This window comes from Nothobranchius furzeri, chromosome 18, assembly GCF_043380555.1.
Source record: "Nothobranchius furzeri strain GRZ-AD chromosome 18, NfurGRZ-RIMD1, whole genome shotgun sequence".
Classification (NCBI taxonomy): domain Eukaryota; kingdom Metazoa; phylum Chordata; class Actinopteri; order Cyprinodontiformes; family Nothobranchiidae; genus Nothobranchius; species Nothobranchius furzeri.
The window spans coordinates 10,479,077-10,540,024 of NC_091758.1; the positions used below are offsets into that span (position 1 = coordinate 10,479,077).

Here is a 60,948-nt window from a genome sequence, read left to right on the forward strand (position 1 = left end):
GGAGGATGCAATACGCTAGACCCAACAATGCAGAGGAGCTGAAGACGACTATCAGAGCAACCTGGGCTCTCATAACACCTGAGCAGTGCCACAGACTGATCGAGTCCATGCCACGCCGCATTACTGCAGTTATTGAGGCAAAAGGAGCCCCGACTAAGTATTGAGTGCTATACATGCACATTCTTTTCATGTTCATTCTTTTCAGTTGGCCAACATTAGAGAAACAAACATTTTTTCATTGGCCTTTAGAATATTCTAATTTTCTGAGATACCAGATTTGATGTTTTCATTGGTTGTCACCTATAAATATCAAAATTAAACGTAATAAACATCGGAAATACATTGGTCTGTGTGCATTGCATGAATATAATGTACAAGTTTCACGTTTTGAATGGAATTACTGAAATATTTTCAACCTTTTGATGATATTCTAATTTACTGGCCAGCACCTGTACATAAGCCGGCTGTTGCAGCGCTCTGCCAATGACATGGCGACCATAGACCAAGGCAGATCAAGGAAGCGCTATTTCACACAAGCAGACGTTGAGGTACTTGTGGGTGAGGTGGAGAAATGAAAGGAAGTGCTTTTGCAAAACAAATAAGAGAAAATCCACGGAGTGGCACAGCGTTGCTGAAGCCGTCAATGTTGTGTTCTTCAGAGAGATCTGTGGCGGATATAAAAAAAATGGTATAATCAGGATTCAATCCCCAGACTCCCGGGTGAAAGTCACACATGCTAACCAGTCAGCCAAACAGAGATCTCCCTTGTACAAGTAGCCAGGGCAAATGATTAATCGGGTCACAATGACAGGACCCACACACTGTCACAGACGCATGATGTTCTGTCTCAATCTGTCCCCCTGCTGATATTCTGCATTCTGTATTCTGGCTTCAGACTAGGGGTTGTACGAAATAGTCGACTAGTCGACTAGTCGACTTCACGGCTCTGTAGTGACTTTTATTGCCTGTCATCGACTAGTCGCTGTCACGTGATAATGACTGACAAGATGCAGTCCTCGGAAAAGACAGCAGGTGATGAGCCCCTGCGCGTCTGGATCGAGGCGGAGGCGACGCGCTGTGCGGTACTGACACCGGCGGTAAAACGGACATTTAACCAAACTGTGACCTTTTCCCTCTTGCAATTTAACCTTCCCCTCACCCCCATCCTAATCTTAACCAGTTTGTGCATGCAAAGCTCTGATCACTGACGTGCGCTCCAGACATTGCGTCCTGAGCACCGCCAAATCAGGTGTCACCACCTCAAAAACAAATTAAACACGCGATCGTTCATGTCGGCTCATTTCCTTTCATGTTTTCTGTCTGTTATTTGTGCCTGATGCATTTCGCTGCTGCGGAGCGAGGCGCATCACCTGTTGTCCTCCGGTGACGCAATTTTAATTGTCAAAAAATTCCAGCGAACCTACCGACCGACCCCCCCGCCGCTTCCGGCGTATGACGTCATCAACGACTAGTCGAAGTCGACTCGACTTTCATTACTTGACTGTCGACTTTAAAAAAAATAAAGTCGTGCAGGCCCTACTTCAGACTGTGTGTGTGTGTGTGTGTGTGTGCATGTGTGTGTGTGTGTGTGTATGTCTGTGTGTGTGTGTATGTGTGCGTGTGCGCGTGTGCATGCATGTGTGCGTATGTGCACGTGTGTGTGCGCGTGTGTGGGTTCTTGTTCTGTGTGAAAACGAAGCGGTACAAGGGATAATGCTGCAGAATTTCATAATTTTATCTTCTCAGCAGCAGCACTGCAGGTGCTCTCCATGTCCAACATGTGCGTAAGCCAGGTCCTTAGTCAACTTAAAGTTGCGCACATTTTTGCGCTAAGTTTTCTTTCATAAATCCCAAAGTTTACGTGGAAAGTTGCTTACGCAGTTTTCCGACCCCGTTTTGTGCGTAAGCAAGCTTTATAAATGAGGCCCCTGTTCCTGATAGGCCTGCCCAGGCTCTCAGCCTCTCCAGTAGCAGGTGATGGTCAACAGCGTCAAAGGCTGCAGTCAGGTCCAGCAGGACCAGAACAGAACAGTCCCCTGCATCACTGTGGGTCAGAAGGTCATTAGAGACCCTAAGAAGAGCTGTTTCAGTAGAATGAGCTCTACGAAAACCTGACTGGAAGCTATCAAATAGTCAATTGTTTTTAATAGCAGTCTTCAGAATAATGAAGGAGAAGCACACACACACACACACACACACACACACACACACACACACACACACACACACACACATGTATCCTAGAATTCAACTCCCGATTTGACAAATGTCTGACAGCCAAGCACACAGACTCCTGGGAGCATGAAGGAGTGTGTTGAAACAAATGTCTCTGAAAATTGAGCCCATTGTGTCTCCTCTCTTCTTTTTTTAATGCATTTTCAGCTGCATCAGAAGGGCAGGGGTCAAGAGACTGATGTGGGGGAGGATACAGTTTATCAAGGTTGTTTTCACAGTTGTTCTCCTTTTACTGGCAACTGGCTGCTACCTTGGATTTAGAAGTCTGGACAGTGATGGCAGAAGTTTTGGTGTTTATTCTAAAATCCTCACAAACAAAATTAAGATGTTCTGCTAAAGCAGCTGGGACTATGGTGCAGATCTCTGAAATAACCTGAAAACTGACAAAAGTACTAATAATTCACTGAATAAAAACTAAGTTAAAAAGTAGACTTTGCATTTGAATTGTGGCTCAAAGGGGAAAACAAAATTAAAAATCAAAGGAATGACACTAGCATGGAATCTCTTTCTGAAACTTTTGGCTCTAATTGGTCTTGATAGTCTTGAGATTTGATTGGACTCTGAACAGATTCAGGACTCACTGGTCCAGATAGGGGAAAAAACAGAACCGAGCCCCCTCAGTGCTTTCAGTAGGTACAGGAGACAGTTGAAAAATAAGAATATTAGACTGAGAGACCATCTAAAGGCTTAATAGCAACCATTTGCAGATGATCTAAATTCATTAGCTGATGAGTGTGACTTTGAGTCTAGAATATTGAACCTTTTTACAATATTCTAATTGTCTGAGATTTTAAATTTGGGGTTTTCATAAGTTGTAAGGCATAATCATCACAATTATTTTAAAAAAAGGCTTAAATATATGGCTCCCCTCCTTGGGCTGCCACCTTACCATGGTGGAGGGGTTTGGGTGTGTTACGTCCCCGACAGGAGATGTTAAAATGTGAAGGAGGAGGCAACATAAGAAATACGACAGTGGCATTTAAAATGGGTTTAATTGTTATAAAAGGTTCTAAAAACAAGAACAAACAGACGGCGAGCATTATTAAAATAATGCAAAACGAAAAATTCACTATAAGGTTAACAGTTAAAAGACAAATTATCAACTATATAAAACACCTGGTTAAAACTTTATTAAAAGTTTTACCTAAACTGAAGGCGTTTTAAAAACACAACAACGTTGATAAAAGTCTAAAAACTAAATCCAAGTTAACCTTAAAACACAGTCAACACTAGGTGACATGCACAAAAGATCCATGTGGATCACTCAGAGTTAAAACTATAAGTTAAAACTCATCACAACGCCGGGGTTAAACCAAACAAGACCTGGAGGACAGCAGAGCCCCTGCACTGCTGCCTCCTGGACTGCTGAAGGCACAGCCTTTTTATCCTAGGTGTGGCTCATCAGGAGGATTCAGTTCAGCTGTGCTCCTCAGCAGCCTGGAAGAGAGGAGGAGGAGGGGCGGTGTCCAGTCAATCACCAGAGCTGGGTGATCCTGGCTGCTTTTTCCCTCTCCAGGCTGGCAGCCGTGACAGGGTGTCCCAATATTCCTGGGATATTAGAATTAGTGTAACTCACTGTGATCCAAACAATAAATCAGCCATAGCTGATTAGCAATCATGAAATGAGGTCTGGGAGTTTTTAAGTTTCATTCTTTTGTTACATTTTTTTCTTAGATCTGTTAAAAGGTCACCATGGCAGCCTGTGTGTCTTAGTCGGCTACACAACGCAGCGCGTAAGTTCCAAATACCTGTCTTGACCACTTCATGTATGGTTTTGTGTTGTGAGCTGGGAGGTGAGCACTCTCCACACACCATGACGTCACCTGTTTTGTGAGCTTCTCTATTTTCAGGAGAGAGAGCAGCAGCTGTGATCAATCAGCTGACCAGCGGGTGGCCTTCATAAGGAGGACGGAGGACACTGCTAAGCTGCCGGATGATTACGCCTTACTGGTAGAAATCCCAGCCACAGTGATTCTAGGAACTCTAGATTTTTGAAAACTTGTTTTTGCTCCGACTTTGTGCTCAGACTTTGTTCCTGTTTTTCCTCATGCTTTAGGCTCAGTCATCCCTTTCCATACACCGCATTCCCGTGTGATTTTTGGATATACAACTGCCCGACCATACAGCCTCTGGATTTACCTCTCGACTCCCCGTCCTCCCAACGGCTCGACTTGCTCCTGGCTAACCTGCTCTCTCTCGCTCCTCTCCTCCGGTTGGAACCCCTTCGTGCTGCCTCAATCCTGGATATCCACTCGCTCTCCCAGCTCACACCTCCCCGGACAAACTTCACCACGCTTCGCCTGCAAGTCCTCCTACCCAGCGCATCCTCTACCATATTACATTATCAAGGACTCACATCTGCTCCTCTTCCCCTCAGACGCTGCTCCCGTTACTCATTCGCTGATTCCCAGTTACACCTTGAGTCATCATAATTTAATAAATCATTATTATTTTTACATCCTGCTTCCGTGTGTTGATTCTGCATGTCCTGGGTTAAATATTTATCACAGAACATGACAGTTTTGTACTTTAAACAGCAAGGCCAACCCTGTTATTTTTTCTCCATAGCCATTTGGATCATCGGTGACAGCTGAGTGAGGCGTGGTACCCAGAGAGCTGCAGAGACCCTCAGACAACCTTGGCCTCCCTGACGTCCGTGTCTCCTGGTTCGGTTGGGACGGACTGAGGTGGAAAGACCTTCCCCCCTTCTTTTTCAACTCCATGCATGGAAGAGCAGCTCCTGATGTCCTTCTCATCCACTGTGGCGACAATGACATGGGGGTGGTCAGCAGTGTGAAGCTGGTCAACATGAAGCAGGACCTGCACCGGCTTCACCTTCTACTCCCTCATATCACACTGTTGAGAACTGTTCTTCCTTCACAACCCAATGTTCCACTCACTCTGCAGCTCTCTGGGCCCCTTTTTTTAAATTTTAAATATTTTTTAAATGTCCCGACACTTTGTGTCCTGTTATTTTATAAAATGTGATGTAAAAAAAATAAATGTTTTTGCTCAATTACTGGAATTTCTTTGGTTAAGACAAAAAAGGAAGAATCATTTATGCCAAGTTGTTTCTACAACAGGCCTGTTTTAAGTCCAGCAGTTTCTTAGCAGCCAATAGAAATGTGTTCTTTACTAACTTTACTTGGTTTAAACATCTTACTAAATTAAACAGAGTGCTGTATTTCAAAACCAAATCATACTTGTTATGTAAATATTAGCTTTGTAGATATTTTTACAGATAGATATTTGTGTGCTAAAAAAAACCATAAACTTAAATAATTTGTCATTCTTTATTGAAAAACAACAAAATACAGGTATACAGAAAGTGTGGGAAAATGCTAATGTGAAAGTATTGCTCTTTAAATGTAATACTATTCATCTTTAAAAAGAAAAACTCTAAAAATGTCCTGTACAGCAACATGACAGTAGAGGTGGTTCACCACACTTTGCTTCCACAGTCTCACATCCTGGGTCGTCTTTCTCTTCCCCAGCTCTTCGATTTTCTTACCAATTCCTGGAGAGCCAAACAGACCCATATTTAAAATAGAAAAAAAAATCCTGTAATATTCACTATATACATCCCCAAAGATTACCTTTTCCCATGTGCCAGGGGTCAAAGTAGTGACTGATTTCCTTTTTTTCCTCCCGCAAACACTTCTGCACCCATGTGTGGCGGTCAGTCACGACTTGCTGCACATCGACCCCCCTCTCCAAAAGTGTGCTCAGACTTCGCACAAATCCCTCCTTCTCCATTCGCACACTATTTCCAACTTCATTACTCTGAAAATAAACATAATTCTACATTGATCTGTGAATAATTAACCATGAAATGTATTGGAATCATCAGGTAATGTTGTACCTGTACGAGTTGGATATCAATAACTTTGTTTCTTTTGAGATCCATCATGGTGTAGCTGCCATATTTGGCTGAGTGTCCTTCAGAAATGCAAATTATTACTTAGTTTACATTTGATAGCAAAGGAATAAAATAAGTAAATGTAAACGTATTCACCAGGTGAATCAGCTCGCATATCACCACCAAGAGTCACAGGTCCAGATTCAGAAGCCTCCTGGATGAAATCAGCTTGCTCTAGCTGCCACTGCCAGCTCACTGTTGGAATTAACAGCTTTGCCTGATGTCGACAGAATGTCTGCTTGGACAGTCCCTGCACATTGAAGGCACCCAGGAACTAAAATATGAAAAGTTACGTCATGAAATGAGAGATGCACAGACCTTATCAAAACTAACCTAAACATTTTTGGCTTATACCTTAGAAATCTGGCTAAATGATGAGCCAGACTTTCTGGAAGATGAATTTCCATCATGGTCCCTGTGTCACCAGACACACAGCAGCTGGGAGCTCTAAACTGGGTGGCTAGATAAAAAAACAAAGAAGCAGCACATTTATAAATGTTTAAAAGAGCATAAAATCACGTGTAACAATAATCTGCAAAACAAATTAAAACTAGAAGGTGATAATAAAATGTTTACATAGACGATTATTAAAAATAATTCACCTTTGCTACGCCGGTAAGGCTTCACGTCAGCCTGGACAAGTGCATTCTTGCAGACTACTAAATCAGTCTGACAGCCAATGTCTTGGGTAGATTTAGCCTGAAAAAAAAAATAGAAGCACATTGTTGTTGTTGTTTATAAAGTCAGATAATATACAAAAGAAGCTGTCCTATATAGGCGCTTTATAACATTCCTAGTGTGTGATTGTTATTATAACGAAAAAGTCAGTCACATATGATGTGGAGAGCCTGAAATGCGACCTCCTGAACAGAATTCCTTACAGAACCGGGTCACGCTGTGCTGGATTTCACGCTGTAATGATGTCTGTCAACTAGTGCTTCGTTAGTTAGAGCCACTGTTGCAGAATCGACTGACACAAAAACAACCCGAATTTTCTCCGAGCCTGACAGTAATAGTCATGTGGACCGTTTCGTCGGCCAGGGCTTCGAGATATGTTCCGATTCGCCGCTGATTCTAATCTTACATCCCGTTCCACATTTTGTGAACTTGACAAATTAGCCCGAAGGCAGTGCAGACTGATATTAGCTAAATTAAGTTAACCACGTCTCTCAAACTTTGCATTTAGGTAGGGAATTGAGCTGCAGTATTTCTGCGGTCAGGTCTCTCTACGAGTCCGAGAGCTCCACAAGAGGTCAGCCCGCGCAGCAGCTAGTAGGCGCCGCATCGGTCAGACATGCACCGGGCTGACCGCTGGGGAGAACCGGGTGGAAGAATGGAGCACAGAAGTGTCCCTCCAAGAACTCCGTCATATTTCAACCCATTTTTATGTTAAATGCACTGGGTTTTACCCTTTTACCCATCGACATATGCCCTATTTTACCGTATTTTACATCTAAATTTGGTCAAACAGTACATGCTACATGTTAAAATGATAGTTAGCTAGCTACTTCGATAAACTCAGCTAGTTTAAAGGCAGCAGTGACCTAAAATACATAAATATAATTTAACTTACCGAAAATAATGAAGTGGAGACTCCTTGGACGCTCTATTAATGCAATTAATGCAACAGCAAGTCATTTTGTCCAACAATTGCACAAATAATATCCAAAACAGAATTCACAATTACAGAGACTCAAAATCCCGAAACAGTTTCCAGGAAAGAACGAGGCTCTACTGAGGCCTTTCCACGAGCTAGCTCTGTGGTCACGTGGGTCTGATGCTCATTAATTATACAGAATTTTAGGCTTTTAATACACTTAAACAGAAGAGTGAGAAAAACATTCACCCCCCTCAGAGTTGTCATGAGTGTAAACTAGATCATTTAAACCAAAAACATGTTTTGGTACCAGGCTGTAAACATGTTTATTTCTGCTGTGAAATTGGTATTTTTAACATGGGAGTCAATGAGGATTTGCTCGCTTCTGACACCAGCCCCTAGTGGATGAGGGTGGAACTGCAATTTTTGGTACTTCCGGGTTGAGACCAATTTCTGAGACGCATTGTGGGGGCTTGGTCTGACTGCAGCCAACAGGTGGTACGTTTGGGCATCAGAAGAAGGCCCGACTACAGAGCCAAAGTTCCCCTTGTGAATGTAAGAAAAACAAGAGACATATTTCACAACAAAAAAAGTGTATCAAGTGTTCACAAATTACAAACCAATAGCAAAACATGTTTACAAAACCTGTATAAGGAAAACACAAAAAGGAATGTCCCTATTCACTCCCAGCTCCGTTCTGATTCTTCCTTTAGGAAAAGATGCTGAGGTGAAGCCATCTTTCCATCATCACTGTTAGTCGTTAGTTCCTTGGTTCATTTGGGTAGCTCGCCATCCACACGAAGAAGAACTGAGGAGATCCGACAAGGGAGGAGATCCAAAGGGTTGAAAAGAGGGGGAAAAAACTATATATATATATATATATATATAGTTATATATATATATATATATATATATATATATATATATATATATATATATATATATATATAACCAAGAGTTGAGGGTTTCTTACACATACCGATTGCTGGGCGGCCAGGGGCGAGGTGAGGACAGCGAGGGCAGAGTCTGTTACAATACAGAGATGTTCGGAGGAGAGTGAGGGGGTCCTTAAGGATTGTTTAGATACAACTGTATGGGGGGTGTTCTGTGAAAATCATGGAGATGACATCGACAGCCTCACTGCATGCATTACAGATTATATTAATTTCTGTGTGGATAGCATTATCCCTATCAGGACTGTACGGTGTTTCTCTAATAACAAACCCTGGATTACTCCTGAAATAAAAAAAGCCCTCAAGCAGAAGAAGCGGGCCTTCAAACTCAGGGACAAGGAGGAGTTGAAAAGAGTGCAGAGAGAACTGAGGAGACTGATTAGGAATGGGAAAGACACCTACAGGCAGAGGATGGAGAACCAGCTTCAGCAAAGCAATGTGAGTGAAGTCTGGAGAGGCCTTAGAACCATCTCAGGTCATAAACATCAGAACTCTCTGCCTGTGAGGGATGTGAGGTGGGCAAATGAACTGAATCAATTCTTTAATAGATTTGACTCGGCTACGAGGCAGACCTCAACGTCGGCTGCTGACTCTCCCACCCTCTCTACCACTGTTTTACCTCTGACCTCTCACCCCTCCTCACCTTCAGTAACAGTATCTAGTACACACTTTACGCAAGGTCCTGGCTGGTCCCTCTCTACCACACAGGTGAGGGGGGAAATGAGGAGGATAAATGGCAGGAAGGCAGCGGGTCCAGATGGTATCAGCGCATGGGTGGTCAGGTCCTGCGCGGACCAACTGTGTGAGGTAATCGGGCACCTTTTCAGCCTGAGCCTGAGGCTGGGAAGAGTCCCAAAGCTCTGGAAAACATCTTGTGTAGTTCCGGTGCCAAAAACTTCACGCCCCAAGGATTTTAACAGCTACAGGCCGGTGGCTCTAACATCCCATCTTATGAAGACTCTGGAGCGGTTGGTTCTGGTTTGGCTTCGGCGCCTAGTGGGCTCTTCACTGGACCCGCTCCAGTTTGCCTATCAAACTGGCATTGGTGCTGATGATGCGGTCATCCACCTCCTGCGTCGCTCGCTCGCTCACCTGGAGACTGTTGGGAGTACTGTGAGGATCATGTTTTTTGATTTCTCCAGTGCCTTCAATACCATTCTTCCCTCGGTTCTGAAGGACAAACTGGTGAACGTTGGAGTGGATCATCACTTCGCTACCTGGATTCTGGACTACCTTTCTGACCGACCACAGTATGTGAGGGCTCAGGGCTGTGTGTCGGAGAGTGTCATCTGCAGCACGGGGGCCCCCCAGGGAACGGTTCTGGCTCCGTTCCTTTTTACCATCTATACTGCGGACTTCTCCTATAACTCAAATCAGTGCTTCTTGCAGAAGTTCTCGGATGACTCTGCGATTGTGGGTCTCATCAAGGATGGGGATGACAAGGAGTACAGGAGACTGACTCAGGACTTTGTGGACTGGTGCCAGCTGAACTATCTACAGATTAATGCCAGCAAAACTAAGGAGCTGGTGATAGACTTTCGTAGGCATACGCATTCCTCGCTTCAACCACTGAGCATACAGGGCATGGACATTGAGACTGTGGACAGTTACAGGTACCTTGGGGTCCATCTGAACAATAAACTGGACTGGACTCATAATTCAGATGCCCTGTATAGAAAAGGGCAGAGTAGGCTGTACCTATTACGGAGACTGAGGTCATTTGGAGTAGTGGGCCCTCTCCTGAAGACCTTTTATGACTCTGTTGTGGCCTCGGCCATCTTTTATGGTGTGGTCTGCTGGGGCAGCAGCATCTCTGCGGGGGATAGGAAGAGGCTGAACAGACTGATCCGCAGGGCCAGTTCTGTTCTAGGATGCCCCCTGGACCCTGTGGAGGTGGTGAGTGACAGGAGAATGACAGCTAAACTGTCATCCATGTTGGATAATATCTCTCATCCCATGCAGGTGACTTTGACAGCTATGAGCAGCTCTTTTAGTGGGAGACTGCGGCACCCAAGGTGTGGGACAGAGAGATTCCGTAGGTCTTTCCTCCCCACTGCTGTCAGACTTTACAACAAATCTGTCGGTTGAAGTGTACTCTGTATTTCTAGCTGTATCTAGTATGGTTATTATTTATTACTTTTTAACCCATTCTTAAGGTATAAACTGTCTATTGTATTGAATTTATTTTATCTCATTGCGGTCGGTTTTATTGTATTGTATTTTAATGTTTTTCTCCCTCTTCAGCATAACTTTAACTTTTACTTTGCTTGGCTGTAAACGAAACAAATTTCCCACTTGTGGGACTAATAAAGGTCATCTTATCTTATCTTATCTTAACCTACCTCTCTGCGTCCTTCTTCCACAACAAGTGGTTGTTCAAAATCCAACATGAAGAAAAGGACATAAGCCGACCGACAGCAGTCAGACTGCAGCAGCAGCCTTGCCAACACTAACTGTGGTCATCTCAGGTCTGAGACTTGCTGGGAGAACTGGAGTGAGTTCAGATTTGCAGCAGGTGCTCATTAGTGGTGCCACGCCCCTTTTAAAGGGGTGTGTCCAAGAAGCCAGGTGAAGCTACCCGATTGGTTCTGGCTCACCCTGGCTACACTTAGAAAAAAGTCCCGGTACGTTTAGAGGTAAAAATACTAATGCGGTACTGCGTATACCTCTGCTCACCAACCCATTAAAGCATTATAATGATTATAAAAGTTTATCCTAACAGTCCCACGTGACGTATTCTATTGCCTCCCTGTGGTTTTGTCCGGAGGACCGATGCATCATTCTGCAGATTCCTCCGCCCCTCCTCCTTATGACCTCATCCCTGTCCTTCTTTATCCCACTCATTCAGGTTTCACTTCAGCTCATTTTCATTGTAAATTCAGCATCCTCAGGTCCAAACTATGTAGACACAGTCTGAGCAGGTTTCTTGTCTGTGTCTGTGTTGAAGGTATACTCTCACATAAGTCATCAAAGAACTGCCAATGGGAAGGTTGATGGTTTGAGCTCTGCTCCTTCATCCACATATCCAGGTCCTTGAGCATGTCTGAACCTCAGTGGTCTGTCCGTATGTATGCTGCAAGTTTGAGCCAAACACACCCTAGCATTTGGGGGGGGGGGGCACTATAAATGTCAGCAGCTCCAAGCTGAAGCTTCATCAGAAATCCAAAAAGCAGCTTATTTCATTGCATGACGGTGAAATATAGAAATGGTGATGGGCATGAAGGGGTTAAGACACTTGTAGGTTTACTTTTTGAGAACAGGAATCTCTCTTGTGATTATGTTGCTATTATAAGTCAGACCTTTAGGTTGTAAGCTCCTGTAGTCCAACAGGAAGGCATTCACCATAAAGAACGTATATAAACGTTTATATCACCGCTGCAGATGGGAGAAGCACTTGTCACACGCTTGATACTCGAATATAAGGTTTGATTAAGAGAACACATGTGAGGAAGTGAGTTTAAAACAGAATGAAAATAAAAAAGCTCTGAACTCTCATCACAAAGTTTGTGTTTATAGAAACGTCTGTTCTACACCCTTTAAATGGATCCTCAAGATGTGGAGAGACTTATTCATGCAGGGAACCAAACAGTAAAATAAGTCTAATGATGCAGATGCCATGTGGATAGTCTCACTTTGGACTTTTGATTTCAAACGTAACAGGGTTTTAGTTGTGGGAGAGGGACGTTTATTATTCATGGGTGTTTCCCAGGCTGGAAAATGCAATCACAAAGAATCTGTTCTGAAATAAAAATTACTATAGAGAATATAAATATATGCAGTTGTGTCTATTAACAAGGCTTTTCTTTGGGATTTGATTATCACAATAAATGTTTTGTTTCTGTGATTTTAAACCTTACTTTTATGAAGGATTTGTTGCTAAATAAAAGCACTAAAGGGAAACCGAAGACTACCTGGACCTGTTCGCTTTAATCTAAAGTGAACAGCATTCCAACTGTGCAGTCTATTTTCAGGCACGGAGGCTTAGTGGAGCTGGAATTGAACCAGCACCCTCTTGTGACTGGCTGCTGGGTTTTGAGTCACGCCTCCGCTGTCTACATGAGTACAACTTTGTCCCGCTTAAAAACAAATAACTCAGGTAAACTTTTACCAGGTGCTGACCTGGGACTTAGGACTTATTCCTACAGCACATAAAGGATCACCTCCCCCCAGAATTCGACCCCCACCAGTTTTCATACCATGCAAACAGATCCACAGAAGACGCCATCGCCACAGCCCTCCATGCTGTGCTGAGTCACCTAGAGCAGCGGCAGAGCTACGTCCGAATGCTCTTTGTGGACTACAGCTCAGCCTTTAATACAATCATCCCGGACATCCTCATCAACAAACTGGTCACTCTTGGCCTCCCTCCTCTCACATGTGCCTGGATAAAGGATTTCCTCACAAACCGGCCCCAGACTGTGAGACTCGGCCCTCACCTCTCCTCCACTCGCACACTGAGCACCGGCTCCCCACAGGGCTGTGTGCTGAGCCCCTACACCCACGACTGCAGTCCGACCCACAATAACACTCTCATCATCAAGTTTGCTGATGACACCACGGTAGTCGGACTCATTTCGAAGGGAGACGAGGCAGAGTACAGAGAGGAAGTCCTGAAGTTGGCAGCATGGTGTTCAGAAAACAACCTGTCCCTGAACACCAAGAAAACCAAAGAGCTCATTGTCGACTTCAGGAGACACAGCACCGACTTGGCCCCCCTCTACATCAACGGGGAGTGTGTGGAGAGGGTCCACACCTTCCGGTTCCTTGGTGTCCTCATCTCTGATGAGATCTCCTGGGCGGAAAACATCTCAGCGGTCATCAAGAAGGCCCAACAGCGGCTGCACTTCCTGAGAGTCCTCAGGAAGTACAAACTGAAGTCCGACCTGCTGCTGACCTTCTACCGCTCGTCCATTGAGAGCCTGCTAACCTACTGCATCACGGTATGGTACGGCAGCTGCACCAAGGTGGATAGAGTGAGGCTTCAGAGTGTGGTAAAGACAGCACAGAAGATCATCGGCTGTCCTCTCCTCTCCATGATGGACATTTATTCCTCCCGCTGCCTCAGTAGGGCAGCAAACATCATCAAGGACAGCTCCCACCCTGGCTTCAACATGTTCAGACTGCTTCCCTCAGGGAAGTGCTACAGGTGCATTAACACAAAAACCCACAGACTCAAAAACAGTTTCTTCCCCAAAGCAATAACCACCCTGAACTCCCACATGCACCGATAACACAGCCCCCCACCTCCCACTTCCTCCATTGACCACCACTATCTATTGATACAAAATTCCATGTGCAATAAATTGTATACACATAACATTACTGTTCATATGTACATAGCGCTGCTGAACTGTGTAACCCCCCCCCCCCCCCCCCCCAGTATGTTTGTTTTACACTGAGTAGGAGATGCTCTGTATCTCACTTTACACCTGTATAGTGACAATAAAGGCATTCTATTCTATTCTATTACCTTGTTGTTGCTCAAATACTTTTCTGTTGAATTAGTTTGTAGGTAATAATGTCATTCTCGAATAAAACCATGAGAGTGTGCAGGTGCGTTTGCATCAAAAACTCATAAATTGGAGGCTCCCAGCTACAAAATTATGACAATAGGCAGCAGTTAGATCCTCAAGATGGCGTAGCACGAGCTGAAGCCAGTTACAGCAGCTCTGGCTCCTTTTCTTTCTTTTTTATTGTTTGCTTGTCTTGTGTTGCGTGTCTTTAATTTCCTTATTCTGTGCGTATGTTCCCTCAACCGCATGATCCACAGGAATGCTTTTGTGTCATTTGTGTTCATTTTTTTACTGTTTTCTGAACTTGTTGGGAACACACTGGGACATTCCTCCGGCTCCATCCATGTACCTGTTGTTTAGAACAGGGATCAGCTGTTGGGGCTGTGCACACCGGCCCTCTTCTCCACAGAACAGCCGATGCTGCTCCCAGAATTAAGGAGGAAGCGTAGAGGCTGCAGAGCGGGTCGTAAGCTCCAGGTGAGGAGATGGAGATATAAACCATTTTTACCCTCCGTGATTATGGGAAATGTTTGTTCTCTGCCCAATAAGATTGATGAGCTCACAGCGCTGACCAGGCTCCAGCACGACTACAGACAGTGTAGCCTGATGTTTTTTCATGGAAACATGGATGAATGAGCTCATAGGTGACACTGAGGTTTCCCTGGAAGCATTTAAACTCACGCGGATCGACAGGAGCGCGGAGCGGAGCGGTAAGCACAAGGATGGGGGTCTGGCTGTGTTTATTAATGAGAGATGGTGCAACCCAGCACGTGTGACCATTGAACAACAACTCTGCACAAAAGGCATTGAGTTACTGGCTGTTGGTCTCCGGCCCTATTGCATCCTGAGAGAGTTTTCACATGTCGCAGCGTTTAATGTTTGCAACCCCCTCGGCCGACGCAGTTGCTGCATGCGAGTGGCTCCATAGTTCTATGGAGAAACTTCAGACGGCTTATCCAGACGTGCTCATTCTCATCAGTGGGGATTTTAATCACACCTCACCCTCCTCCACCCTCCCCACTTTTAGCCAGTAAGTGAAATACCACACCAGAGACAACCTGCTGTATGCTAATGTTAAAAACACATACACTTCCACCCCCCTCCCTCCCTCAGCTGCTCTAATCATCTCTACCTGAAGCCTGAATACACACCCAGGGTGATTAGAAAGCCTCCTCAGAAAAATAAAAAATAACAGTGAAAGTGTGGACTGAGGATGCAACAGAAAGGCTGAGTGACTGTTTCCAAACCACACGGTGTTTCTCAATGTCAAGGTGCCTTGCTTACGAGGACACCGTCCTTCCTTGATCAAAGAAAACGGTTAAATGGAACAGACTTGTATCACGTGACGTGTAAAGCTTGCTCGGTTCTGAGCTGCCCAATGGATTTATCTAAGGAGACATGTGAAAGGAGGATACCGGAGAAGATAACTACCATCATAAAAAACCCTCCCACCCACTGCATTCCACTGTGGAGACCATGGACAACTCCTTCAGAGGCAGACTGAAACACCCCAGATGTAAAACAGAACTCTACTGTACGTCATTCATCCCCTCAGCAGTAAGAGGGCAGAACTCCTCAGTTTAACTGGTACTGGCATTATCATTTTCCCCCCGTGTCCTGTTTGGCTGTGCAGCAAACAGAATTGAGGTCTGAAAGCTGGTGACAAACCTTACGGGTTTAGCATCAAAGCTTCTGCTTTAATGTCACGGCTGATACTAAAAACCCTTTACAATGTTCATTATGTCCTCTTTTTTAAATATTAAACGAGGTTCTTTTAGCTTCGGACACAAGGGTGTTTCGAGTTACCTTTACACATTTCAACCGTCGTCTGCGGTCTTCATCAGAAATGTCACAGGTGTTTGTGTGACGCGACTGTATCAGCTGTTCTTCTGGTGGGCGCGACCAATCCCGATCTGTCAGAGCTGCTGGGTCGGTCCCGCCCACCTCCGCTGGCTGGTCTTTGAAGAAGGGAATTCCAGGTGAGAGACAGTTGACAGGCCCCTTCGTCTCTGTTCATGTTCCATTGTTCAAGTTTCCTTATTTCTATTGCCTCCCTGACCCGAGCCCTTTGCTGCCAGCGCTTTTAAACGTTTGGATTTAAAATGACGACTTTAATCATCAATGGCAGTGAATGAGTTAAGCAATAGTTTTTCAAGCGTCTTCACTGGCCATTTGTTCATTGTGCATGTGTTTATCGCAGGTGTGGTCAATACACGTGTTTATGTCGCATGTGTTCATTACATTCGTGTTTATTAACTCATTCACTGCCAGACGTTTCCTGATCAGTAAAGCCCCTCGCTGCCAGCATTTTTCAATGTTTGGATTTAACATGACGACTTTTATCGTCAATGGCAGTGCATGATTTAGTCAATAGTTTAAGCGTAATCATTGCTCATTTGTTCATTGCACGTGGTTATCACGCGTGTGTTCATTACATGTGTTTATTGTGCATGTGTTCATCATGCGTTTGTTCATTACGCATGTGTTTATGTCACATCTGTTCATTACATTTGTGTTTATTAACTCATTCACTGCCAGATGTTTCCTATTCAGTAAAGCCCTTTGTTGCTAGCACTTTAAAAAAAATGTATTAACTCATTGACTGCAATTGCCGACAAAAGTCGTCATGTTAAATCAAAACTTTGAAAAATGCTGGCAGCGAGGGGCTTTACTGATCAGGAAACATCTAGCAGTGAATGAGTTAATAAACACGAATGTAATGAACACATGCGACATAAACACTGAACAAATGCACACTGAACACACTTAAAAAAACAACTGATGATCGGTGGGATTATCTTCTTATTTACCAGAGTTAAAGAAACCGGAGCATGGTCGCTGACAGCTATAGTCAGTATTTTTTTGTGTATTAAAATAGCTACACCTCTTTGCCTAGAGTTACAGCAAGCAGAGAACATGCTGGGAAACTCAGGTGTTTTAAGTTCATCTGCAGATGTGGCAGATCTATGAGTCTCTTGTAATAATTTTACGTCTGCTTGCACTCTCTTTAGCTGATCAAAAAATTTTAATCTCTTCTCTCTGGAGCCAGCTCCATGTACGTTCCATGAGACAAACCTAAGTGCACCCATAGATGTGTGTGTGTGAGTAGCTATAATATGACGCCTTCATGTGAATAAGTTGGAATAAATGACTAAATGTATAAAATAATATGTTAATAACAGAAAATAAATAATAATAATAATAAAGACCCAACAGTGTTTTTGGTTGTATTATGAGACGCATTAATTGTTATATTGTGCTGTAGATTTAATGTGTGTGTGTGTGCGTGCGTGTGTGCGTGTGTGTGTGCGTGCGTGTGTGCGTGCGTGTGCGCGTGCTGAGTCTGACTCAGTGTTGGAAAGTTGTGTGGTTGTGCCATACAGATGTGAAGCTCCAGAAGCGGATAAAAAGAGGAAAGGAAAGAATTATAAAGGGTGAAGAAGAAGAAGGAACTAAAAAGAAAAGGTAATAGGGGTGTGAAGTGCTGATGAACAGGTGATCTCATCATCTAGAACACGGATCTAGCAGCTGTTTAATCCTGACGTGCTCAAACCCAGCGAATCCTGATAAGAATAGTAAATGTCTGACCTGATGTTGGGCTAATACAGCCAGTCAGTCACTCCTCGCTCCTTGTAAAGTTTGTTGTCCATGTAAAGCTTATCCTCCGAGATGACAGCCCTCTTCCCATCCTGGATAAACTTTTTGCGCAGAGGGAAGAGAACTCTGCACCAGTCCAGGATTTCCTTGGAGATCTGGTCATTCATGCTTATGTAGCCCAGTGTTTTACCAAGTTATGGTGAATTCCTACACTCTTCTGTCATTTAATGCACCATGCCTAAGTCATGTGACATTGATCACATGATCAAAGGCCTGCACTGGCTTCCTCCCTGCAGACATGTGGGGGAAAGCCAAGTGACAGAGCTGTTGCAGGTCAGTACATCAAAAACCAAAGCTTTTTCATAATGCATTTGTTTGACATTCACTAAGATATTACTTGACTCAGACACCGACAACTGTGAGCTGGAGCCTTGTAGGGTCATCATACACCATACAGAAGCTGGAATTGGTGAGTTTTAAGATGAGTGTGTTTGTTTGTGTCATATTAGCAACTAGCATGCTAGTGGTTTGCATGCTGGTAGCGAATGCAATACCATGTATGATGAATGCTGTTTCAAACAATTGAGCATGATCTTGTTTTTAAATACCACAGATGAACTCAAAGCTAAGTTCTTGGTCGCCATTTTTGTGGGATACTAACTTTGTCCAAGCTATGTGGTATTTCTATAGCGGTATATTGGTTTGGATACAGCTTTACTGATATTCTAAAATATTATGGGTTTGTATTGAATGTACAGTTTATGCACATTGATTTTAACACCATGTATTTATAAGAATTAATTGTGTACACAAGAAATGAAGGGAAACATGACACCTTATTTGCAATAAGATGTCTTACTAGTCCTGTTTGTTTGATACAGGCCAGGTGACCCTTTAAGGGTTTAAGGATGGCGAGCTAACGATTGGCCAGGGGCCAGAAGACCTCTCCTTCATCTTCCTACTGGTCTGGTAGGAAGTTGTCTCAGACAACGCTCTGTCCACCCCCAACTCCTTAATCAATTCTTGGATTCACACACCTCCCTTTTCAGTACTCTTTGACAAAGCGCTTGGATAACTTTCATGGACACTCGGATCACATCCTGGACAATTAATTCGGTGTGAATTCATTGGATTTTCAAGTCCTGCAAAGGAGTGTTAACTATTCAGGGGATCAGACCGAAGTCAGAGTGTTCCTCTAGAACGTTCACTAGAACTAGAACTTTCAAAGTGCACTTTAACTTATTTATCAGTGCTGCAGCAGTGGAACCTGTTAATTTGTGTTTGTTTATTTTATTTATAATTATTCAATATATTGTCTTTGCAAACTATTTCAATGTGTTGTGTATTCTTTTATTATTGACAACCAGCTCCAGCAGTTGTTCCTGGGTTCTGATAAAGTCAGTATACACTAGCCATACTTAATGTAACTTAATTCATTAGCGCTTCCAAAGTGTTACAAATTTGGCGAGTCTTCCTTTGAGCTCTCTTCTTTGGCTTTTAACAAGATCCTTCTGCTTAAAATGTTTAAATTTAGCCACGACGGGACGAGGTCTTCTGCTGTCCACTCTTTTAGCTCCAAGGCGATGTAACCGGTGAAAGGTGATGTTTTTTACCGTTTCTTCAGGTATCTTCATTTGGGTCTGGAGAAAGTTCTTGATTGTTTGCTCTCAGTTCTCCGCCCCTCCCGTCTTCTCCGGCAGGCCAGCGAACACCAGATTATCCCTCATGCTGCGAGCCTGAAGGTCCAAAACCGTCTCCTTCAGAATCTTGTTGTCCTGGGTGATCCGCTTCACTCCCTCTTCCAGGGAAGAAACGGACTCCCGCAGAGACGCGTTCTCAGCAGCGAGCCGCTCAACCTGCTCCTGGCTGAACTCCAGAGACTGTCTGAAGTTCTGGAACTCCTGGTGTAGAACCTCAAGCAGGCGGAGTCACCCCTCAAATCCCAGAAGCCATTTATCTATAGAATCTAATAATTCTAATGAGTCCTTACGGGGAGATGAGGCCTCAGGTGAGTCCTGAGGACGGCTCTCTTGGTCCCAGGTGTTTCTGTGTCGGCTGCAGATTTCTTCGCACCCATAACAAAAAACTCAAAAAAAAATCGTCAAAATAGTTTTGTAAACATTCTAAATTTTCTCCACTTACCTCCAGGTTGAGTGAGTTATACTAACCAGATTATTTTTTGCGTTGTCAGTAAATAAATTAGGCGAAAATGCGTCTTCATTGTTTGTTGATGTTTGCTAACGCGCTGCCATCAGCTTCAAACGCTGCTGTGTCCAGTGATCGGCCGTCAGCGCATGTGCATCTCTCTGCCTTGAAGCTCTGGAAGAATTTTGGCCTTCTCGTCTTTGCAGAATTGTTTCTAGCATGAACCGCCTTTTTAAGGTCATGCCATAGCATCTCAGTAGGATTCAGGTCAGGACTTTGACTAGGCCACTCCAAAGTCTTCATTTTGTTGTTCTTCAGCCATCCAGAGGTGGATTTGCTGGTGTGTTTTGGGTCATTGTCCTGCTACAGCACCCAAGATGGCTTCAGCTTTAGTTGACGAACAGATGGCCGGACGTTCTCCTTCAGGATGTTTTGGTAGACAGTAGAATTCATGGTTCCATTTATCACAGCAAGCCTTCCAGTTCCTGAAGCAGCAAAACAACCCCAGACCATCACACTACCACCACCATATTTTACTGTTGGTATGATGTTCTTTGTCTGAAATGCTGTTACTTCTACGCCAGATGTAACGGGACATTTGCCTTCCAAAAAGTTCTACTTTTGTCTCATCAGTCCACAAGGTGTTTTCCCAAAAGTCTTGGCAATCATTGAGGTGTGTGTGTGTGTGTGTGTGTGTGTGTGTGTGTGTGTGTGTGTGTGTGTGTGTGTGTGCGTGTGCGTGTGCGTGTGTGCCTGCTCTGTCTTCTCGATCCCCAGTGAGTCGTGGAGGATGGCTGCTTATACTGAGCCAGGATTCTCTGGAGGTTTCTTCCTGTTAAAAGGGAGTTTTCCTCTCCACTGTCGCTATATGCTTGCTTAGTATGAGGATTGCTGTATAGTCACTGACACTAGTCAGTGACTTGATGCAATTTGCTGGGTTCCTTATATAGGAAACATTATTTCTGATTGGCTTAATGAACTGACCTGAATTGGAATGTTTATTATGTGAAGTGCCTTGAGACGACTCTTGTCGTGATTTGGCGCTATATAAATAAACTTGAATTGAATTGAATTGAATTGAATTCTTAGCAAAATTGAGACGAGCCCTAATGTTCTTTTTTCTTAACAGTGGTTTGCGTCTTGGAAATCGTCCATGCAGGCCATTTTTGCCCAGTCTCTTTCTTATGGTGGAGTCGTGAACACTGACCTTAACTGAGACAAGTGAGGCCTGCAGTTCTTTAGAAGTTGTCCTGGGGTCTTGTGTGACCTCTCGGATGAGTTGTCTCTGCGCTCTTGGGGTAATTTTGGTCGGCCGCCCACTCCTGGGAAGGTTCACCACTGTTCCATGTTGTTGCCATTTGTGGATAATGGCTCTCACTGTGGTTCGCTGGAGTCCCAAAGCTTTAGAAATGGCTTCATAACCTTTACCAGACTGATAGATCTCAATTACTTTTGTTCTCATTTGTTCTTGAATTTCTTTGGATCTTGGCGTGATGTCTAGCTTCTGAGGTGCTTTTGGTCTACTTCTCTGTGTCAGGCAGCTCATATTTAAGTGATTTCTTGATTGAAACAGGTGTGGCAGTAATCAGGCTTGGGGGTGGCTACAGAAATTGAACTCAGGTGTGAAACACCACAGTTGGGTTATCTTTTAACAAGGGGGGCAATAACTATTTCACACAGGGCAATGTAGGTTTGGATTTAGTTCTCTCCCTAAATAATAAAAACCATCATTTCAAAACTGCATTTTGTGTTTACTTGTGTTATCTTTGACTAACGGTTAAATGTGTTTGATGATCAGAAACATTTTGTGTGACAAACATGCAAAAGAATAAGAAATCAGGAAGGGGTAAATAGTTTTTCACACCACTGTAGATGCATTTAAAAATCCAATGCCAGGCAATAGTTTGGTTTACTGATGCACACATAAACGAACGCACTACTGCTGTTGGTAGAGCGCCGTCCTCACCACAGTCGTGCTGCTGTTAAAATCTCTGTTAAAAGCCATTTTCTCCAATAACTTCCCCACATCAAGTCAGCAGTTATTCCAGTTTGATTAACTGACAGATATGTAATTTTTTAATCCAATGGCCGAACCTCTTTTTTCCTGGTGAAGTAATTGTTTTGATGTGGTTAGAAGTCAGAGCCCCTTAAAAACTTCCAGAGCGGCTGGTGGGTTTGTTTTAACGGGACAAGATATGATGTCACCAGTCACAAGGAGATGTGACAACACACGCATATGCTTTTATCATCACCATCATTCTTTTAATTCCCCAACTACGGACATTATAAATGTTTTAACTGCTCAACAATTGAAAACCTCGCATGATCAAGACTGACTGTGGTTCCTTTGGTGCAGTAATGCTTGATGTTAGAAGAAAAAGAGTTTTCAAATGCAGCCATTCCACAACGTTTTACCAAGCAAAGATAGACGTGTTTGCCTTAGGCATGTCCAAAGTGTGGCCCAGGGGCCACGTGCAGCCCACTTCAACATAAAATGTTGTCTCTGTAGCAGGCTCTTAGTGCAGGAAGAACCTTTTGAACTTTCTGTGATTCAGTGAATTCAAATCTTTTCTAAATGTGAAATCGTTCCCAGACAGCAGCATTGTTCATAAACGATTAACGATAGAAGCTGTGAGATGTTCAATAACCTGTTCCGCCCCCTCCATCCATCTTAATTTGCATGTTAGCTGCATATTTAGATTTCAGTAACCACATTTAGAGGTAAGCTCTGAATAAATCCTGACAGGAACATTTGCAGCAACAATCACAACGTTTTGCTCATTTATGTCGTTCTCAGTGTCACCTGATCATTCAGAATACTTCGCATCAAAATGCATTTTTATTTATTGAGTCCGTTGATTTCTTGCAACTTAGGGCCTCCAACTTTTTTTTCAAGAGTCGCAGCTCAGTACAACCTTCTTGAACACAAAAACTAAATTAGAAAGGTTTTCAGACACACGATTATTCTGGGACTAGTTTGAGAGAAATTATGCTGCAAAGCAAAAAAAAAAAAAAAAAAAAAAGCAAATCTATTCCCATTCATGATGGACTACCGCCACCTGCAGGACTCCAACAGGACCTACAGGGTACTGGACCTCTCTCACACACACACACACACACACACACACACACACACACACACACACACACACACTATACAAACGCTGGAGGATTGAGCTCATGTTAGACTTCAGCATGTTGAATGGGTAAATGATAAAGGGTCTGTATTTATATACCTCCTTCTAGGGTTCTACAACCCCCAGAGGCGCTTTACAGCACAATCATTCACACACTGTCTGTGATGAGCTTCATTTCAACCACAGCTCCACTGACAGGGGCGAGTCTGCTGTACACAGGCGCCGCTGCTCTCTCCAACCTCCACCAGCAGGTCTCGACCAAGGGCACAACAACTGTGACAGAATGAGCGTGGCTCAAACCTGTAACCCATTTTACTCCTCTGTCAGTGCTGCCTGACTCATGGCTGCAATCATGACATTGCTGTTTGTACCCACTTGTATCTTTGTGTATAAATGTTGGTTATGAGAACCCAAATAAGCACCATGAGGTCTTTTTAAAGTATAAATACCTGGAGAGTGAGGTGGCAGCCCTTCCTGGGCCTTGGAGGTCTGATCCTCAGCTACAGAAGCTGGCTCTGAATGTTACCTCTCTGACGGCAAAGGAGCCTGAGTTGGTGTGCAAGGTTTCTGACTCACCTGAACGCATGGCTCTGGCTCTGGAACCAGTTTCCTCGAGAGGGGCTCGACACTACCACACTGGAGTTGCACCCACGGAGAGGCGCTGAGCAGGGGTGAGAATACTAGTTGCCCCCCATTTTGGTGCCTGTTTGTTTGGGTTTACCCCGGTGAATGAGAGGGTAGCACTCTGGTTTGAGTTTATGCACCAAACTACAGTTCAGATTACTCACCCTTTCTGGAGGCCTTGGAGGGGGTGCTGGAGAGCGCTCTTTCTGGTGACTCTCTTGTTGTCCTGAGGGAGACCTGGAGGGGTGTGGTTGGGATGAACGACCCCCCGATCTGAATTAGAGTGGTGTTTTGTTTTTGGACTTCTATGCCAGTCATGGATTGTCCATAATGAACACCAAGTTTAGACATAAAAGTGTCCACATGTGCTCTTGGCACCAGGATACCTTGAGCCGCAGCTCGATGATCGACTTTGTTGTCGTTTCATCTGATCGGTGCCTGTCTTGGACACTTGGGTGAAAAGGGGGCGGAGCTGTCAACTGACCACTATCTGGTGATATGAGGGCTTTGGTGGTGGGAGAGGATGCTGGTCAGACCCAAACGTGTTGTGGGGGTCTGCTGGGAACATCTGGCAAAACGTCCTGTCAGAGGAAGCTTCAATTCCCACATTCAAAAGAATTTAGGGCATGTCCCAAAGAAAGCAGAGGACACTGAGGTGGAGTGGACCCTGCTCCGTGCTTCCAACGTCGAGGTGGCTGACTGGAGTTGTGGCTGCAGGGTTGCCGATGCCTGTCGCGATGGCAACCCCCGAACCTGCTGATGGACACGGGCAGTTAGGGATGCTGTCAAGCTGAACAAAGAGTTCTGTTGGGTCTTTTTGGCCTTTGGGACTCTAGAGACAGCTGATGCGTACTGGCAGGCCAGGCCTGAATGCGCCCCGGGTGGTCACGGAGGCAAAAACCCGGGCGTGGAAGGAGTTCAGTGAGACCATGGAGCAAGACCTCCAGGTGGCTTCAAGGACATTCTGTTCCACCATTTAGTGGCTCAGGAGGGGAAAGCAGTGCGCTACCAACACTGTTTATAGTGTACTGCTGACCTCTACTCAAGCGTGGTGGATCGTGAGCAGAATACTTCGAAGACTTCAATCCCCCTGGCACCAGCCGAGTCTGGGAATTTTGGGTTGGGTTCTCCAATCTCTGGGGCCGAGGTCACTGAAGTGGTGAAAAAAATCCTCGGTGGCAAGGCCCTGGGGGTGGATGAGATCCGCCCGGAGTTCCTAAAGGCTCTGGATGTTGTGCGGCTCTGTTGGTTGTACACAGCCCTGCAACGCAGCATCGTGTGGACATCAGGGGCAGTTCTGGATTGGAATATCAGGGTTGTGGTCCCCTCATTTAAAAAGGGAGACCATCTGATGTGTCTCTACTGCTCCTTATCATGCCCACTACTGTGATCTGTAGAAACTGGTGCGCTGGCCTTCCCCCTGAAGACTTCATCACTGGTTTATTTTTGTCTGCCAGACGTTACTGGACAAGACACCGCCCTCACTTCACCCATAATACACATCACACCAGATCTAGTGGATAACTTCAGCTCCTCATCACAAATATCTCCTCTTAGGCCACAAATCCACCCGCTTCACAGCAGCGCATGACTGGAACACTTTACAACCATAGCAACCTAGACATCTAATCTAACCTTTAAATCAGAACTTCATCGGCTTATAGTTTAAACTTTAGATGCTTATTCTTTTACAGACATATTCATTTCTTTTCACGTTGATTTGTCTGTATTTTCTTGCAAATATTCTCCAAATACAGATTAACATGTTCCTATGCCCACTCACTATCCTGTTTATGTTTTTATTTTCTCTTACAGGCTTTGTCATGCCTTTTCTTTTCTTTACATGATTGAATGAAATTGTAGTTTTTGGCGCTACCTCTGAGACATCTCGTCACAGCATGTTTGTAAATGAGAACATTTTCTTAAACGTTTTACCAGTTTAATAAAGATTGAAAAGGGGGGTTTCCCTTCTGCCCAACAGAGTGGGTGTGGTTTGTGTTGCTGGTCACCTGTTCCTGTTCTGCTCACTACCTTTATGGACAGAACACCTCCATGCAGCTGTGGAGAGTGTTGCCGTGGATTCAATTCAATTCAAGTTTATTTATATAGCGCCAAATCACGACAAGAGTCATCTCAAGGCACTTCACATAATAAACATTCCAGTTCAGGTCAGTTCATGAAGCCAATCAGAAATAATGTTTCCTATATAAGGAACCCAGCAAATTGCATCAAGTCACTGACTAGTGTCAGTGACTTGATGCAATCCTCATACTAAGCAAGCATATAGCGACAGTGGAGAGGAAAACTCCCTTTTAACAGGAAGAAACCTCCAGAGGATCCTGGCTCAGTATAAGCAGCCATCCTCCACGACTCACTGGGGATCGAGAAGACAGAGCAGGCACACACGCACGCACACACACACACACAGAGAGAGAGAGAGAGAGAGAGAGAGAGAGAGAGAGAGAGAGAGAGAGAGAGAGAGAGAGAGAGAGAGAGAGAGAGAGAGAGAGAGAGAGAGAGAGAGAGAGAGAGAGAGAGAGAGAGAGAGAGAGAGAGAGAGAGAGAGAGAGAGAGAGAGAGAGAGAGAGAGAGAGAGAGAGAGAGAGAGAGAGAGAGAGAGAGAGAGAGAGACAAGGACAAAGTAATGTGTCTATGGTTACATTGTGATTTCTTAGTAAATATTCTATTTGGTGAGAGCTAAACTTTATTGTATTTATCCTAGTGAATCTATAATTAAACGGATAAACTAGCAGTAGCACATCCAATGTCATGATCTGTGCTGGAGCAGTCTTCTTAGCTCTTTCAAACTGGGACCTTCAACTCTTACGGGGGAAGTGAAGCAGTCGAGATGAGGATGAGCATCTCAAAATCCCAGGTGAAAACAGAAAAGGCTGGACTGCCAACCCCAAGTCAGCTGATCTGGAAAAGGTGTGAGACCCAGGGATGATGTTTCTAGGCTTGAAAACAAGCTGGTGGACAGATGAGTCAAAGGCTGTTCAAACAAACGGGTCTTTCATCTCGTTGAAGTAGCTCGTCCACGTTTTACTAGAGATATAAGGACCCACCTTTCGTCAAACTTTTTGACAAGTCTATTCTTCTTTGAATTCATGACCTCACCCCCCCCCCCCCCCCAGCATAAATCAGATTGACATGCGTATTGTTCATTGACCTAGTCCCCCCACCTTAGCCTAAATCATATTGTCAGTAGTCTCTTTTGTGAAGATCGAAATGTTAAGAAAATGACTGGGTGTAATGGCGCATGAAGTTTCCTTTTGTGAATCATTTTAGTTACGCTTGATAACTGTTTTGTCTTAGCCCCGCAGTTCCCACAGCCCCTCCCTTTCATACCCTGATCGCCTCTTTAAAAGCTCAGACTGAGATCGTGTCAGAATGGTGAAAAGCCAAAGAAATACCTCTAAGAAAATGGTGAAGGAAGAGTCGTCTATCCAAGAGGAGAAGGAAGAAGAGTCTTGTTAGAATGAGCTTTTTGAAACAATACCACCGTGCAGAACAAAAAGTAAGTCAAATGCTTTGTGAGCTGAGGAGCTGTTTGTCTCCATGCCGACTACAGCATCACCAGAGGTATGGCTCAACTTTTATTTATAAAGCACCTTATAGGCTTGAGTATGCAGGGTGCTGTACAACAAAACAATAAACGGTTTAGAGTCGGTAACCCTTCACTAGTCTTAGGATCGTGCATAGCCAAATGGATGGTAAATGATCAACTAGTGTTTTGTTCACAAACTTCCTGGCACTGTTTAAAACCCCTCCACAGAACAAAAAGTAAGTCAAATGCTTTGTGGCTGAGATGGGGGTGATTTTGTTGTAAAGCATCACCAGAGGTATGGCTGAATGGTTTAGAGTTGGAGACACATGTCTGAATGTAACCCTGTGTGTGTGTGTGTGTGTGTGTGCGTGCGTGCGTGCGTGCGTGCGTGCGTGTGTGTGCCTGTGTGTGTGTGTGTAGATCCGTTTACGACATGCATGTGAATCTAAGTTATGTGTCTTATTTCCTTGAGTTTAACTATTCTGTACTTCACATCTGAGATGTTAAATTACTGAGCTGGTTCTGGATGGATTTTTCACAAAGCAAGGTTTGTGATAGCGGCGACAGCATATCCACACTCTCTTCTTTCACCTTTTGGGTTGAAGTTGAAGCGTCGGATGTAGACACTTCTTCCTTTTCCTCTTGGATAGACGACTCTTCCTTCACCATTTTCTTAGAGGTATTTCTTTGGCTTTTCACCATTCTGACACGATCTCAGTCTGAGCTTTTAAAGAGGCAATCAGGGTTGGAGGGTATTACTTATGAAAGGGAGGGGCTGTGGGAACTGCGGGGCTAAGACAAAACAGTTATCAAGCGTAACTAAAATGATTCACAAAAGGAAACTTCATGCGCCATTACACCCAGTCATTTTCTTAACATTTCGATCTTCACAAAAGAGACTACTGACAATATGATTTAGGCTAAGGTGGGGGGACTAGGTCAATGAACAATACGCATGCCAATCTGATTTATGCTAGGGCGGGGGGCTAGGTTAATGAACAATAGACCTGTCAATTTGATTTAGGCTAGGGAAGGGGGGCCAAGGTCATGAGGTCAAAGAAAGCTAGACCTGTCAAAAAGTTTGACAAAAGGTGGGTCCTTATATCTCTTACTACAAAAACAAGAACGGATTCAAAGACAAATCCTAAAGAAATACGAACCGTTAAGAAGAAGCAGAGTTCATGTAAGGTAAAAATGGACAAAAGTAAACCAGCGACTTAAAATTTGACTGTTATTTAACTTTCTTTCATCCTTTAAAATAACATGGCAGCTATGAAACACGTAATAATGTTTCTTTTTTCAACCAATAACACCTGTCAGAGATAAACCACAGGTCCGGCTTAGGCTTGCTCCTCATCCTCCTAAATAACAGGGAAATGTATCCCGGTTTGCTAAACGGTTCCTGTAGGTGACAAATTCACAAAGCCTCTCATTCCATTGAGAAATGAGTCGTCTCTGGTGCCTAAAGATGCTGCTTGTTGTTTACGATTAACCATATTTGGCCAATACATCTCCTTTATATTTACCTTGTTATGAGAGTTTATAACACATTCACAAAAAAATGGCTGCCAACAATGAGTTTGCTAGGAAGCTTACTGCCTTCAGTAATTATAGACTTCTATGTCTCAGGAGTTGTAAACATTTTAATGATATACATAATAAATACTTTTTAACATTATTTTCCTTCAGTAGAACAGCACCAAGTCACTTTTTACATACAGTAGTTGTGCGTTACGACAGTAGAGACAAGTTTGTGCTTCTGGTTCTACATGACTGTTTATATATGACAAAAACAAGTTTATTATCAACCAGCGGACTTCCTGTTGGAGCTGAAAGTCATGTGTTAACTTCCTGTAGTCTCTGGGTCACAGCAGACGCCAGCTTCCTGTAGGCCGCCGCCTGCAGCACAGAGATGACCTTCATTATTTTAAGTAGTTTTCATTTCCACAGAACATTCAAATCATATCAAAAGTATTAAAAACACCACATATAAAATGTAGATGAACTAAATTAATACCCTCACTGACCACTTTATTAGGTACACCTAACTAGTACTGGCTTTTAGCTCCTTTTAGCCTCAGTAACACTAATTCTTCAAGTCATAAGGTGTCCTCAGAGGTTCTGGTCCATGTTAAGATGACAGCACCAGTTCCATCCATGAGATTCCACCACATCCCAAAGGTTCTGGGCTTGACGGAGATCTGGTGACTGTAGAGGCTGTTGGAATCCAGTAAACTTAGGGTCATGTTCTAGAAACCAGTTAGAGATGATCTGAGCTTTGTGACATGGTTCCTTATCTTGCTGGTAGTAGCCATCAGAAGATGGGTCCATGTGGTCATAAAGGTATGGACATGGAGAACTTGCACAATAACCACCAGCAGAGAAACTGTACACCTCGGGGAGGTGTACAGTTTCTCGTGCTACAGCTACGAGTCCCCCCCCCCCCCCCCCCCGAGGAGTAATTATCAGTTTGTCAATTGATTATGTCAGTTGGTCTGGCTGACTCAGGCTGGGCCAGCAGAGAGGAGCCACTACTGAGGGTGTGACAACACTAACACACAGTTGCTGCTGTCCATGGTCCTGATTTTTCATCTGGCAATTAATAGACTATAAACATGTTTGTTATCTCTAACCCATCATCTCCAGTTTGCTCGAAGACTAAATCTATGCAAGATGACTTGTTAAATTCAGCGCTATCTGCACAAAGGAAGCTCAGCCGCCCTACCCACCCCCAGACTAACGCTGAGGTCTGCCTGGCATTGTTGATGATACTATTTTAGGACATGATTGCTTTGTTGACTTTAAGCAGTTTAAGATCCTGTTTTTGAGCCAGGAAATCCAAATTGCTGAATGGCACAGGGATTCGGACCAGGTTCAGGCTTCATGTATTTCGGGTCCTTTTGGGTTCAGGTTGAATTTTTGGACCTGTTAAACACTTAACTGAAGAGCATTAACACAGATAGAGATGCCTTCCACAGGCCCTGTTTGCCTCACATTCTCTGTAAACACAAGCAATGGTTGTTGGTTCAAATCCCAATAAATCAGATCAACCTATCTGGTCCCAAATATTCTGTAATATTTAAACTCCCTTAAATATTCTTTCTTTTCTATCCCGATGCTCAGGTTAAACTTCAGCAGGTCGCCTAGATGCTGCCATGTGATTGGCTAATGAGGTAACGAACAAGTGTACCTAATAAACCAAGTGATGAGCATGTGCTCATCAAGCCAATCAGGACAGAATCAGACTGAATGAGTCAGTAAAGGTGAAGTCTAACAAAACCAATAAGAACCTAAACACAAAAGCTACATAATATCAATGTAAGAGAGCAGAGTAGGGTAGAAATGAGCAGAGTAGAGTAGAGTAGAGTAGAGCAGAGTAGAGCCGAGTAGAGTAGAGTAGAGTAGAGTAGAGCAGAGTAGAGCCGAGTAGAGTAGAGTAGAGCAGAGTAGAGTAGAGCAGAGTAGAGCCGAGTAGAGTAGAGTAGAGTAGAGTAGAGTAGAGCAGAGTAGAGTAGAGCAGAGTAGAGCAGAGCAGAGTATAGTATAGTAGAGTAGAGTAGAGCAGAGCAGGGTAGAGCAGAGTAGAGTAGAGTAGAGTAGAGTAGAGCAGAGCAGAGTAGAGTATAGTAGAGTAGAGCAGAGTAGAGTAGAGTAGAGTAGAGCAGAGCAGAGTAGAGTAGAGTAGAGTAGAGCAGAGCAGAGTAGAGTAGAGTAGAGACCTCTGCGCTGTCGGGACAGGAGACAACCACTGGTTGTCCTTTGTCTGACATCTCTCGGATGTTCAGGTGAAGCGGGATGTCACCTGAAAGGCAAATAGAGAAACTTATTAAAAAAATATTTCAAGCTGCTTTTTATCTAAAATATAAAAATGTTTTGTCGGCCAGTTCAATACATTTATGACCATAAAGAACATGCCATTCATTGTATTGGAACACTGAAAATGCTGCTAATGTAGAGGTGTAAGAGGTTGATTATATGTTGCTTTTAAGCTTAAAGGGGCATTATGGAAGTGTGACAGCCAAAACATGTATAGAAATAATAAATGTCTTCTTCATACATCCTCCTGCAATGCCCTGGTCCTGTAGAATGAGCCCTGGCATTTTTACTGTGATTGCCTGTTTTTCTGTAAAATCACAGAAAAAGAGAGATGCTCGGGTCGAGCAGGCTGCTTCATGCGCGTTCACGCTCAGGCATCGCCCGTAGCATTTGCTGTCCGTAGCTTTAGCAGCAGAGAGAGGCAGTGCCACTTTGTCACTGTTCCTAATGCCTAGTGACAAAGCTAGCTACATTTCTGAGGACCCTTAGCCACTTTCTGTAGAACTTTCTTCTAGATATTTCCTGCAAAATAGCAACAAAATAGCCATTTTCGCATCGAACTGTTCTTTGGTTTGACGTTGTTTCAGCTGTCATCAAGGATGTAAACGTTACAGATTCATCAAACGTTACTGGTGCTTTAGTTCACCTAGTAAGACGTCAGACTCTCATGCAGAAGACCTGGGTTCGACTCCAGTTGGGAACATAATTTGTCATTTTGAGTTTCTTTTTTACATTAATGGTATATTTTTTTAAAATAAGATGCCCAAATTTTTATTTGAGACTCGCCGAACGGCATTGAATTCACAGATAAAAAAGATGTGGGTTCAACTTTCATTTTGGAACAATTTTTCTAGCAAGGGAAGGGAATGATCTGAGCATGCAGGAGGACTGACCCATCATTAACCTTTGTCGGCTGTGCTGAAGAGAAAGGTACAGAACCACATTATTTAATTAATTAGCTGCGCTCTGTCCTCCGGGCCACACACACACACACACACACACACTGCACGTTCGGCCAGCCGACGAGAAAGTGCAGCTGCTTAGACAGAGGAACATTATTTTTATTCATTTCCTGTGTTCTTCTGTCCTCCGGGCCACACACACACACACACAAGACTGTCTCAGCTGTTATTTTCGTTAAGGAGTGTGCACGTACAGCATGCGCGCCTCATGCACGAACTTACTTTTGAAGCTGCCGTTACGCGTTAGGCCCGAGTGGCGATCACGAGCATAAAAACGTCATACTTCCTTAGAGTCCCTTCAATATATTACCTTTACTTATGACCAATAAGATGTGATATTCTATATAAATATAGAGCATCAACCTGATTGATCTTTGAATGTTTAATCAGAAGAATTAGGATTCTTTGCTTTTTCAGGGATCATAACACACTTCGTATTAAGACCGAGTCAAGTTTATAAAAAGTAAGAAATTTATTTTCTAAATTAAAAACAAGACAAGTTATAAATAAGATGATGTGATGGATGAATATAAGTGGATGGAATGTGATGTTATCAGAACCCTCGTATCTAAAAGGAACAGCGAGTTCTGAGTGTGAAAGAATTTGTGGTTGTTATAAGCTGAAGAGTTGATTTATCAAAACGGCATCAGACGCAATCTTGCCATGCCTTCGTACCCAGATGGGAACCCCCGTGGTAGATCCGGAATGACGGGAATCTGTGTGGACCTACCAGGTACTGTAGTCCGCAGGATCAACCGCAGTACCACTAGACCAGCCTCGAGTTGTTCCCAGGTCCCAACAGTATGAAGGTTGGTTGTGTCTAAGACGGACTCTGAGGCCTAGTCCACACATAGCCGGGTTTTTAAAAAAAACGAATATCCGCCCCTCCAAAAACTTGCATCCACACCACCTCGTTTTAAAAGAAAACTCTGTCCACACGTACCCGGATAAATACGTTGTTAAGGACATGCCAGACCTGTAGGCGGCAGTACTTCCCCCGTTCTTAACCTCGTCCTTCGTCTGTGGTCTTCCACAAGGAGCAGTAATTCCACTTGCAAAAACAAACAAGCAAAAAGCGCTTGGACAATTGATAAAGCGAGCGCAGCTCTGAGGGCATCCATGATGTCGGCTAGTGTAAACACAGGTCACACACGTGATGTCAGCATTTTTTTGTCGCGGAAAGTGACGTTGCAGACCTTAAAACTCCGATTTTGTCTGTCCACATGCAGACACCCAAAACGGAGAAAACGCAGATCTTCACTTTGGCCGGAGTTTTTAAAAAACTCCGTTTTTGTGTGGATGACAGGCCAAAATGTAGAAAAATATCTACGTTTTGGCAGATCCCCAGCTACGTGTGGGGTCTTGGCTGTGTCAGCTTTGTTCTGAAGGAGCAAGTTTCTGTGTTGCTGCAGCGAGCAACCGGTTTCACAGCTTGTCAAGAGATGCAGTGGTTAGAGTTTCTTCCGGTGGCCAGTCCGGAGTTCGGCTCAAAACTAACTCATGGGGAAGTGAGTTCTGTTTAAATAATTGCCATATTTTGATTTACTGACAAATCAGAATTTGACATATAAAGAGGTGGTAACAAACAAACCTCAGAACTACACCTTTCCCAGGTACAGGATGCTCTGATTTGTGGATAAGAAAATATCTATGTGCAGTGACGCTAACTTTAACTTGCGTCATGGAGATTTGGTCAGTGTGTGCTTGTCCAGTCATGTACACTGATTAAATATATGGGTCATATATTTCATTTCATCCTTATTAATCTAAGCACAGATTAATCAACCTTATTAATCTAAGCACAGATTAATCAACCTTATTAATCTAAGCACAGATTAATCAACCTTATTAATCTAAGCACAGATTAATCAACTTTATTAATCTAAGCACAGATTAATCAATGCATTTAACCATATTGTTCATTTCATTATATGATTAATTAACTCATATGAGCTGAAAAGGTTCACTTTTATTCAGACGCAGGAGAAATCCTGAAGGAGCGATAAGGGGAAGCTTAAGGCCTTGAAACGCGAACAGTTTGTTGACAACATGTTATCCTGTGTTCAGAGCTGCAGAGGCCTGGACTCCAGCTGATAGAATAGAAGGATCCAGAAGATTAAAGGCACTAGATGTAGACTCATGTCTCCCTATGACCGGATACTGAAGAGGTCAAACTGTAGATGAAAAACTGACCAGTTCTGGACGCTACAGAGGAAAGAATGCTTCTTCCTCTTAATAATGAGAGGAAGATGATTTAAATAAAATGATCTGGACTTTGAGAATCAAATGACTCAGCACATAAACCTCAGACCAGAGGTGTCAAACTCCCGTCCTCAAGGGCCATCATCCTGCATCTTTTTGTTGTTCCCCTGTTCCAACACAGTTGATTCACCTGTGCAGCAGCTCATCAAGCTCTCCAGAAGCCTGTGAATCACCTGCTGATTGAAGTCAGGTGTGTTGAAACAGGGAAAAGACTAAAACATGTGGGATGGTGGCCCTTGAGGACCAGAGTTTGTCACCTGTGCCTTAGACGTTAAAGCTCGCTCTGTTTTTACAGAAGAGAATCACACCATCATCACTTCAGGTCTAAACCGTCTTGACTCACCTAAGAACGAGATCCCCAGAGTGTCTGCGAGCTGCCGGGCCCCGTCTGAGCCAAAGATGTGGGTCTGGTGCTGACAGTTGGGACACTGGAAGACACTCATGTTCTGCACCAAACCTAAAACCTGAAAGAACATCCAGTCATTAGACGGGCCCGATGGCTTCTCGCTCCACTCGTTTCTGCATTAACTCATGGGTTACCGGAACGTTGACTTTCTTGAACATCTCAGCTCCTCTGTGTGCGTCCAACAGAGCGATGTCCTGAGGCGTGGACACGATGACCGCACCTACACAAGAGCGCACGACTCGACTTTACACGGAGGAGAAGAGAAGCACTTCTGTGGGACAGGGAAAAAGGACGGACCCTAAAACCTACCTGCTATTGGAATGTTCTGGGTAACTGACAGCTGGACATCTCCTGTCCCAGGAGGCATGTCCACCACCAGGTAGTCCAGTGAGCCCCAGTCCACCTGCAAACGCACAACTGTGTAGTCTCTGCTCCATGACACATGAAGCAATGATTTACATCCAACGTTGGATTTCCATACTCCAATCTCACCTGTCTGAGCAGGCGCTCCACGGCAGACATCACCATCAGGCCCCTCCACACTATCGGAGACGCGTCTTCCACCAGGAAGCCCATTGACATGCTGACAGAAGAGAGGAAATCATCAATAAGGATATCCGCCATTCCAACGAGACCTGAAGAATCAGACAGCATCAACTGACCAGGGAACGCCGTAGTTGGTGAGAGGAACCATCCGATTATCTGAAAGAACGTTTTGTGCTTTTTTTAACTAAGTTATTTAACGGGTAAGAAAAATACTATTGAACTAAACTCTGCATACCGTCACTGAGCTCCGGGTTTCCTTTCAGGTTCATCAGTCTGGGAACAGACGGGCCGTAGACGTCAACGTCCAACAGACCAGCAGACTTAGACTGAGACACATAAAAGTCTCTGTCAGAGGACAAATGTCTCAGAGACAGGAAAGGTCTTCACAGGGCAGAAGACAATGTCTGATGTTCAGAAGCATGAGAGTAAAACACGTCTTAATAACAACAACAACAACAACAACAATAATAGACATCTTACCTGATCATTAGCCATTAATGCAAGAGCCAGATTTACTGCAAAGACACATAAACAGACTTTAACCCCATCTGGCAGTCATTAGGATCATGTATGACATGTAGCTCTTTCTACTTATGTCATCATTTAACTGAAGTATGTTTTAGATTTTGATTGTGATGTCAGACTTCAGTCTTATATTTAATCATGCTTAAAAGTAAAGAACCTCTTTCAAAGATTTTTGAGAAAAAATGTTTTGTTTTAGTTTCACTAAAAAAAACTTCCTAATCAAAACTGATCTAATTTTCCTTAAGGGTAAAACAAAACAAATCCCTTAATAGCTTTGCTAATACTTCCATCCATCCATCCATTTTCTGTCCACGTAGGGTTGCCGGGGGGGGGGGGGGGGCTGGTGCCTATCTCCAGCGGTCAACGGACAATCAGGCGGGGTACACCCTGGACAGAGGGCCAGTCCATCGCAGGGCACCACAGAGACACACAGGACAAACAACCATGCACACACACACACCTAAGGACAATTTAGACAGACCAGTCAACCTAACAGCCATGTTTTTGGACTGTGGGAGGAAGCCGGAGGACCCGGAGAGAACCCACGCATGCAGAAAGATCCCAGGCCGGGAAGCAATGCCTTCTTGCTGCTGCTTCTTTGCTAATACTTAAAGAAGCCTAATAAAAACAAAGATAGAAATCCGCTGTCAAGGATGTTGAAGATATGTGAGACGTTTGATTTAAAACGCTATTCAGCCGAATATACATTTTAACCGGTGTGTGTGTGTGTGTGTGTGTGTGTGTGTGTGTGTGTGTGTGTGTGTGTGTGTGTGTGTGTTTAAACTGTTTGGGGTCATTTTAATTCTGTAAAGCACTTTGAGTAACACTTTGCTTGAAAAGCGCTTTATAAATAAAATGTGATTGATTGATTGATTGATAGATTGAAAAAACATGAAGGTACCCCTAAATATGTAAGATCATGTGAAAAGTTTCAGAAAGTGAATCTCAGTGAAACATTTCAAGCATTTATTTCTTGTAATTTTGATGATTATAGCTACAATGAAAAAAATTATGTGTTTTTGAACGTGAAAATGAAAATTTTGTAGCCGAGGATCACAGACTCAGACAGATATGGAATGTCAGAGTAGGCCGCTGCACGATAAACATGAAACTAGTAGGATAATCCCCAGTCTTTGTCGCCCAGCACACTTTCTTCATGCTTCAGTGTTTCTGATGCTCGATCCGGACATCCGCCCATCAGATGGATACATGCATGTTGACGGGACTATAACAGTCTACTGGAAGAGAAAACGGACTCATTACCTGCAGTCGTGGACTTTCCCACGCCGCCTTTGCCTGAAGCCACGACAATGACCTGTTTGACTCCAGCAATGGGCTTCTGCTTGGGAAGCCCTCTGGCCATCTGCTGCTTCTGTCTCTCCTGCTGGGCTTTACTGTCCACTGACCTCTTTGACACCATAATAATGCATAAATGAATTTTAGAGCATTTTGAAATCACTGAAAATTAGGTCAATTATGGACAATTTGAAAGGCCTTTATTTTGGAAGGCAACATCAGAATAACTTGATATTATATGGTATCACTGTGGGGTTGTATACTGTTGATCTAAAGTGGAATTACCCTGTGGAAACAGCAATTTTCCATTTTAGAGCATTTTGAAATTGTTAAAAGAGTTGGTCAAATATGGGCAATTTCAAATTGCTGTGGTTGGATAGTGTTGATACAAAATGCAACTACTCTTTGGAAATATGACTTTTGCTTTTAAGAGCATTCTGAAGTCATTGAAAGAGTAGTTCAAAAATGAAAATTCACAGGGCTTTTTTTTTAAATCCAAAATAAGATAGCCGCAGGCCGCTAATAGTGAACAAGCCTAAATTATATGTGATTATGTTCTTAAAATATCTGTTAATTCACTCGAAGTTTACTTTTATTTTGAAATCCGGTTTCCACATCTCTTCCCGTAATACTTTGAATAGACGGGGAACCGACAATAAACTGGAGGCTGGCTTGACACAAGTTAATAATCACACTAGTTGTTAAAAGTCTTGCTCTATTATTGTTTTAAGACAAGGAAAATTAATCATTAAAGCTTACCAAAGCTCACGAGAGGCTGAAAAAACTGAGAAATACACGAAACAACAAAAATTCTGTTTCGATCTAAATCAAAGCTGGCGTTGAGGTAAATGTCAAAGCATTCAAAAGATTGACAGTTAGCAGCGATCACGTCCAAAAGAAAGCCGTTTGTGAACACAGTGAGTAGAAAACGTACCTGGCTTCGTTTCAACTGCAGCCAGCTGACCGCTCCGGGTTTCATGTCAGCTCCTGCTCGTAAAACAGGCGCTTTGTGTACAGCTAATCTCAGTAAATGAGACAGTTTACTGTAGGTGAAAAGAGCCATGTTTATTTTTTTAGACTACAGTTTAGTGCGCATCAGGTCTGCGCATCTACTTTCTTCTTCGTGTAGCCTCCATGTGCTGAATCAACGGCACTAGCGCCACCTTCTGGACCGAGGTGTGAACTACAAACTAAAATTAAATTAGATAAAAATCACGAGGCGCTTCACAAAAACAAAAAAATGTAAAAATATAAAAAAGCATTTAGAAAATGTTTAAAAAATATTAAAATGAGCAAAAATAGGCAATTGTGATTTAAAAAAATGAAAGAGAGAGAGTGACCAGGAAAGAGGGAAATCGGTGGATCCTGAGAAAGGTGGGATAGGTGGGGAGAGCAGAATAAAGAGAGAGTGGTGAAGAAGGTCATCCAAAAGCCAGCTTGAATAAGTGAGTCTTCAGCTGCTTTTTAAAGGAGACCACTGAGTCCACTGATCTCAGGCTCAGGGGGAGAGAGGTCCAGAGTCTGGGGGGCACAGCAGCAAATGATCTGTCACCTTTGGTCTTTAGCCTGGTGCTGCACAACCAGTAGGCTTTGATCACTGGACCTCAGGGACCTGCTGGGGGTGTAGGGACTGAGGAGATCACCAATGTAAGATGGTGCTTGTCCATGTAAGGCCCTATAGACCAGAACCAGGACCTTGAAATGAAGCCTGAAGTTGACTGGCAGCCAGTGAAGCTGGAGGAGAAGCGGGGTGATGTGGGTGTGTTTGGAGGACTTGGTCAGAAGCCGAGCACAGGCGTTCTGAACCACCTGTAGACGGTTCAGGGAGGTTCTGCTCAGACACGTGAAAAGAGAGTTACAGTAGTCTAAGAATGAGGAGATGAAGGTGTGGATAACTGTCTCAAGTTCAGAGCGGGACAGAATGGGACTCAGCTTAGCAATGTTCCTGAGATGGAAGAAGGAAGAGTGAACAAGAGAACTGACATGAGAATCCAGGGTGAGAGCTGGGTCAAAGGTCACACCAAGACTCCTGACAGAAGGTTTGGTGTGAGAAGCAAGCTGACCAAGAGAGTCTCTGACTTTGGGAACCAGCTTGTCTGGGGCACAGATGAGGATCTCAGTCTTATCTTCATTCAGCTGAAGAAAGCTCCCAACCATCCAGGTTTTGATAGAGTCTAAGCAGGTGTGTAACAGCTGCAGCTTAGACATCTCATGGGGCTTAAAGGAGATGTACAGTTGGATGTCATCTGCATAAAGATGGTAGGAGATTCCTTTGCTCAGGATGTGCTGAAGAGGAAGCAGATAGAGGAGGAAGAGCAGAGGCCCCAGCACAGAACCTTGTGGGACACCATGGGTAAGGGAGGTGGTGGAGGACCTAAACTTGGAGATGGCCACAGAAAAGGAGCGCTCAGAAAGATAAGAGGAGAACCACTCGAGAGCAGTTCCTGATAGGCCTACCCAGTCTCTCAGCCTCTCCAGTAGCAGGTGATGGTCAACAGTGTCAAAGGCTGCAGTCAGGTCCAGTAGGACCAGAACAGAACAGTCCCCTGCATCACTGTGAGTCAGAAGGTCATTAGAGACCCTAAGAAGAGCTGTTTCAGTAGAATGAGCTCTACGAAAACCTGACTGGAAGCTATCATAGATGTTATGTTCATCAAGAGCAGCTGTGAGTTGTTTAGCCACAACCTTTTCCAAGATCTTGGAGATGAACGGAAGTTTAGAGATGGGTCTGAAGCTGCTATGGAGTGAGGGGTCAAGACTCGGTTTTTTAAGAAGCGGGTGGATTACAGCATTCTTAAAGTAAGTAGGGACCTGACCAGAAACCAGAGAAGCATTAATTATAGAGAGCATGCTGGGACCGATGGACTGAAAAGCACTTTTAAACAAAGATGAGGGTAAGATGTGGAGGGGGCATGCAGAGGTCTTCATAGAGTTAACTAGTTTGGTTAACTCAGGCAAAGAAACAGGAGCAAAGCTATCTAGGATGATGGGCCTGGTTGGAGTCGGGAGAGGCAGCGATAAGGCTGAAGGAGAGATGCTAGATCTAACCTTATTGACTTTGTCCACAAAGAAAGACAGAAAGTTCTCACAGTCTGCAACAGAGTGGATGGAGGCTGTAGGAGAGGCAGGAGAGACGATGCTGCTGATGGTGTTAAACAGCACCTTGGGGTTCCCTTTGCTCTGGGACACCAGGTTGGAAAAATAGGAAACCCTAGCGTCTCTCACTGCAGAGTTAAAGGATGTCAGAAGATCCTTCAGGTGCAGCAGATGGACGTGGAGATGGGTTTTCTTCCACAAGCGCTCAATTTTTCTGCATTAAATTAAATTAATTATCGCCACATTCAAAAGGAAATGACTCCTTTCAGACAAAGCCCTCAGTACTGGCCACTAGCCCGGGTGACACGAACAAACACACACACAGAGAGAGAGAGAGAGAGAGAGAGAGAGAGAGAGAGAGAGAGAGAGAGAGAGAGGGAGAGAGAGAGAGAGAGAGAGAGAGAGAGAGAGAGAGAGAGAGAGAGAGAGAGAGAGAGAGACGCAAAGCTTTCTTCTTCTGTGTTTTTTTAGCGGTAGTAGGCAGCTTCTGGGTTTTAAATACTGCCACACCACCCTTCCTTAAAACAAGGAACAGTTTTTGAGCTGTTTGTGGCTAAAATAACTAGACATTCTGCACTCTTCCAATTGGACTACAAGAATCTTAGCGTGAAGAAAAAATGGCGGATCACCCGGATGTCCATGACCATTTTAGGCAGTTATCATGACCACATAGTCACAAGATGTATTAGACAAATTTCAAAACTGAACAGGTGGACAAATATGACCAAAACTTCATAATAAAATATCTATGTAGCACCTCTAGTGAATAATATAAGGCTTTTTGCACACTTCACGCTTCAAATGTGAAACACACTGTATTAAGGGATAAAAAAACTAGTTTTTCATGACATGTCTCCTTTAAAGGTGTCGTTCACTGAAAAATAATTTTTTTTAATCATTAATTTTGGTGTGGGACGGGGAAGGATGTTGTTGGTTTAGCATCCAGGAAACAGCACAGAACATCTTAACTAGTAGAAGCTAGCCATTAGCATTAGCACCTCCCCCGCACTGCAGAACTCCTCAAATCTTATGTTATTTGTGGAAATAAAACATCATTGTTGCAGCAAATGAAGTCAGTGGTTGAGTTGCATTGCTGTTAGCCAATCAGAGGCAAAATGTCCAAATATCAGGAAATAAATGTCTAAATCCTGCATTCATTTCTGCTAGAGACCACTGCAAATGCATTAATTAGGGGTGGGACTCAATTTAAAAAAGTATTCTAATTAATTAGAAGGTTTGTAATTAATTAATCTAAATTAATTGCATTTTAATCATTCAAGTAAATGTGCCCTTAAAGCAGTTTTTTAAATAAAAAATAATGAGGCAGAGAATGAAACATTAAACATGGTTATATAACTGTAAGGTCATGCTCTTTTCATTAATACAAAAATGCATTTTAATTATTCAAGTGTCACTGTGTGATATGAAAGAAGACCCAAATAGACTAAAATGTATAACTGCAAATAGAAAACACCAGCAAAGGATTCCTGAGCGTGTGTCTCCTCTGTTAAAGCCTACAGTGGCAGATCGACTGGTGGACTGTCACCTGGAACTATTCCAGGGCATAGGCAAGTTAAGAGACTTTAAAGTCCAGCTCCACATAGACACTAGCTTACAGCCTACTTGTCAACCACACAGACATGCCCCATTTTGTAATAACAGCAAATCATTATTTGCTTAGTATAATGGCTTATGTAGTTCATACTGCTAGACGGTAGGAGGAGCCAGAGGGATGCAGAGGACCCGCGGTCTGGGACAGTAGAAGCATAGGCGTCATTTTAACCGGGGACGCCGGGGACATGTCCCCGGCAAAATTTGTGATTGGCAGCTGTGTCCCCCCCACTTTCAAAAAAGCCTGCTGATGAGGATTTTTGTTTTACCAGCTCAGGTCTTTTACCAGGGGTCGGCAACCTGTTCCCATCAAAGAGCCATTATTACCCGTTTCCCACAGTAAAGAAAACACCGCAGCAATCGCTGCGTTGTGGGCGGGGCCTAGCCTCAGACAGCAGAGAGCTGCTCACAACCAGGTGACAGCAGCCGGTACCGGTCGCTCGCATGGGCGTCGCACCCATGGGGGATTCAACACCCACACTTTTCCAGCTGTTTTGCTCACTTCCACACCAGTCTGGTTTCTTTATGTCGCACTCACTCTGTTTGCCTCATCTCCTTCTTCACCTCCTTCTTCTGACAGCCGATGTCGGGTTTCCAGGAGAGCAGGAGAGGGAGGGACGGAAGAGCTCGACTGAATTCATAATTTTACATCTTGACATTAGCTGTACAAAGTCTGAGTTTGATAAAGTGTAGAACAACAATTTGCAGAGGTTATAACAGGTGTTGGGGTTATTAGGAGCGAATAATTAGTAAGTTTTAACTTACTTTTGGATTCTTCAATAAATTCTGTAAATATGGGAATATTTACTGATTTATTAATTAATTAAGATATTCTTAGATATCCCGGGGCACCATCCCTTTAATTAGAAAGGGAAATGAATCCAAAACCTTATCAGTCTTTCTTGAAGTTCGTAGAATCCTTGGAGCAGAGACTTCTCTTCGACACAACAAAGCTACTGGAGACAAAAATCTGAATTTTATGACATTTAATTAAACAATTTGTCAAATGAATAAACAATGAAATAAATGAATAATAACCATGTGATATAATAAAAGGAGTGGTGTGTGTGTGTGTGTGCGTGTGTATGGATTCAAAATGGAGTCTTGAATACAAGATGGCTGACCCCTTTGTCTGGCTAAAGTGAGGGTGGCAACTTGCACTTTAACTTCCAAGGCACTTAGAATCAGAAATAACTTAACCTTAAAATCACTCAAAACACTTCAAAATGGTCATGAAACAACACAAAAGATTAATCACGAATAATATCTTTTTAGTTTAACCGCTTGGCCATAGCAGAAAACATTTTAAGATACCAAACAATGATCAATAAGCAGTTTATTCTTTCAAAATGACCCGACGGACGTATTTGGGAACGAAAGAGGAAAACACGAAGCTACTTTTAAGCAATAGCGCGGTTTTATTGCTTATTCTGGACTATAGAGGAAACGGGAGAAGGAAAGAAAGAGAGAGAGAGAGAGTTTTCTGATCACAACAGCAAGGCGTCCCCGGCTGTTTGATTTGACGGTTCTCCGTGTTTCTCCGCAGTTTTCGGCGTCGTCCGTCGGTTTGATGGCTTTCTCCGCTGTTTTCGGCGTTGTCCGTGAGTTTGACGGAGTTGCTGATTTTTCAGCCCGGTTCTGTGTGTTCTTCCTCTAGCAGCTAGCGCAGCGAGCGGTTGAACAGACCTGATGGCTTGTAGTTTAGTTTTCCAGCGGTTCCGTGAGCTCTACTGGAGCACTTAGACTTCCCGCGTGCTCAAGGTAGTCGGAGCGTACGACGAGCGTGTCCTTACCGGCCAGTTATCCTGGGCAAAAGAACGGAGTTCCTTTGTCTATGTTGATGATTTATAGCCTGAGTTCGCGGGAAAGCTGTCCATGAGCTCCCGCACATGCGCAGAACGTGTTTCTGGTATTAGGCGGTGACGTCTTCACATTGCTTCCATGTGCAAAGCATCATGGGAAATGAAGTGTCTTTTGGCGCTGATGTTTAATATCTGCTTTTCAAAGCAATTTAGCAGTCTTTTGGAGAAAATTACTGCAGCAATTTCTCACGAGGGCATACCCTCAACACAGGCACGGCGCCAGGTTTTCATTTTTGGGTGGGCCACGGTAATTTTGGACGGACCTTAATAAGCAGTGACTAAAGTGAAGCAGGCAGGTCACGCTAGAAAATTTCGTTTAAAAAGACGTCATAAATGTTCCCCCGTCATTTTTATTCATAAAATATGAAGTAAAAACTCCCAATTTAATTTTCATTCATTTGTCATAAATATGTAGTCTACACCCGTGCGTTAAGTGGACCATCTTCCAGTAAACGCAAAGCATCCAGCCCATCTCACCAAATGCGTAAAATGTGCACCACAGCCGTTAGGCGCGCCGCACGCACCATCAGTTACGTCAGCCCAGACAAGAGCAGAGCAAATAGAGAAAGAATAGAGGATAATTCTGTCTGGATGTGGATGGAGATTACATTTTACAGCAGCCTGATCATCATTTAAATACGTAAACCATCACCTGTCTTCTAGTCCACGCTATCAGCATTATTTTAATTGGTGTGTGTGTGTGTGTGTGTGTGTGTGTGTGTGTGTGTGTGTGTGTGTGTGTGTGTGTGTGTTTGTTTTCCACTTCAAACACTGGTCTAACCAACCAGACCAGCGTGTCCAGTAACACATTAATGTTACAATTAAACTTGATTAACCCCAGAGCCATGTGCACTGCGCTGTACTCCATGACTGTAAATGAGGGGGAAACGATTTAATCGGATCCTTTTCTTTTCAACATGGTTTCATGTAAAGTTTCATTCAGTACAAACTTTAGTTACACCAATCTAACGAGACAGAGCCTGGATTTGTATTCTGAACAGTTTAAACATGTTTAAAACGGAGACATGCGTGACGCGTCTAAAATTCACACCTGCTCCACTATTATGGAAATTAAACTAACAAGATGAATAACATGAACTTATTTTAGGCACAGACAACATCCCCCACACTTTTGAAAAGCTTGCAACGCGCCTGATCGCTCGTGTACGTCTTAATGATCTTTCATTAGACGATAATCAATAAAATGATTTATATAAAGTGGATCCAGAAGTTGTAGCCCGTCTCTGCCTTCAATTTTTGGTATTTTTCACCCTGTTAGTGGTTTTACTGAGCAGGTGCCACTTTTGTCATACGTTTCTTTTTAAAACATGTTTAGACTGTTCAGAATACAAATCCAGGCTCTGTCACGTTTGATTGTTGTAATTAAACTTTGTAGGTGGGGGAGGTCAGAAAGCAGCTCAGAAGCACCTATGATTACGCACAAGCGTGAGGCGTCAACCCGGTCTCACAGTAAGACCGGGTTGGACCTGTTCAGGTTTACGCAGACAATCTTTACATGTAGAATTGGCTTACAGATGTAAAATTAATGCAGTAAAATATAAAGCATTTTATTTAAATATCCATTCATTATTTTACAAGCAAGAGCCGCATGCGGCTCCAGAGCCGCGGATTGCCGACCCCTGTGCTAGCCTACTTTATTGTCCCCAGCAATTTTTAAACACCACTCAAGTGTATGGTTATTGTCCCAAGCAATTCTGAAAACAAATGGACGCCCTTGGGCCATACAGCGAGAACGAGGGATGGGTACCTTTGACATTTGAATCGATCCGGTACTAATTCCCGGTACCTACGAATTGATACCGGTACTTAACGGTACCAATTTTCGATACTTTTGAGTGTTTAATATTTTAATTCTCTTTTATAATTAGATATATATTTTTCTCAATTTTTAACCATATTTGATAAATATCACGATAAATAACATTCAACTGTTTGTATTTTAACATCGTCCTTGTAGTTTTATAAGCTGATAATTAAACAGAAGCAAACATCTTTACTGTGAACTAAACTTACTGTGTATCTTCATTCCTTTTACTGTCCTTTTTCAATTGATATTTCCTACTGGGAAGTTAGAATTTCCGAGGAGAAAGCAAACGCACCATTAGATGATAACAATGGTGGCAATGGAAGCTAACATATCAAGCTACGTTATCGTAAACAGTTTATTTAACTCCTGGAGCAGATTTAAACGATGATGCCTCACACTTAAATCGTTGTCACTGGTTTCATCTTCACCCAATCACCCGTCGCATTTAGTAAAGTGAAGCCAAACTTTAGTGCGCGTTCATGTTCTTCTAGTCGGAATTTCGGAGTTCCGAGGAGAAAGCGAACGCACATTAGTGAAACAGAAGCTAACAAATCAAGCTAACGTTATCTTACATTTTATTTACCTACCGGAGCAGATTAAGATGAGGATGTCTCACGTAGATCGTTGTCGCTGGTTTCATCATCACCCAGTTACCCATCACATTTAGTGAAGTGGACCCAAGCTTTAGCGTCCGTTCTTTCTATCATGCTGCTCTGTTTACAACTGGCTCGCAGCGACCGATGACTTAACGCTCTTGCGCATGCGCAGCTGTCTAGGCAAGTTCTCGTTGTGAAGGACGGGTACCGAAACGAGGCACCGTTTCAAATTAAGTGAATCGGTGCTCGGTCGGTACCTTAAAAAGTACCGAATTCGGTACCCATCCCTAGAGAACGTCACCTCACTCCCACCATGGACGACGTTATACATGAGCTGAATGGAGCAACAGTATTCTCGAAACTAGACCTGAGAGCTGGATATCATCAGCTAGAGCTTCACCCAGACAGCAGATACATCACAACCTTCAGCACTCACAAAGGCCTGAGGAGATACAAACGTCTGAATTTTGGAATATCGTCGGCAGCTGAAGTTTTCCAAAACACCATTTGCCAAGTACTGCAAGGGGTCGACGGCATCAAAAACCTCAGCGATGATATTATTGTTCATGGCAAAACGCAGGCAGACTATGACAAAAGTGTGACACTGGTATTTCAGAGACTCAAGGAGAAAGGCCTTACGCTAAACCGAGAAAAATGTGAGTTCAACAAATCCAGGCTGGAGTTCTTTGGATTCATTTTTCAAGCTGGTGGCATATCCGCTGACCCCAAAAAGGTTGCTGCCGTCAAAGAAGCGAGTGACCCAAGCAACTCCACTGAAGTTAGGAGCCTGCTTGGCATGGCAACATACTGCTCACGTTTTATCAGACTTTGCATCCATTGCAAAGCCACTCAGAGAACTAACCAAAAAGGACGTACCTTGGTACTGGGGGCCTGAGCAAGCACAAGCCCTGCAAGCCATCAAAGATGGTCTGACAAGAGACACCGTCATGGCATACTTTGATCCAGATAAAATTACAGAATTAGTGGTGGATGCTAGCCCCGTTGGCTTGGGTGCCATTCTATATCAACTTGGACAACAGGGTGAAAGACACACCGTTGCATATGCCAGCCGTGCGCTCAGTGACGTGGAAAGGCGCTACTCGCAGACCAAGCGAGAAGCTCTAGCCATAGTGTGGAGTTGTGAACACTTTCATCGCTAGGATTCTCAAGGATTGAATGGTGGGGCACACGACTACAGCCATTCGACCTCCAAATGGTCTACAAAAAGGGAATGGAAAACCCAGTAGACTACATATCTCGACACCCAATCTCAGCTCAGCCTAGAAAGCACACGAGGGCAACAAAAGTGGTGGAAGAATATGTCAACTTCCTAGTACAACATGCCCCGCCAAAGGCCATGACTCTAGCTGAGATCAAAGAAGCAACCAGCATGGACCAAATCCTTCAAAGAGTTAGAACTTGCATATCGAACAGCACATGGGACTCAATCGACAATGACACGCAAGATGGTGCTAAGAAAATACAAACAAATCCGCAATGAACTGACAGTATCAGTCACGGGGGACTTGCTGCTTCGTGGCACTAGACTCATCATCCCCTCAGCTTTAGAAGACAGGGTGGTACCGTTAGCCCACGAGGGGCACCAAGGCTTTGTAAAAACAAAGATATTGCTGAGATCAAAGGTTTGGTTCCCCAACATGGATCATAAAGCAGAACTAGTGGTTAAAAACTGTTTGTGCTGCCAAACAAATACTCCAGTAAAGCACATAGAGCCCTTGCGCATGTCTGATTTAACTGAGTCACCCTGGCATACTGTCAGTGCCGATTTCTATGGCCTGCTACAGACTGGCGAGTACCTGTTTGTCATCATCGACGAGTACACAAGATATCCATTGATTAAAATGGTCAGATCCACCTCAGCCAACACCATTATCCCTGTCATGGACAACATATTCTCGATGTTTGGAATCCCCAGAGTCCTCAAAAGTGATAATGGATCTCCTTTTAACAGTGAGCAGTTCTCCAGCTTCCTGACACATATGGGCTGCCGTCACAGGAAGATAACAACTCTATGGCCGCAAGCAGATGCAACAGCTGAGAGTTTCATGCGCACGCTCGGGAAAGCAACTCGGGTGTCGGCAGATCAAAGCGTCCCGTGGAAGCAAACCATCACTACATTCCTCCAGAAGTACCGCTGTCAGGTTTAAGCACCTAAGACACCACATAACAACATAACACAAGGAAAGAGACACAAAAGTCAGAATTCTGTTTAAGCTCGAGGAGAATGGAATAAGGCCACACCAACTCAGTCTCCACTGAGCTGACAGTTCCTCCAAACCATTCTGGTGTTTGGAATCCGAGCATCTCTATTTATTACAAGCTGGGAGCTTCCTAGTTACATGCCTGAGAGCTGATTCTGAAGGGAGGGGGAAAACACAGCTCTCAGTTTTTAATTGTTACAAGTTTCACACAAAGAACATTCATTATGATTTTGATCCTGTCTCCATTCAAGATCTAGATAAATTAATCAAGTCCATGAAACCCTCAGGCTCCCCTCTGGATGCTCTCCCCCCAATGTTGCTACTTGGGGCCCTGCCAGTAGTGGGTCCTTTTATTTTGAGTATTTTAAATTCCAGTTTGTCATCGGGAGTGTTTCCAGAATCCTTTAAGAAGGCGGTCGTCCAACCGCTATTGAAAAAACCTGGCCTGGATCAAAATGATTATGCAAGTTTCCGTCCAATCTCCAAACTTCCTTTTTTATCAGAGGTTATTGAAAAAGTGGTACATGCTCAACTCTCACATCATTTACTGGAACATTCACTACTTGACCATTTTCAGTCTGCTTTTAGGCCAAATCATAGCACCGAGTCTGCACATATTCGTGTGTTAAATGACATTCTGACAGAAACTGATGCTGGTTCCTTTGTTCTGTTACTACTGCTAGACCTGTCAGCGGCATTCGATACAGTTGACCATAACATTCTGTTAACTAGGCTGAAATCTTTTGTTGGAGTCACAGGGACTGTGCTAAATTTGTTTCACTCCTATCTGTCTGACAGGAGCTTCAGCATCCACATAGGCGAATGCTCCTCTCCTTTTGTCCCACTCCCCTGGGGAGTTCCCCAGGGCTCTATTCTAGGTCCACTCCTCTTTTCTATTTATATGTTGCCACTGGGAAATATCATTGCTAAACACGGCCTACGTTATCACATATACACCGACGACTGTCAAATTTATATGGCTTTAAATCAACTAAGTTCCATTAACCAGCTGTCAGATTGTCTCTCAGAAATTAAAACCTGGCTAGCTTCCAATTTCCTGAAGTTTAATGACAATAAGACGGAGGCCATTCTATTCAAACCAAAACATCATCTGCATACTTCTGCTGCCTTTGATCTCTCCCTCCTAAACCTTAATTCATGTGTGACCAGCCTTGGGGTTAAACTGGATGTTGACTTATCAATGAGTGCACATGTTAATGCCACTGTTCGATCCTGCTTCTTCCAGCTTTGTCGCCTTGCCTGACTAAAGCCCATTCTTAAGAGGCCACACTTAGAATCAATGATTCATGCATTTATCACTTCCAGACTCGATTTTTCAAACTCGGTTTAAATTGGTGTAAATGCATCTGTCCTAAATCGTCTGCAAAAAGTCCAGAATGCTGCAGCCAGATTTCTTTCTAATGCTAATAGACGCTGCTACATCACTCCCTTTCTAGCGGATCTACACTGGATTCCTGTGCAATTTCGAATTCAACACAAGGTTCTAACTTTTACTTACAAAGCCCTGAATGGTCTAGCCCCCTTATACCTGTCAGAGCTGCTCCCCCCACCCCCCCACCCCGGTCACTAAGGTCTGCTGATCATCTATTGCTCATAGTCCCTAAAATGAAATATAAAGCTCGAGGGGAGCGTGCGTTCGCCTTTGCAGCTCCAAGACTTTGGAACGCACTCCCTCTGGTGGTACGCCAGGCTTCTTCACTGGAACAGTTTAAATCCAGCCTGAAGACACATTTCTTTAATTTGGCTTTTGGTCAATGATCGGTCTTTTATGCTGTGGCTCTTCTGTTTTACTGACTTCTGTTTTTATTGACTTCTCTTTTATTGGCTGTTTTATACATTTGTATTGTTTTTAGGTGATTCTATTTTATGAATGCTTTTATCTGTGTTTAATGTGTATGGATGTGTATTTTAAATGGCTTTTTAGGTTTTAACTCTGTGCAGTGCTTTGAACAGCTGATATGCTGTTTTTAAATGCGCTATATAAATAAAATTGGATTGGATGGATTATTACACAAAGAACTTTCAGTGTCTAATCACACGATGAGTAGCAAACAGTTGCACGAGTCAGCAATTGACAGAACAGCAGATCTCCACAGGTCATCCTTAGGTAACATTAGGTCAGATTTTAACACCCTTAAAGTCTCATGAGGGGTCTTTACAATACAGCAACTGTTTAAGCATTAAAATGGTAAAATCATTAAGCATAAAACATGGTAAATGAAAAACAATCTTTAATTATAATAAAAGCATAAAGCATGATAAATGAAAACATGAATACTAATTCTATCATTTTCCTCCCTGTTTATCATGATTAATGCCATTTTTCTCATATCACTACAAAACCACTTCCTTACAGATTTTCGGTAACTAGGTCATTTTTAACGACATCATCATTTACACTCAGAAGGAAAATACAAGAGGAATGTTTTTAATACTTTATTGTCAAAAACCAAACTAAAAGACTAAATCAACTGGAACGCAGAGTCACGTGGCATGCCTTTATTCACTCACAGATCAGAACCAAACAGCATCTCAACATGATACATCTGGGCTTCGTCCTCTTCTCCAGGGTCTTCGGGGTCTGGCACGACGAGCAGAGGAAGCTCCTGAGCCATCAGTCCAGATGATGGGGCAATGGCTATGTTGATTAGCCTCGTTATCAGGGCTCGGATGCATGGAATGCAGCAGCACCCACACAGAGTCAGAATGGCTGTGAACACAGCTAGGGACACCAACACTGAAGACACCAGCGTGCCATACTTTCCAAACATGTCGAATATTGAATCCCACATGGATGTGTCCACGCCTGAGTGTTCTCTCATTTTACCATTCAGAGTGCAAAGTCCTTCCAGAGCCAGAGTGAGACTGCCATCTGCTGCAGTGTTGTTCGGGATAAACGCACAACACTCCTCGTCCAGATGAAGCAGACCCCGCCCTTCTCAGCCAGGATCATGTCGAGAGCAATTCGGTTCTGAAAGGCCATGAGAGAAGTTGCTGCCAGCTGTCCATGTACAGCCTCGAATCCACTCTGCGTCCAGTTGCCAAGTCTCTGCACATTTAAATGGATATAATTAATTCGATCAACATTTTTATTAATTGTACATGACCAACACAAAGCAGACTCAAATCCTGCAGCTACTTGGTCAACTAATTTATACTCATCAGGGACCCCTCGTGAAACACCAATAGCATCGATGTAGGTTGGGTCAGTCTGTCCTTGCCAGGTTACATCACTTTTGGTTCGATGCTTCCATTGTCCAGGGACTACACTAGATAGTCCCTCAACTAATTCTTGAGCTGATGTGGGGTACACAGACACAGGTAACAGCAGTGCTACCAAAGCACAGGTTCCAGTTACATTCATAGGTAATTTGTCAAACAGTCTGTTGTCTCCACACCACCACCAGATGTCAGCATGTGATACAGGTTTAAATGGTACAGACACTTTCACAATCTCACAACACCATGACTTCTTCAATCTGCCCCATTTTGGGCCTTTACCAGTAATATTTACACATGTGAATTGAAATTTGGCTACTTTAGAGGAGAAATAAGGCTTTCTTCTGTCTGGCCCAGTCACAGGATAAATCTCATCCCAAAATGAACAATTTTTTGTAGGATTTGTGCTAGTCATTACTGGGAGCATGCACATTGGATCCAAATTTGCTGGAGCTAGGAGCATGCCACGTGACTCTGCGTTCCAGTTGATCTAGTCTTTTAGTTTGGTTTTTGATAATAAAGTTTTAAAAACATTCCTCTTGTATTTTCCTTCTGAGTATAAATGATGATGTCGTTAAAAAATGACCTAGTTACGAAAATCTGAAAGGAAGTGGTTTTCTAGTGATATGAGAATCCATCAATGCCAATGGAATCTGCGAATTGAAGGAACTCCGAAGGAAAGAGACACAAAAGTCAGAATTCTGTTTAAGCTCGAGGAGAATGGAATAAGGCCACACCAACTCAGTCTCCACTGAGCTGACAGTTCCTCCAAACCATTCTGGCGTTTGGAATCCGAGCATCTCTATTTATTACAAGCTGGGAGCTTCCTAGTTACATGCCTGAGAGCTGATTCTGAAGGGAGGGGGAAAACACAGCTCTCAGGTTTTAATTGTTACAAGTTTCACACAAAGAGCATTCATTATTACACAAAGAACTTTCAGTGTCTAATCACACGATGAGTAGCAAACAGTTGCACGAGTCAGCAATTGACAGAACAGCAGATCTCCACAGGTCATCCTTAGGTCACATTAGGTCAGATTTTAACACCCTTAAAGTCTCATGAGGGGGCTTTACAATACAGCAACTGTTTAAGCATTAAAATGGTAAAATCATTAAGCATAAAACATGGAAAATGAAAAACAATCTTTATAATAAAAGCATAAAGCATGATAAATGAAAACATGAATAATAATTCCATCAACCGCTCCACCCCACACAGCACCAGAGCAGAGCTCATGTTTCAGTGCAAAATGCAAACCAAGATCCCAAACTTTTCCACTGCTGTGGAGAACGCCGGTGACCCTGTGATAAGAGATCAAGGCAGGGTTGCAAAAGCAAAGATGAAACTCACTGCGGACACACGGCGTCATGCCATGCCAAGCACCCTCAACCTTGGCGACAGCGTCATCTACCGACAGCCTAAACGCAGTAAACTGACTGCATCATACAACGGTGACCCGCATGTTGTTACACACATCAATGGCTTGATGGTCACTGCCAGACTAAATGGACATATGATCACGAGGAACTCTTCATTCTTCAAAAAGCTTAATGCCGGTACCCATTCTTCCTCTCCTGGCACTTGCAGTGAGGATGACGATGCTGCTGGTCTATCGTCAAGGTCTCCCTGCCGGCGTCGCAGGAGACGCCCAGCATATTTGAATGATTATGTCGGGCCAGGTTCATCTGGTCGTTGAAAAAAACCCAAAATAAAATAAATACAAATTTCAAGGATGGATAGCAATGTATCTGTGGGTTTGTTCTGTGTTGTTGTTCAATGGGACCTTCCTGGTTAAATAAATAAATAAAGAATGAATGAATTAATTAATAAAATTGATATATTTTATATTTTTAGGACATTAAACTTCAAAAACGTATATCTATGCATTTAGAATCATTCAAGTCCTTCAAATACATTTCGCCTGCAATCTGTATTTCTGCAAGTAATGCAGTTTTATTTATTCACTCATTTTTATTTATTAACTTTTTATTTATATATTAATCATAGACTTAATTCCATTAAGCTAAAACAATCCCGATAACCCCAGGAGACACCGGTAAGTTCATTCCATAAAGTTTACTGGGAATGTTGTAAAACCGTAACAAACAATACGGGAAAAAGACGTATAAAAAAAGAAGTCACAACATTAGCAAATCCCAACTTAATCAATCCATTTCTAAAAAATTAGTAAACCAAAATAAGTATTAACTCAACGATACATGCTGAAAGGTACTTACAGGCGTTGCTTGAGCACAAAGGAAGAAAGAAAAGCGATGTTTAAGAAAATAATTACTGAAAAAGCTTACACATGACAATACCATCTGTTTTAGCGATTTCACTTCCGGTTTAGCGATCTAACTTCCGGTTTTAACCCCGCACGTATTGGTATTTACAGTCAATGGTATTGGCACGACGTTACCATGGTTGCAGAGTAAACAATTCAAACGAAATATCTAAATGACTAAAACACGTATTTTAGAGGACATAATATTTATTTATTATTTCTTTCTTTCTTTCTTTCTTTCTTTTCTTTCTTTCTTTCTTTATTTATATTTGATTAATGAGGGAACAACTGCAAAAGGAGATGACACTGATGACGTCATAAAGGTTTATGAGATCAATTAAAGCGATGCCTTGCATTCCGGGGGAGATCATTACTAGTCCAGCTATCCACTGAGAAGCATTACAGGGCTGAGTATCCTGACCTCTAAGGATCAGAAAGCTATTTCTCCTGCTATTTAGTATCTTTTCCAGATATACTTTTACGCGTATATCAATGAACAGTTGTCAAAACCCACAATTGTTCTGTATGTATCCTGCAGCTGATTTCAAGAAGGAAATTTGCTTTCTTGATATGGATCCCACAGACTTCAGAACACCAACTCCTAATACTGTAAGTAATTTAAGCAAGCAACTTGCAGAAATTACTGAACTCAATCATAAATTGGCTACTGAAATTAAAATCCAGGAAGGAATGCTAAAGAATCGTCAATGGCGGATTGCTAATTTAGCTTCCCAGCTTAACCTCCTCCTACACGGCAAACTTTATTGTTTAGACTTTCTTCCAGAGCCTCTAGTGACCAAGGAGCTTTTTCGATCAGAACCAGTATTCCCTGGTACACTAAAAGCTAAAGAACCAACTATAGCTACAAAAGCTGCTGTTCAGAAACCTTCTCTGTGGAGGCGTCTGAAACTGTTTTTCACCCCTTTCAGTTTGCAGTTTCTTAAAAATGAGAAATCACAGAGAGTTGAATCTCCTCAAACAGTGAAACAAGTGACTCTGGAGGAATTCGATGATCTTAAACAGCAGCTTGAAGATCAGATCAGTGCCAACCATCATTTGATCTCCAGTCTGACCGGAGCTAAGGAGAAAACAGATTTAGCTGAGCAAAAGTTGGATGAATATACTGTGGAGCTGAGGCTCGCTATAACAACGAGTGCCTATTTCCACCAAGGGCTCCAATAGGACTTGTGATCAGACGTGATTAAACATAGCTTTCTGGAATATGCGTGGACATGTTGGCAGCTTGATGAGTGCAAACAAATTGTGAAACTAGCTGTACTGTTGCAGAGAAGAAGCGGATTTGGGTGAAAGAAAGTGTTAAACATTATAAAATCACTAAAAGGATGCGGAATATAAAGACAAGATGGCGCCGAGTATGGCTGCCTCGTCGCGAGCTCCACCAAGCAACAGCTGTTTTTTGTGTTTACTACTTTTTATTTTTCTTTATTTTTTCACGAGTACCACATGTCTCCTTGTGTACGACCGACATCCTTACTGGACATAAAAGACGGATTTTCTCATTACTTTCCGGAGTTCAGGTTTTTCATCACGGACCCACCGTTTGCAGATCCCCCATTCATCTCACCTGAGACGCCTTTGTTATGGGCCCGTGGAGGCCGCAAACGCCGACGCAGAGGGAGAAGATCTGGCGTTCTGGTTCGACTGAGACGGCGCACTAACAGACCACCATTACCCAGTTTACTACTGGCTAATGTGCAGTCCCTGGAGAACAAGCTGCGTGAGCTTCGGGCTCGGATCTCATTCCAGCGAGAGATGCGGGACTGCTGCGTGATCTGCCTCATAGAAACCTGGCTATCGGACAAAGTACCGGACACCGCAGTACAACTACCGGGGTTCTCCGTGCACCGCGCGGATAGGTCACAGGAGCTTACTGGGAAAAGCAGAGGTGGCGGTGTGTGTTTCATGATCAACTACAGCTGGTGTGATTATGCAAACGTGCACCCGGTCAAATCCTTCTGCTCTCCAGACCTGGAGTACCTGATGATTAAGTGCCGGCCATTCTGGCTACCGAGAGAATTCACAGCGGTGATTATTACGGCTGTTTACATTCCCCCACAAGCCGACACTGACAGAGCACTCAGAGAACTGTACAGCGCGATCAGCAACGAGGAAACCGTACACCCAGAGGCGGCGTTTATTACGACCGGGGACTTTAATAAGGGTAACCTGAAGAAAGTCTCACCAAAACTACACCAACACATCCATTTCAATACACGTGGAGACCGGCTACTCGACCACTGCTACACCTCTTTCCGGGATGCGAACAAAGTCCTCCCCCGCGCCCCATTCGGCCAATCAGATCACCGCTCCATCCTGCTTATACCTGCCTACAGGCAGAAGCTGAAACGGAAGCTCCAACCCTGAGGGCGGTGCATCGTTGGTCGGACCAATCGGAGTCTACGCTGCAGGATTGTTTTGATCGCGCGCACTGGGAAATGTTTCACGCGGCTGCTAGAGACATTGATGAGTACACAGACTCAGTCTGCGGATTTATCAGGAAATGCGTGGAAGATGTTGTCCCATCCAGAACAGTTAAATCCTTCCCGAATCAAAAACCCTGGATTAATGGAGGTGTTCGAACGGCACTGGCGAAGCGGAGCACCGCCTTTGCCTCCGCGAACACATCAGACTACAAGCACGCACATTACCAACTCCGGAAGACGATCAAAGCAGCCAAACATGAGTACAGAGACAGGGTGGAGCAACAGTTTGACAACCCCCGGAGTATGTGGCAGGGACTAAACACAATCACAGACTTTAGAGGGGAAACCAGAACACCGCAGACCACGGCCTCTCTGTGTGAGGATCTAAACGCATTCTATGCCAGATTCGACACAGCGAACACCATGAGACCGGACAGTGAGCGCACCGCGGATGACATCAGTGCGCACACTGTGTCTGAAGAGGATGTGCGGAGGTGCTTCAGGAGGGTGAACGCACGCAAAGCTACTGGTCCGGACGGGATTCCCGGCCGCGTCCTCTGGTCATGCGCGGCTCAGCTGGCTGGAGTGTTTACACACATCATCAATCTTTCCCTCTCTCTGTCTGTAGTCCCAGCCTGCTTCAAAATGGCCACCATTGTCCCTGTACCCAAATCCTCCACCATCTCCTCACTGAACAACTGGCGACCTGTAGCCCTGACCCCCATCGTGAGCAAATGCTTCGAGAAGTTGGTCAGGGACTTCATCTGCTCTGCACTACCCGATTCACTGGACCCTCTACAGTTTGCATATCGCCACAACAGGTCCACTGATGATGCCATAGCCCTGACACTCCATGCTGCCCTGTCACACCTGGAGAAGAGGGACATGTATGTGAGAATGCTGTTTGTAGATTACAGCTCAGCATTCAACACCATCGTTCCCTCGAAGCTGGACAGGAAACTGCAGCATCTAGGACTGAGCAGCTCCCTCTGCAGCTGGATCCTGAACTTTCTGTCTGACAGACGCCAGGTGGTCAGACTGGGCAGCACCACCTCATCGCCCGTCACACTGAACACTGGTGCTCCACAGGGGTGTGCGCTGAGCCCTCTCCTGTACTCACTCTACATCTACGACTGCATGGCCAATAGAAACTCCAACATCATTGTGAAGTTTGCAGATGACACCACAGTGGTAGTAAGATGGCGCTTGCGCACGGTCACGCTGCGAGCTGCTCGTCCTCTTTACGCACTGATACCTTGCTTTTTATTGGTTTTTATTGGCGTTTTATTGGCTTTTATGTACTTTTCATGTTGCTGATCCCTTTTTTGAATGGTGTGGATCCTCTGCTGACATATGATCGAGCTGCGCTGCTGAGGCTTCGTCCTTCCGCTGATGTTGCCGGCAGCGCGCGCTGGGAACCGGGCTGTGCGAGCTATGAACCTCACGGACGATGCTGCTGGTTGAACTGCCCGCGTGCTCTCTCCACCCAAGCCGTGATGTGTCGGCCCTCTGTCCGCCCCAGCTCGAGAAGGAAGCATCGGAGAAGACGAGGAAAGAGAGGTAGCCGGCGCGTGAGACGTCGGCCTGGATCCCTGAACAAGCGGCTGGCCCGATCCGGCCCAGCTTCTGACCCGATGGTTCCGAGATGTCTCCTGGATTACTCGGCGCCCTGCCCAGGGAACTCGGCCGGCTCTGATGGTGTATCGGCACCGCGCCACGGCCGATCGGCTCGAAGATCTCGCCAGACTGGGGTTTGCTGGGAGAATCTGCGCTCGGTTACGGGCACAGAGTTAGAGGGGACTGGGTCCGTGCGCGATCGCGGTGCTGCAGCCCCGCTGCAGACCCGGTTTGGTTTGGTCAATGCCAGGTCTGTGCTGAACAAAACTTTTATTCTTCGTGACTTTTTTATTCAGCATGACCTGGGTTTTCTCTGCATCTGTGAGTCCTGGATCCCGTTTGGCGACACAAGTCCCCTACTCGAGCTCATACCACCTGGCTGCTCGTGTTTTAATACCCCCAGACCACGGGGCAGAGGTGGAGGGCTGGTTGTTGTTTTTAAATCCAGCTTTCCTTGTAAACAGCTAACACCCACCATGTCATTTTCTTCCTTCGAACTGTCCTTATTTGAACTGTGCATCTCCCCCCGCCTGCTCGTTGTGCTGATTTATCGGCCTCCAAAGACTGACTCTAACTTCCTTAACGATTTCTGTGATCTTGTGGCAGACTGCATCCTAAAATATGATTATGTCCTATTTTTTGGTGATTTTAACATCCATATCTGCTGTCCTGATAATGTGCTTGCTAAAGGTTTTTTTAATTTGCTAGATTCATTCAATTTGACTCAATGGGTATCATCCCCAACTCATGCCAGGGGTCACATCCTGGACCTGGTTATCTCTTATGGTCTGCCCGTCATGAACCTTGTGACTTTGCCTCCTGTGTTCTCTGACCACTCTCCAATACTCTGTGATGTTACGTTGCCATGTCCTGTCCCTGTGTGTGAAGCTCCAGCTACTAGGTTCAGAGCCCTGGATGCAGAAACTATTTCAAAGTTTGTGGACTGTATGTCTGTAAGGTTAGAGACCTTTAACCCAGATCCATCTAACACTGAACACTATTCACAACACTTTGATGTACTTTGTAATCAGGTCCTGGACGTGGTTGCCCCTCTCAAACTGTGCAAGTCTAGGCCTAGGAGGGAGCCATGGCTCTCTGATGTCACACGGGCTTGCAGGCGGGTGTGTAGATCCTCTGAGAGAAAGTGGAAAAAGGATGGCCTACAGGTCTCGCGTGAGTTGTTCAGAGCATCTCTGGTTGCTTATCAGGATGCTGTGAGGGCTGCCAGAATGGCCTACTTTGCAGACATCATTGAGACTAACTCCAATAATCCTAAGATTCTCTTCAAAACGCTAAACTCAGTTCTGGTGTATCAGGAGCCTAGCTCCATGTCTCCTACAGCTGCTGGAAACTCTGAAGATTTTCACAGATTCTTTGTTGATAAAGTGTCGGGCATTAGAGCAGCTATTTCTGGTAACTCTGTTGACCCTGTTCCAGTTCCTCCATCACCACCCACCCTGAGCTCCCTCAATACAGTTTCATACTCTGAGCTGAGTAAGCTAGTTGCGAGGCAGAAGCCATCTGGCTCTCCACTTGATGTTCTGCCGCCTCGTCTCTGGAAGGCTGCCTTTCCGTGCCTTGGCCCTTCACTTGGTCAGATTATCAATGGGAGCCTCAGCACAGGCGTGGTCCCAGCTGCTTTGAAAGCAGCAGTTATTCGGCCGACCCTGAAGAAACCTGGTGCTGATGTCTCTGTGATCACAAATTACAGGCCTATCTCTACCCTGCCTTTTACATCTAAACTGCTTGAGAAAGTCGTTTATCAGCAGCTGGTCTCACATTTATCTGACTCTGATCTGTTTGAGGTTTTCCAATCAGGGTTCAGGTCTGGCCATAGCACAGAGTCGGCTCTACTGAGGGTCTTAAATGACATCTATCTTTCACTAGATCAGGGAACATCTGTGCTGCTTCTGTTATTAGACCTGACAGCAGCCTTCGACACAGTTGACCACGCGATTCTACTCGATCGCTTGGAACGATGGGTTGGGATCAAAGGGTCAGCTCTGGATTGGTTTAGATCATATCTCCACAACAGGACATTCTGTGTTAAACTGGGTGATGTTTTTTCTTCTTGGGAGGGGCTCTGCTGGGGGGTCCCGCAGGGGTCGATCCTTGGTCCACTTTTGTTTGCCATTTATCTGCTACCTCTGGGGTCAATCTTTCGTAAACATGGCCTATCATTCCATCTGTATGCTGACGATTGCCAGATTTACTCTCCATTGTGTCAGGAGAAAGGTCACTCTATCCAGTCCTTTGTCTCCTGTGTTAATGAGGTGAAGTCTTGGCTAATGTCCAACTATCTACATCTGAATGAGGGAAAGACAGAGCTCATTGTTTTTCACCCCAACAGCAGGAATGTGGATTGTTATGCTGATCTTGGCCCTCTTTCTCCATACTCAAAACCAGTTGTTACCAGTTTGGGGGTGAAACTTGATGCTGGACTTAAATTTGATGCTCACATCAATTCTGTGATCCGGTCCAGTTTCTTTCACCTGAGACGCCTTGCTAAAATCAAGCATATGCTGTCAAGAGTCCACCTAGAGCGGGTACTGCATGCCTTTGTTATTTCTCGGCTTGACTACTGCAACTCTCTATATGCAGGGTTGTGTCAGTCAACACTGCATCGCCTACAGGTTGTGCAGAACAGCGCTGCCAGGTTCCTGACTGGGACCAGGAAACGGGACCACATCAGTCCAGTTCTGGCCTCCCTGCACTGGCTTCCGATTTGCTATCGCTCACAATTCAAAATACTCGTCTTTGTTTATCATTTCTTCCAGGGTAGTGCTCCCCCCTATCTAGCCACACTCCTGAAAAGACACTCCCCATCACGCGCTCTGCGCTCCTCTGACCAAGGCCTGCTCGCTGTCCCTCGGTCTAGGTGTCGTACCCGTGGGGACCGGGCTTTCTCAGTCCTAGCACCGTTACTCTGGAACCAGTTGCCACCCTCAGTTAGGCTGTCCCCTTCTCTGCCAGTCTTTAAGAATCACCTAAAAACACACCTCCTCCGCTTGGCGTTTCCAGAACATGCTTGATTTTGGCCCTCTATTATGTTGAATCCATTCCACAG

The 60,948-nt window shown here is 44.0% G+C and overlaps 1 protein-coding gene and 2 long non-coding RNA genes across 5 annotated transcripts; 2 read left to right on the plus strand and 1 right to left on the minus strand.

The window, feature by feature from the left end:
• The first annotated feature begins 17,579 nt into the window (after positions 1 to 17,579).
• On the plus strand, positions 17,580 to 19,142 carry LOC107389900 (uncharacterized). Its single transcript, XR_001573480.3, has 3 exons — positions 17,580 to 18,147; positions 18,221 to 18,283; positions 18,696 to 19,142. It is a non-coding gene; the product is annotated as an uncharacterized lncRNA (long non-coding RNA).
• Positions 19,143 to 27,097: 7,955 nt separating this feature from the next.
• Positions 27,098 to 35,663, plus strand: LOC107374295 (uncharacterized). Of its 2 annotated transcripts, none has more exons than XR_011517209.1 (4): positions 27,098 to 27,302; positions 34,899 to 35,092; positions 35,218 to 35,393; positions 35,523 to 35,663. It is a non-coding gene; the product is annotated as an uncharacterized lncRNA (long non-coding RNA). The 2 variants fall into 2 exon arrangements; XR_001571491.3 differs by having other exon boundaries at positions 27,098 to 27,237.
• On the minus strand, positions 28,891 to 38,179 carry nubpl (nucleotide binding protein-like). 2 transcript variants are annotated; one of them, XM_015942446.3, is made up of 10 exons: positions 38,015 to 38,179; positions 37,048 to 37,192; positions 35,740 to 35,774; positions 35,495 to 35,585; positions 35,206 to 35,348; positions 35,023 to 35,116; positions 34,848 to 34,933; positions 34,651 to 34,771; positions 30,987 to 31,069; positions 28,891 to 29,166 (listed from the first exon to the last, which is right to left on the minus strand). In XM_015942446.3, exons 1-10 carry the CDS (start codon positions 38,141 to 38,143, stop codon positions 29,104 to 29,106), a joined length of 990 nt encoding a protein of 329 aa, XP_015797932.3. In that variant the 5' UTR covers positions 38,144 to 38,179; the 3' UTR covers positions 28,891 to 29,103. The 2 variants fall into 2 exon arrangements, with proteins under 2 accessions (XP_015797932.3, XP_070403030.1); XM_070546929.1 differs by lacking the exons at positions 35,740 to 35,774; positions 37,048 to 37,192; positions 38,015 to 38,179 and adding an exon at positions 35,376 to 35,415 and having other exon boundaries at positions 35,206 to 35,296; positions 35,495 to 35,583.
• Positions 38,180 to 60,948: the final 22,769 nt, after the last annotated feature.

Excerpts from the sequence above, each read along its gene's own strand:
- nubpl (XM_015942446.3), bottom strand. The coding sequence starts at position 38,143 with ATGGCTCTTTTCACCTACAGTAAACTGTCTCATTTACTGAGATTAGCT. Across the intron at positions 35,117-35,205 it reads TGGAGCGCCTGCTCAGACAG|GTGGACTGGGGCTCACTGGA; the intron begins GTGAGATTGGAG and ends GTGCGTTTGCAG. Across the intron at positions 31,070-34,650 it reads TCTGGGGATCTCGTTCTTAG|GTGACATCCCGCTTCACCTG; the intron begins GTGAGTCAAGAC and ends TTTGCCTTTCAG.